At 32.8% G+C, this 72,089-nt stretch overlaps 2 protein-coding genes and 2 long non-coding RNA genes across 7 annotated transcripts; 3 read left to right on the top strand and 1 right to left on the bottom strand.

Moving 5' to 3' along the window:
• The first annotated feature begins 14,658 nt into the window (after positions 1-14,658).
• On the top strand, positions 14,659-17,085 carry LOC111397796 (probable leucine-rich repeat receptor-like protein kinase At1g35710). Its single transcript, XM_023024774.1, has one exon. The coding sequence runs from the start codon at positions 14,659-14,661 to the stop codon at positions 16,939-16,941; it is 2,283 nt and encodes a 760-aa protein (XP_022880542.1). The 3' UTR covers positions 16,942-17,085.
• Positions 17,086-27,081: 9,996 nt separating this feature from the next.
• Positions 27,082-29,483, bottom strand: LOC111396756 (protein PHOSPHATE STARVATION RESPONSE 1-like). The gene is made up of 2 exons (XM_023023257.1): positions 28,224-29,483; positions 27,082-27,703 (listed from the first exon to the last, which is right to left on the bottom strand). The coding sequence occupies exons 1-2, from the start codon at positions 28,257-28,259 to the stop codon at positions 27,422-27,424; spliced, it is 318 nt and encodes a 105-aa protein (XP_022879025.1). The 5' UTR covers positions 28,260-29,483; the 3' UTR covers positions 27,082-27,421.
• A 4,422-nt stretch (positions 29,484-33,905) lies between these two features.
• LOC111396755 lies at positions 33,906-36,245 on the top strand. 4 transcript variants are annotated; one of them, XR_002703061.1, is made up of 4 exons: positions 33,915-34,127; positions 34,502-34,620; positions 34,803-35,885; positions 35,965-36,245. It is a non-coding gene; the product is annotated as an uncharacterized LOC111396755 (long non-coding RNA). The 4 variants fall into 4 exon arrangements; XR_002703060.1 differs by having other exon boundaries at positions 33,906-34,127; positions 34,523-34,620; positions 34,803-36,245; XR_002703059.1 differs by having other exon boundaries at positions 33,906-34,127; positions 34,803-36,245.
• Positions 36,246-53,759: 17,514 nt separating this feature from the next.
• On the top strand, positions 53,760-55,275 carry LOC111396754. Its single transcript, XR_002703058.1, has 2 exons — positions 53,760-54,128; positions 55,051-55,275. It is a non-coding gene; the product is annotated as an uncharacterized LOC111396754 (long non-coding RNA).
• The last annotated feature ends 16,814 nt before the right edge of the window (positions 55,276-72,089 follow it).

Below are 72,089 nucleotides of genomic sequence, written 5' to 3'. Positions count from 1 at the left end.
TAAACTTATGTGAGAGGGTCATAAATTTGAATTAAACAGTGGGAGTATAATTAATTTAATAAAAATTCATGTTAAATTAATTGATGCATTTTATATATTATTCTTTTTCTTTTTGTCATTTATATTTATTGAATCATCAGTAACCATGTGTATTTGAATGGCATACTGGATGCCAAATATCAAACCAAAATTTTCTTGATTGACATCGCAATTTGAGAATTGCTCTCGGGCATGAGAAAGTTGGTTGTCCTTAAGTAGCCCTTTTTCGAAGACACCTGGTAATGACTCAATTAAGGAAGAGATGGTTGTTATAATAATACGATGATGACAATAGTACTGCAACATGTGTGATGTTTGCATTACGTCACCTGAGTTACAAAAGCAACTTGAGAGTATAGATACTAACGCATGATTTTTCATTTCAAAGAGTAGTATGATAATAATCATGTGTGGAAAGATACGAGACTTCCAAGCAACTATACCGATGCAAAATGACAGAGCGATCTTTAGCCAGTGCTAAGGTACTGAAGGTGATTGACATTGAGAAGTGTCACAATAGAGTTCAATCATGAACCATGAACTAAGTATTGACTTTGTTCTGCAATCTCTGTCGAAAAGAGCTATTTGCAACTAATTATGAATTATGATATGAATAAGCCTGAATGCATACCCATTGAGTTGCTTAACACGCTTAAGACTATTATGCCCAATATCAAAGTTAGTAGTGGGCAAGCCATTGATTTCTCTAAGGGTATTAAGAGGAAGTCTAAAGGGGCTTTGGAGAAAGTATCCAATATGGCTAGGACGGTCAAAGCGAAGGACAAATACCAAATCTAATGACAATTGTTTTCATTATAGAATGAAAGGTTATTGGAAGATATTGCAAGGCTTACGTTTACTTCTTGAGTTTTTATCAAGTATTAGATACCAGATGTGGATCTCATATTTATACAAATATGAAAAAACTAAATAGAAGTAAACCACTACGAAAGGAAAAAGTTGAACTACATGTTGAAGATGAACAAAGGTTGCTGCATTGCCTGTAGGAGCATACTTCTTGCTATTGCATTTAGGCTTAGTATTGAAATTAGAGAAATGTTACTTAGCACTCACCATAACTGGAACATTAAGTAAATTTCATGTTTGGACATGAATTGTTTTAATGTTGAGAACAATTGTTGTTCATGCTTATCTTAATTAAGATCTTAATGGTCATGGTAAGCTACAAAATAACATTTATATTCTAAATACAAAACATTCTATAATCAGTATAAAAGTTAAGAGGCATAAAAGTGATAATCTAAATAATACTCAAATCTGGCATTGTAAAAGTGGTCATGTAGATAAAATGCAATTCCAAAATTACATAGAGATGTATAAGTGGAGTTAATTGATTGTGAATCATTTGATAAGTGCATATCATGCCTGTAAGGCACAATGACCAAATCTTCTTTTACTTGAAAGTGAAAAATATCTGCATGATTATTGGTCTAATACATAGTGATGTATGTAGACCATGTCAATTAATGCTAGATAAAGTTTCTCTTATTTCATCAATGATTATGTATACTTGATGAAACTCAAACATGAAACTCTTGAAAAGTTCAAGAGATTCAAACTAGAAGTAGAGAAACAAATAGGAAAAGATATCCTCACATTAAGATCTGATCGAGATGAGAATATCTTAAAAATGAAATTCTAGATTATCTAAGAGAGAATGTGATTCTCTTGCAGTGGACTTCTCCACATAAACTGCAACATAATGGTGTATTTGAAAGGAAGAATCGTAAACTATTATATATAGTGCGATTAATAACAAGCCATGAAAATCTCCCAAAGCCATTTTGGGGTCATGCACTGATTGCAGTGTGCTGCACACTAAATCATGTCTCATCTAAGTTGGTTACCAGAACTCTATAAGAGCTATGGAAAGGCAATAGTCCCAACTTATCTCATATGAAAGTTTGGGATTGTGACGTTTATTTGAAGCACATTGAATTGGATAAACTTGAGTATATATATCTGATAAATATATATTTTTGAGATATCCAAAACAAATATTTGGATATCAACTTTTATTATCCCATTGAGAAGAGAGTCTTCATCTCACGACATATCATCTTAGAGAAAATGTTTAATCTAGGAGAGGACAATGGGAGTAAAATAGAACTTAAAAGAGTTCAAGAGCCCACAGATATAGTTAACTAAGTAGATGAATCAGAGTTTGATCCCATATCTGATATGGAACGTACTCTTGATCAGGGAGTAGAGACTCCTAAGGACATGTCAGCTCTATGTGAATCTAGTAGAATCATTCGACCTTCAAGAAGGTGCGAATCCATGATTACTAATCAGACACTACTGATCTAGGATGATGAGCCTACTAATTGTACAAAAACAAAGTCAAATTAAAAGAGATAGCAAGAGGCTATGAAACTCGAGATAAACTCGAAGTCGACCCTCCTGATGGAATAAAACCCATAGGCTGTAAATGGTTTACAATAAAAGGTTGACATGGATGAGAATATCCATAAACATAAAGCAAGACTAGTAGCAAAAGGTTACAAATAAAGACAATGTGTTGACTTTGATGAAGCTTTTCATTTGTAGCCATGTTGATATCCATTCGGATTTTGGTTTCAGTAGTTGCATACTGTGACTATAGGTTAAAGCAAGTCTCTTGGAGCTGAAATCTTCGATTTGATGGAAAAATCAAAATGTATGATTTATCAAATATGAAGATGAATTGTATGGTTACAAGAAGATAATGGGACCATTGTCCAATTCCTAATTTTATATGTATAGACATATTATTAATAGGAAACGACATCCCTATGTTTTAATCGTTGAAATTGTGATTGGAAAATGATTTCTTTATGAAAGATATGTGATAAGCAACCTGATCTATAGAGATAGATCTATAAGATTGCTTAACTCATCCCATTCTACATAGATAAAATCTTGAGAACCTTTTATATGGAGAAATTGGTTTACACTTAAACGGTATGTTGGAAAGGTTCCAAATATAAAACAATCGTTGATTCAATAGTAGAAACCTAATACATGATTGCTTCAAGAGCAGCAAAGAGTTGCAATATGGATCAAGATGTTCATTAATGAACTTGGAGTAGTTCCTAATATTGTTGATCACATGCCATTGTATTGTGATAACAATAGAGTCATCGCGTAAGTGAAGGAACTAAGGTCTCATAAATGATCCAAATATGTATTAAGGCGATATAATATCATCAGAGAAATAATATATAGAAATGACGTAAAGAGAAGAACAAATTTCCACATTTGAAAATATTACAGATCCACTGACAAAGCTGTCATAGCATAAACATGATCGCCATGTAAATTCTTATGATATTTGATACATAAGTGATTAGATCTAGTACAAGTGGGAGTTTGTAAGTATTATGCCCCAGGTCCAATCAACCTTGGACATAAATACTTTTAATAAATAACGAATGCAATTTAATGACAGATCTATTATTTAATTAATAGACAATTAAATTAATTACTAGAGTCCGTAGATTCAAATCTTCGTAATTTGTTAATCACAAAGAGTTGTAGTTGTGAGATACAAATTACATATGATTGAATCTAAAATCGTCCATGGTCATAAGTAATAACGAGATACGGATATCGTTGTTACAGATAGACTATCACGTGTGACATTTCTTACTTGTGAATTAAGTAGCTGATCTCACAAGTTTAAGTGTGGTGACACTTGAATGAACACGTGGATGTTTTGTTATAGAATGAAACATTGGAGACACGCCGAGAGATTCCACATGGATAACCATCTGAGTGTCAGTGGTTAGTCTCTAACGTTCGGTAGTGGAATTGGTCCTTTGACTTGAGGTCGTCATAGTGCCTTATATGAGGACAGTCATGCTTTGACGGTGTCGGATGTTGTTCTACCAAGGGTTGCTAATACAGCATCGCTCGGGTATGTCAAGAATCGTATGAAGGTTATGAATGATCAATAGAGGATTCGTCACTCTTAGATAGTAAGAGATTATGATCCGCATTTCATTCAATTAAGTCGATAGCGAAATCCTTGGCCAAGGTGTATTCAGAAGTCGAAAAAGAGTTTTTGACTTATATTGACTTCATAGTGGTATAAAAGATATGGTCGATAATTGAGATTGACACAGTTCCATATCTCGTAATTGATCGGATTATATTGACGAAGGGATTATAGTTTCACAGTAAACGAACGAGTTTGGTTTTGTCATACCATGTGACATTTTCCGTCACATGTATTGCCCGGATAGATTACTAGATGTTAATCTGGGACAGCGAGTGTAAATTGGTGATAAATTAAAATGATGTTTTAATTTATCAATTTTGATTAGATCTAAATAATAATTCACGTTGTTAGGCATCATGATCGGGAACTTAATGGGTTGCACACAAAAGGAGAAGCGGAAGATTGTGATTTATCGATTAATTAATTTAACAAGCGTTAGATAAATTAATTAATTGGATTAATTAATTCGTGGACCAAATTTAATTAAATGGGTTAATTAAATATTGGACCTGGTCAGACCAAGCTCGTTTGGGCTTATACAAATAAGTTATTAGGGTTTTCAATTTGTAGAGAATTCGTTATTCTTGTTAGCACAAGAAGAAGAAAAAACCCAAATCTCACAATCTTGTTCTCTGTGTGGATTACCGTTGGAGGCTGAATAAAAGGGGTTTGCAGATATCGGAAAAAGTATGACTTTTATCACAATTTCTATCTAAACACAAAGACGAATCCTGATGGAACCGTGGAAATCTGTTTTAATTTTTCGCTGCACATATTAAGTAGATTCTCAACACTAGAAACAAAATCGATCATTTTTGTAGCTCACCACAAAGATATCAAATTGTAGAACTAGGAACCATATATTATGATTAGATTCATCTAAAATTTTAACCAGTCCTCGCTCATTTATCCTAAGATCGTAATAAAATACCCTGATAACAACTAAAACCTGCATAGACAATTTCACATGAAAAGTTTCATCGTTAAGGGTATATTTGATTGGTATGGAAAACATTTTCTAGAAAAGAAAATATTTTCCTTGTTTTGAGGAAAACAAAAACCTAACTCACTAAAAAATTAAAAAGTTTTCCTCAAAAATAAGGAAAATTAAATACTCCAGGAGTTGGAATTTATGCAAGAAAATGTCATTTTCCATGAAAATTTTCAATCAAACACGACCTGATAGGTAATCATTTGCACTTGTAGACCTCAAGATGAGTTGCTTGTGAACTCACCTATAACAAATTCATGGATAATCCGCTTTTGAGATTTCAGTTAAATAGAGCTCTCATAAGTTTAATAACTCTACATTCGGATATTCTGTATAAAGCTCTCATCCTGCATAAAGCTCTCATCTTTGCTAAAAAATGCCAACCTCGTATGATCATATAATTTCTACAGACTTCAAAGCAAAATTAATTATGCATAACTTTAAACAAAATTAAATTATAGGAAGACAAAAAACAAAAGGAGAAAAAGAAAATTATAATTCAATATTGCCTTCATAAAAATAAAAACCGAAAGTGTTCTAGGAAATATGACGGGCAGATAAAAACCCATAAACAAAGAATCCAATCAATATTAAATGAACAATCTTTCAAAAGAAAATAAAGATCGGTGTGGGTCATTGTTGAAAAAATAAAATCTACCAATTGCAATTATAGAAATTGAAATTTTGCTTTGGTGTTGCAAAGGATTCCAGATGCCGCAAACCGAGGGTTAATCGGGGCAGCCCTAGAAACCAAGGAAGACCATTTTCTCAGCTTAACCGGGATTTAGGTTCTTGTTTATTGTTCTTTCCCTTTTGATGGTGCAGAATTATGGAATTCTTGGTGGTTTTGATCAGCTAAAATCGAACAAGTGGGTTTATCGTTTACTTAAGTATCTAATCGTAAACATTGAATGGACTCTTCTCGTTCTTCTTTCTTAATGGAGCTTTAACTTTTGTTTGTTGACCAAATTTTGAAACCAATTTTCTATATTCCGCGCTGTATTTGGCGCACTGTACAAAAATTATGTGAAAAGCACAAACCAATTCTTGATTTGTTCACTTTCTCTCTCTCTCTCAGCTTTTTGCTTCGAGAACAAGTTATTAGTTTATTTATATTTTGATTTTTTCTTTGCATTTTGGATTTTTTGAATTTAATCAGATTACTAAATAATTGTTATAGAGAGGCAAGCTTCGGAATGTTCAGTATCATCAGGGTTTAATAAATGCAAAACAGAGCATTATGGAAATTCTTGCCACCAACTTGGTTTCAGAGTTGAGGTTAGTCATATGATTCTCTTTTCTTTTAACGTTATTCAATTCTTTTAAGTACTGAGAAAAATTGTTTGATTTTCTGTATTGCTAGCTTCTTCGTTACTGCTAATATTTGCTGGGAAGAATTGATTTAGAGAAGTATCCTCTACTTTTTCTTCCACTAAATTAGACTAGATTGACTTTTTGGTGCAGAGATAAGCCCAAGGGAGAAGCAATTGATCCCGAGCCCGAGAATAAGCATTGCATTTGATGCAAAACATACACCTATGATTCCATCTATGAAAGCACTAATTCTCTAGCAGAGAACAATAGATCCGTTGAGAAAGAGGATGAAGATTTAAAGAGGGCTTGGCCACATCAATCGCATTCACTCTCTGAAAATGACATTCCTGTGGCATCTAGTGCGGGATTTTATCCTCGGAATCATAGATGCTCTCTCGTTTGTCTCAAAAGTAGTGTTCTTATGGACTTGAAAATAGGCCAAAAACGTGGCGCTGCGGTGCCGTGTCTTTGTTTGGTGAGATTTCGTAGCGCCGTGGGTAGAACTCAGCACTGCACATCCATAATTATTTTTATCACAACTTTCTCTCCCGATATCCGATTGAGCCAATTCAAATTATATTATAAAGATAACTCAAAGAGATTCAAATTTACTTGAAATAGCTATTTTCCAATTCGAATGTTTACTAGGTCAAAAATGGGTTTCAATCTTGAGCTGAAAATCTAGAGCATACTTATGCGGTTGAAAATCAACACCATGTCCATATTTTGATCATATTTCACTCATTTTTACTTATAATTGCATCCAATTGATCCCAAGCATTCTCGAATTTTCATTATGAGGTTCGACACAACTTTTGAATATTTACACTTTAGTTCCCAAACTTTGGATTTTGAGGCCTGCTATACAAACAGGGGCCTTTGATAGAGCTTTATGACCGGGCCTAAGGTGGTGTCACCTATTTGAGTAGCATAACACTTGGATCTTGCCCCTCTTTTTTCCAATTTTCACTTCTTTCTTTTAATTCCCCTTCCATTCATCGAGATTCACCTTATTAACGAAATATACAATAAATTAGGCTATAATTGTTCAAAAGAACTATTAAATGTCTATACTTTTTGGTCCAAATAAGTGGATAAAATACATTTATCATTGATAAAATGTGTAGTTGAAAAATTGTGGATCACATAAAATGTGTGGTTAAAATTAAATGTTGACTTTGACTTGGGATTCTAATTGGATGTTAATCCAAAACAAATAGAGGTTATATGTTCTGAAAGAATGAAAAGAGGCTCTTACAAGGTGGAAGAACACCTTCTCATCTCATGATTTTCTTGATTCGTGGTCCCTCAATAATATTACAAATCTCTGTAGTTAGAAACGGGTTGTATGCACCACTGAGGTGTCCATTTCTGAAATAAACTTAAAGAGGTGCATACCTTTATGGCATGCTTGACCAACCCGATTTTGTTTCACTTTCAAATCTCATAATCTCAGATTCAGTTATAATGATTTCCATTTCTTGACACTATCTACTATAGATAGTCTCTCCAAGCCCACTTTCTTGGATCAAAGCCTCAACCAATTGAGCGACATCATTCCACCAGATATTGAAAATTGTGACAGAGCTTCAATACATTAGTTTCAATTTAAACAATCTCAGTGGGCAAGCTTCATACCAAATTAGTGATCTACAAAACCTAACTTATCTTGATTCGTCATATAACTCCTTTAATGGTAAAATTCCAGAATCATTATTCACCAATATAGGCCAACTTGAATAGCTTGACCTTATGCATAACCATTTTTAGGGAACCTTGCAATCGATTCTTTCCAAGCTGATGAAATTGAAAGGAATGGGGTTAGTAGGGAAACAACTTCTCTGGTTTGAATCTTGATATTTTTTGCTTGATGCTAAATTTGAAAATCCTTGAACTAACTTCCTTTCAAGAAAAGATCATATCTTCTTTAGGCAAACTCAAGAATCTTCGACGACTTAGTCTCAATATCAATATTCTACTCATTTACCTAATTCCTTATGAGTTTGGCCTCTGCACAAACATTACCCACTTGACTTTAAGTAGGAATTCACTTATGGGATCCTTCCCTTTATCCTTGACCAATTTAACCAAGTTATCTACTTTGTATATCTATCATAGTAATCTTTGTCGTCAAACCCTCCTTTATTTACCACAAATTAGACCCATCTAACAGATTTGAGGATTCAAAAGAATTCTTTAATTGGGGAAATCCCATGTGAACTCAATAAAAGATTACGTAAATTGAATTTGAGTAAGAATTACCTCCATGGCACCATTCCTAAAATATTTACAGAGGGACGTGAACTTGATGAGTGTATTTCACTCATCATATTAATGCTACTTAATCTTGATATTTTGCTTGATTCTTAGAGTTTTAGAATGTTTTGATTTGTGTTCTTTTTCTTGTTTTATAAATTAGGTGAATTGGTGTGAATGATGCAAAAGTAGGAGAAAACGGTGATTTTGGCATTAATCATGGAGAAATTGATGTTGATTTGGTAAAACTTGATGATTTGAGGCTAAATTGAAAGAAAAAGTGAATAACAACGAAAAATGGTGAAATTCAAAGTTTGAGGACTCAATTGTAACTTTTTAATAGTTGATTCGAAGCACAAAACAATAATTGAAAATTGATAGGAGACATCGAATGTAACTAGAAGTCAAAAAAGATGAAATATGATCAAAATATTTTCACAAATCAATTTTCAACTGCACAAGTATGTTTCTAATTTTTATTCGGAGATTGAGACCCATTTTTGACATAGTAAATATTCCAATTAGAGAATGTTATCTAAAATAAACTTGTAGTCCTTCGAGTCATCATTTCAACGCACTTTGATTTAGCTCAATCGGATCTCAAGAGAAAAAGTTTATGTAAAAATACTGAATGATATGCAGTGCTGAATTTTTCCCAAAAGTGGAGTTGCAACGCCACTATTGTTGAATATCAATAGCATCACAGCGCCATAGGGCCATGTTTGTGGCACTGGGCACTGCCGGGCGAAAAATCAGATTTTGAATATTTTGGCATCTTTTTAAATCATAATCCAACCCTAATTCTTCTAAGACTTCATGATAATATAAATACAATTCTAAAAATCGCTTTCCAAGGAGAATTTATCTAGTCAGAAGCAATAATTTAGGGGGACAAGATTCAAGAAATCAAGGAGCCAAAGGCAAATTGGTGAAGAAGATTTTATTTTAGTTATTTCTATAAATTTTTTCGATTCTATTTATTTGAGTTTTTTATTTAATGCTTTCAGGTAATTGACACTAATTGAATGATTAGATGCTAGTCAATTTCAGCACTCGAGAGAGGAAAATTTAGGCGGATCACAACAATATCACAACCTGGGCTTTATAGGTTTGGAGAAAATAATTTCTTTGAAACTTGTTCTGCATAAGAACCATGAACTTAATAGTTCTTTAATTTTAATTTGGAATAGAGATATTGGAATTGAATTATAGGAATAGTTCTTACTTGATACTTGAGAGAGGAAGTAAAATTATATTAAGGTTCTTGCTCATAAACATGAAAAATTGATTAGAGATAACTAGGTTTTTGAAAATTATATTTGATAGTTAGGTGAAACCATAACCCTAGGCTTTTCATCTTAACTATTTTTCTAACTCGCATTTAATTATTATATATGTCACCAGATTCATCACATTAACTTATTTAAAACCATTGGTTCCAAATTTCATTTCTCTAGATAAAATAAAAGCTATACAATTATAGTACTTGTTCAAAATTAAATATCAATTCTTGTAGGTTCGACATCCATACTTGATATTTATATTATAAACCTTGACCCATAGACTACGTTATAGAAAACGTGTAACAAAACAGTATTTGGACTTAAGTGAAAATCAATTGAATGGAATATTACCACAAAGGTAAAGCTTCAGTTTCCTATAACGCGAATTCTTGACATGTCCCATAATGAGTTCATTGGTATTTTCCCAATTGATTTTTTAGAGAATTTCAAAGCCACAATGAATTTTAGCCAAAACGAAATTGGAGCTAAACACGATCCTATTTTCTCAACTATTTTATGGAAGGGGTTAGAGACTTAATATGGTAGCATCGTCCTTTGTAACGATCAAGGCTGGTAAGTCCATCGGTCCACACAAGACATAAATCCCTCCCTACAACTCATGAATTAAGAATTATGACAACAACAAGGTCTACTCGAAGCTAAGTATCTGAAAGCCTATACAAGCATCGATCTATCGAACAACAAATTCCTAGAAGATATTTATTTCTATAGGAAAAATCAAGGGCCTACATGTCCGAACTTAACTAATAATAATTTAGTAGGTCATACCCATCATTAGAAAATTTGACTTTCCTGAATGATTGGACCTTGATTCAAATCAATTGGTAATGGAGATTCCTTGGTAATTGACAAAGTTGACATCTTTGTCATTCTTTAACATTTCACATAATCATCTTGTTGGTCCCATACCTGAGCAAGGACAACTTCTTACATGGATAAAAGTTTATATTGGAAACCTAGAATGTGTATTGCCATTGAAAAAGACATGTAGAAATGACTTACACCCATTGAAGCTTCCAGTGTTGGCCATATAGAAAGATGATGACTTCAATATCTTAGATGGATTCATCTGGCAAGTTGTCCTCATGGGGGGTCTGAATGTGGAATGTTATTTGGATTAGTTGCAAGATATTTTATTTTTAAATAGGGAAAACCTGAATGGTTTGTAGAATTTTTTTATCGAGTTTAGAAACATACTCAATGTTAAGTCTTCCTATAATATGCATATCAACAATATTTATTTACTGATGCAACAAAAGGAGAAGAAAATAACTATATTTTGTAACCCTTGGGACATAGCAAAACCTTCATTTTTCTTCTTTGTATTCTTTTCTTCTTACTTCAATTGAATATTGTTATGTAAGAGAACATAAGCATATTTTTCTAATTCTGCCCAAATTATATTTGTTCACAGATATGGAGATATTGTAATTAATAGTTAACTTCTCTTCACCATATTCAAGGAAACCAAGTTATTTGACGGAAGGATCTCATCCTATCCTTTAGAACTTCCCAGACATCTTCCTATTGTTGGGAAAAATTGGTAATTTGTGTGTAAATAAATTATCAATTAATAAATATAAATAACAAAATTTTATAATTGCATAAACATAACAATATTATAACATATAAATATTAAAATTCAACAATAAGAAGAGGTTTAGAACGCAAGCCTTACATAGTCATGTCAATGACGCTATTCTAAAGTCGTGTTGCCTCCCCTTCACGTGGGTACTTTTGACGCTATACGACTCCAAAATAAAATCCATGTGGCTCACAGTCGGTTCTCCTTCTATGGGCACGACTGATAAGTGTATTTTATACACTTATTAGACCTAAAAAAATATAGACATTTAATAGTTCTTTAAATCAATTATAGCCTAATTTGTTGTATATTTCATTTATTAGGTAAAACTCGATGATTGGAAGTTAAACCGAAAGAAAGAAGTGAAAAATGATGAAAAATGGCGAAGTACAAAGTTGAGGACCAAATTGCAAATATCCAATGGTTGAATTGGACCATAAGAGACATTTTAAAGATTGATGAGAGTCAATTGGATACAATTAGAAGTCAAAAAGGAATGGAATATCATAAGAATATTACTATAAATCAACTTCCAATTATATGATATATTTTTCAGATTTTTAGTCAATGATTGCAACCAATTTTTGGCATAGTAAACGTCCGAATTGAAAAATATCTATTCCCAGGAAAATTGTATCCCTTTTATTTATCTTTCCAACGCATTTTGAAAAAACTCAATTGGATATCGGGAGACAAAGTTATGATCAAAATACCGATTGCTGTGCAGAGACAAAAAATCCGCGAGTGTAACTTTCCTTATTCGATTAGAACTCTTTTGGAAACCAATTTGGACGTGATTTTTCACCAATTTTTGACTACTACAGATACCCAATAGGAGAATACACAAAGGGGGCCCTCATACTTCTCTCTTCTCTTATACATAATATACTCCAATATTCATCAATTATCATCATCAAAGGAGGAGAATTCATTGTTTTTGTGAGAGAATTGAAGGGGACTTGCAAGAATTCAATTAAGTGAAGATTCAAACTTGGCATTGGACAAAGAAGAGAGAGCGCAAGTGGAGATTTATTAAGAAACCATTGAAGAGATTCAAGATTTTAAGATTTGTCTTCATCTTCTCAATTTATCAAAAATTCGGGTTGTGTTGGCACGACCATAGGAAGATAAGTGAACGAACATTTTTCGAGTTGCCAAAACTATAGAAATATAGTATAAATTATAGAGGGTATTTCATTTTCTAATTGTATCTCAAATTGTGGTTTTCTTGTTATTTATCTCAATGAAAAGCATTTCCTTTTATAGGGATAAATTTCACCCCCACAATCATATCATTAAAACACAAGTTACAATATGTATTATGATGCTTTAATTTTAGGTTAGAATTGAAAATTAAAGGTTGTAGGGTTGAAAGGTTAAAACTTATTCTTAAGTTACAACACCTACTTTCCTCGGTTGATCCCCACAAAAACTGCAAAATCAGCAACCTAATCTCTCAGTAAATCAAAGTTGGCTACATGAACAAACAAACTTATATGTAGGGATTGCTTGAAAAAATAGATTTCGGGGCCATCCGTTGACCCTCTTCCATATCCGCTTCTTTATAGTGAAGAATGTTCAGCTGTTATTCATGCCCATAGTTGCTAGCATCCCCAGATATAAATCATAATGTTGTACATTAGGAGTCCAAGAAGTAGTTGAACAAGGACCCACTCTTCACTAGCCAACGTTTCAAAGCCAATAAAGGTGGCTTTACTTTCTGATGACAATGTTGCCACAAAAAGACGATGATTTCAATATTTTAGATGGATTCACCAGGCAAGTTGTTCTCATGGGGTCGGACGTGGAGCGTTATTTGATTTGTTGGAGGATATTTAATCTTTAAATATGAAAAACATAAATGGTTCACTAATTCTCCCAAATATATAGTTAAAATACTACGACGGCATAGAAAATACAATTTAAAAAATTTGTATATATAGACTTGCAGATTTTTCCAAGAAAATAAAGAAAAGCTTGTGCTCAAAAAACCGATTTCTAGAACCCAAGCACAAAATTAATCGAGAAAAAGAAAATAATCTAACAAGCATAGTCTTTGAATTCGTCATATTGTCTGTTAGTTCTCTCATATGTTGTCCACTTCTACATCATTGTAAAGTAATTGGTGGAGGAACGCAATTAGTGACATGTAGATTCTTGGCCACCAGAAGTAAAAAATCTATAAATCCTTCACATATACCCAACTCTGCCAAGGCTCATAATTTCTAGCAGCTGTGGAATTACTAAGTTTTGTATAAACAATGGTGTAAAATTGATGTAAATATCAAAGACGCGGTCTCAAATTTTTTGCATATTTATGAGTAGAAAATTACTTGAAGAAAATATCTCATTCTCCCCCCTAGAACTAGTCTACTAATGAGACATTGAGTATATTTTAAATCATTAATCCAACAAACTGTAGGTTAGTGACATGGATGTATATATTATATAAATATAAGCTCCAGATTATTCATTGCAATTAAGTAGCTTTCTTTGTCATATACATTAATTTCCATATGTCTTTTCTTGATGTTTTTATTGACTTAGTCTTCTATTTAGCCATCTTCAACTACCAACTCCAAGAATTTCTCTCCTTTGTATCTTCATGGAATTGAATTCCTTACAAGGCATTAATATCAACCACAAAAGGGATAATCATTATCAATACTTTGTATTCTTTTGGTTCCTCTAAAATTTTGATGTCCTCTTTTGTTCAATGTAAATTATTGAAGACTATCATTAAAATAGCTTTGTGACACTTAATTCTAAACTACTTTTGACTGACTGGAGCATCATAATATCTTTACTATGCAAGCCCAATACAACTTAATATACAATATATTTGTAACTTATCTCTTGAAAGGAATATCTAAAAGTATGATGAAGCAACTCATTTGATATTCTACTTTTTCATCACATTCCAATCCAGAAACTGTTGACGATGATTTGCATCCTAGTCTTTTGATTTTCGCCATGTTATTCAAACCAAAATAATTGTTGATCAAATGTACATATCAAGCCAAAAAATGAGGTTTCATTTTTCTTTCTTATATTTGTTTTCATTGGCTTGCCAGCATATTTGTCACATCATCTTTTTCTTCTCTCATATTTACCACTATTATAAAAGAAGAAAGGGGAAACGGTAATGAAACCCAGAACAATAAGCATGGAACCATTTAAAAAAGCCTTTGTTTTCCTTCTTCACACTTTCCTTTTAAGTTCACTTCCATTTGCACTAAACATTGTATCATCTAAGAAAACGGAAGCAGAGGCTCTTTTAAGGTGGAAGAACACCTTATCATCTCATGATTCTCTTGATTCATGGGCCCTCAATAATATCACGAATCTATGTAGTTGGAAAGGGGTTGTATGCAACACAGTGTCACTTTATGAGATATACTTGCCGGGTGCAGGCCTTAATGACACACTTGACCAACTCGATTTTTCTTCATTTCCAAATCTCACAAGTCTCAAACTCTGTTGGAATCATTTCCATGGGTTGATTCCATATCAAATTAGTGATCTCCGAAATCTAACTTATCTTGATTTGTCATTTAACTCCTTTACTGGTGAAATTCCAGACTCATTATTCACCAATCTAGGAAAGCTCAAATATCTGAACCTTACTGGTAACTCATTTCAGGGTTCCTTGCCATCAATTCTTACTAAGCTGACGAAATTGAAAGGTATTGGGTTAGCCTCGAACAACTTCTCTGGTTTAATTCCTGATATTTTTGGTTTGATGCCAAATCTAGAAATCCTTGAACTAACTTCATTCGAAGAAAAGATCCCATCTTCTTTAGGCAAACTCGAGAATCTTCAATACCTTGGTCTCTTAATCGATAGTCCACTCAATTCCACAATTCCTTCTGAGCTTGGACTATGCACAAACCTTACCCAGTTGATTTTAAGTGGGAGATCACTTACGGGATCCTTGCCTTTATCCTTGACCAATCTGACCAAATTATCCGTTTTACTTATTGTCGATAGTAATCTTTGTGGTCACATCCTACCTTATTTTCTCACAAATTGGACCCAGTTAACAGTATTGATGCTTAAAAACAATTCTTTCTTTGGGGAAATACCATCTGAAATCGGTTTGTTGATAAATCTCAATTTTCTTAATTTGAATGATAATAGATTTTCCGGCTATATCCCTCAAACGATAGGAACCTTGCAAAACTTGTTATACCTAGACCTTTCAGTCAACTTGCTTTCAGGTCAAATACCTCCAACGATAGGAAATTTAACAGAACTTATGTTCATGGATATTTCCTCCAACCATCTCACAGGTATGATTTCACCTGAGATTGGACATTTGAAGTCACTCATGGCTCTGGATCTAAGTATGAACCAATTAAGTGGGCAGTTGCCCAAAAACGTCTCTAAACTTGGTAAAGGATTGCGAGTTTTGAATTTGAAGAATAATAATTTTCATGGCATCATTCCCAAAATATTTCCAAAGGGATGTGAACTACAGTATTTGGACTTATATGGAAATCAATTTAGTGGGACGTTACCACTGTCATTGGTCAATTGTAGGATGCTTGAAGTACTAGATATTGGAAACAATACCATAAGTAGCCCATTCCCCTTTTGGATGGAAACTCTTCCGGAGCTTCGAGTCCTTGTATTGAAGTCCAATAGATTCCACAGTATAATACCTATTTCAAAGGTGAAGCTTTCATTTCCGAAGTTGCGAATTCTTGATATGTCCCACAATGAGTTCAATGGTGTTCTCCCAATTGAATTTTTAGATAAATTCAAAGCCATGATGAATGTGAGTGAAAATGAAACAGGAGCTGAATACTCCGAAGTTCTTTCAACTGTTTTATTGAAGGGGTTTGAGTATGGATTGAGGAGTATCCAAAGAGCCTATACAAGCATTGATCTATCAAACAACAAATTTCAAGGAAAGATTCCAAGTTCTATAGGAAAGTTCAAGGGCCTACATGCTCTAAACTTAGCTTATAATAATTTCACTGGTCATATCCCATCATTAGAAAAATTGAATTTCCTTGAATCATTGGACCTTCGTTCAAATCAATTGGTTGGAGATATTCCTTGGCAATTGACAAAGTTGACAAGTCTATCATTCCTTAACCTTTCATACAATCATCTTGTTGGTTCCATACCTGAGCAAGGCCAGCTTCTTACGTTTGATAGCAGTTCATATATTGGCAACCCAGAATTATGTGGACTACCACTGACAAATATGTGTAGAAATGATGAACCACAACCAAAGCTTCTAGTATCAACAACACAGAAAGATGATGATTTCAATATCTTAGATGGATTCACCTGGCAAGTTGTCCTCATGGGGTATGGATGTGGAATGTTATTTGGAATGGTTGCGGGATATTTAATTTTTAAATATGAAAAACCTGAATGGTTTATAGAATTTGTTTATCAAGTTTACAAAATAAAAGACGGTAGAAGATGGAGGTAGATTGTTTGTAGTTATTAGTTGAAAAAGAAATAAGTTCAATGTTAAGTGTTCCTAGAACATGCATATTAGCATTTTTTATTAGTGCAATAAAAGGAGAAGAAAATAATTGTATTGTTATCATCTGAAAATTGCGAAGACTTCATTTTTAAAGATGGCAACGGGACAGGTTCGGGTCTGGGCAACCTCTCCCACCCCCGTCCCACGAGGTAATTCCCGCCCCCGTCCCCACCCCTTTACCTATTTTAGACGGGGCCCTTGCCCCGTTTAGTACCCTTTTAATTTTTTTTGAAATTTCTTTTATTACCCCTATTCATAAAAGTGACACAATAATATAGTTATTAAATTTTTTAATTAATTTATTTATTTTTAAAAGTTAAATTATTCAAATATATTTGGTAAACTAATGCTTTTATTGTTCATTATATTCATTAGATAATCTTAGTTACCATCTTCTATTAGAATTAATGAAATTTCGTGAAATTTTCTATTTAAAGTATTGAGTTCTTAAAAATAAGAAGTTAAACAGGGCGGGTTCGGCTGGATGAGGCCCTTGTTACCATTCCCTCCCCGGGACGAAATCTCAACCCTATCCCCAACCTGAATATCTCGATTAAGATAGGGCGAGACGGGGCCTTGTGGTATCAGGTTTGACGAGTTATTTTGCCATTCTTGTTCATTTTCCTTCTTCATAGTCTTTTCTTTTTATTTTAATCGAACATTGTCATCTAAGAAAACATAAGCAGATTTTCCTAATTCTATCAAAATTATTTTTATTTAAAATCTAATGTAATATAGAGATATTGCAATTAATAGTCAATTTTTTTTTCACCATATTCAAGGGAATCAACTTATTTGAAGGAAACATCTCATCCTCTCTCTTAGAACTTTCCTAACCATCTTCCTCCTTCCCTCGGTTGATCCCTACCAAAACTGTAAAATCAGAAACCTAATCTATTGGCAAATTAAAGTCTACAGCGTGAACAAAAAAATCATATATGTTTTCTTGCAAAATATGCTTACTAAAAATTTCCCAACACCCAACTAAAAAAATAGATTCTAGCTCCAGCCATTGACTCTCTTCCATCCACTTCTTCATCATTAAAAAACGTTCAACCATTATTCATTCCCACTGTTGCTAGTATCCCCAGATATACATCATAATAATGTACATTGGGGAGTTCAAGAAGTAGTTGGACAAGGACCCAGTATTCACTATGCACATTTGGACTAGAAGCAATCAATGATTCTATTGACTTGAGGACTCGAGGCTGACTCATAAAGTGATAATAGATGAAGTAAAGCCAAAAAATGTATAAATTTTGCAGTAGTCACATTACAACTTAGGAACATGATACGTGGTTTAACATATACTATATACCACCTTCAACTTAAAACAAATATGCCACGTGAATTTCATTCCTCAACTGCACATGAAGCTGCTTTGGACTTTGAATTACATTCTCAATGCTTTTGTGATCTCAATGCCTCAATGCCCCCTATTCGAAAAACAGAGATGTGTACAATCAGCAATAGAAAATAGAGAAGTATCCTTTATTTTTTATTTCATTGAATTAAACTAGATTGCTTTTTGGTGCAGAGATAAGCCTAAGGGAGAAGAGCAATTGATCCGAGCCAGAGAATAAGAATTGCATTTGATGCAAAACATATAACTATGTTTCCATCTATGAAAGCACTGATTCTCTACCAAAAAATAATAGATCCGTTGAGAAGGAGGAGGAACATTTAGAGAGGGCTCGGCTACCCAGTCGCTTTCACTCTGTGAAAATGATAGTTCTATGGCATAGAGTGTGGGATTGTATCCTCAAAATCATAGGTACCATAATATTATGGAGGGTAACGATGAAATCGAAGAGTTTAGTGATATTGTCGCCCATTATCAAAGACGATTGAGTGGAGAATACCTAACCTACATATGATATTTTCTACAAAAATTTCGAAGTATTTACTTCAGTTATTTTGGTCAGTGGCTCAATTTCAACCCACTTGGTGAAATAGTCAATAGCACCAATCACAAAACAAGCACGGTCTCTTCCTTTAGGTAGAGGTCCAATGAGATCAATTCCCCATTCTCTTTGAACTGTCACAAAGCATTGACACTTATCGCATCTTTTTGCAAACTGTTGGCCTCCTTTTTCAAGGTCAGCCAGAAATATCCTTGCCTTAACACTTTTTGTTCTAGGGACCATCCCCCAAAGTAATTGCCACACACCCTTTGTGTATCTCTTGAAGCACATAAGTAGCTTTCTTCCCACCTATACAACGAAGCAGGGGCATGGAAAGTCCCATTTATATAACACATCATCTTGAAAGATAAAGTGTGAGGCTCGTCTTCTGGGATTTTGTGCTTCTTCTTTGTCATTGGCTTTATCCATGAGGGAGTATCTTCTACCCACATAACCTCTTCGCCTTTTGAAGTGGAAGGCCTCAGAATGTGTTCTATGGGAACCACTGTGAGCAGTTCGGAGTCCTACTACTTGCCAATTTTGAAAGGGCATCGGCATGAGTGTTTTCACAACTTGGTATTTGCGTTACCTTAAACCTTTCAAAGATTGGGATGAACTCCATGTCCAATTTCAAATAAGCAGCCATGCTCTTGTCCTTGGCGAAAAATTGCCATTAACTTGGCTAATGGCTAACTGAGAGTCACTGTTAATGAGTAGCCCTTTCACCTGCATCTCTTTGACCAATTGGAGGCTAGCCAGGGAAGCTTCATATTCAACCACGTTGTTGGTGGTGTTGAAGCCAAATCTCATAGCACAATTGAGCTTGTACCCTTCTAGACTTACCAGCACTACGTCGGCCCTAGACCGGGTATCTCTCGAGGAGCCATCAAAGTTTAAACAATAAATAGACTGAAGTTTAATGCTCACTATGATCATGACATATCCCACGAAGCAAAAAAGTAGACTTCATTTTCAAGTCTATGACGTCAAAATCACAAATTGAGTAGCTTATAAGCTGAAATTTGAGAACACAAGCCAATGCTAAGGACTACATAGTTTCACACACAGATATGAAGAGATGGTTTTTTAGTGCAATAATTTTCAATATATATGGATCATTTAAATGTAATGAAAGAAAAAATAGACGTCGAAGAAAGATACAACAATTTTTCAAAAAAAATACAATTGCATGTATATCGTGAATTTGTATTTATAGACTTTCTGCTTTCTCCAAGAAAATAAAGAAAAATATATGCTCAAAAAAACAATTTCTTAAATCCGAGCACAAAACTTATCACAAAAAAAAATAATAATAATCAATTTGGCACTGTCCTTGAATTCCTCATAATGTTTGTTAATTGTGTCACATATTGTCCACCTCTACGTCATTGTGAAGTAATTGGTGAGAAATCCAATGAGTAGGAGGCATATTGTAAAATCCCAAAACCACGATAAGGAGCGCAGACGATGGATGCGACTATCCCAAAGGTGGCCAGAGTTGATTATGGCAACCACAGTTGGTGGTAGATAATATAGAGAAATTGAAGGTTTGAGTTGTGTGAGGGGAAGGGGTGTTATTGGATACTATAATGGCCTAAATTTTTGTAACCCTATGCGTTACAAAAAAGTCTGAGTTCTATAACATTAACCAACAATATAAGTAAATAAGAAAAAATTAAGAATTTGACATTTAATGAATAATAAGAGATCTTAACATGCCATATAGACTTAGACAATATGGTAAAAATTGAATTTGCAAAGCATTTTGCAACACGAGGGTAAAAAATTTCACCGATTGCATAACAGGGAAAAGAAAAAAAAAAAATTTTGATCTACTAAACATCGACTAAAACAGAGACCATAAAATATTTATATGTACAACATATCAAAAATTGGGGTCTCGACAATGATGTTTGAAGCACAAAAACAGTTTCCATTAATGCTAGACTAATATTTTCGAAGTTGACTAGACTTAATTTACTAAAACGGACATAACTTATTCTCTAGGTAAAATTTTAAAGCAATTTCAATACTACTAGAAGACTCATAAAACTTTCAAACCACACTGATCTCACATTAGAACATGCACCGTAGCCCAAGTTGTGTCATTTTTATGTAGGAGAACAGAAATTGAAATTTTAATTCAACAATAGTCCACCCGACATTTCTAGATTATAGTTGACGTGAATTGTATAAAAACTGGACAAAATGGCCATTTGAACATTTTTAAAAGACAATCTAAACAAATATGAAAATTTACATAACTAAAAATTTTACTAGAAAGTTTAAGAGTACTCGAAATCGTCGAGCACTTGCCACTATGTCGAGTCACTGCCATTCCTCGAGTTAACTTGTAATATTTTAATAGGGGTGAGTACCACATGTAATACTCGGTAGGAGATACTTAAATAAATGATGTAAAGAATATTTTTTTTTCAGAAATGCAGATTTTGGTTATTTGTGTTACTTTCAATTTGCAAAGCAAACCGATGATCAAGTAGTCCACTTATTCTCAGATTTTGATAACCCCGAGCACTCAAAATCGTCCTATTCTTATCTTACTCAAACCAAAAAATGGTGCTTCCATTTTTTCATGAGTGACACAACAAAACATTTAATGCAAATTGAAAAACATAATTTTTGCTTCACTTACGAAAGTGTCGAAAACGCCCTACCTTAGATGTTTGGAGTTTGAGTAATTCATTAGTGCCAAATTTGTAACAAAAACGTAGCGTACTTCTAGCCTATCCTTCAGACAATTTCCAGATTCGAAAGTGCCTCCAGTCTATGGATAAATGGTAAGTGAAATTTATATGTATATATGGTGGTTTGTGAGAGAAATGTGGCTACAGGAGTTGAAGGATGTTAATGGTTTCAAATGTAAATGCAAATGGCGGTTTGGCAGTTAACAAGAAGGGAGTTTAACTGATAAGATAAGTGAGTAGTAGTTAGGGGCACATAGTAGAAAAAAAATCATAATTAAGGGCTTGATAGGCATGAGAAGGAATCAAAATAAGTGCCTGAATTTGGGGTTGTTTGGCACTATATAGTAAGTTATCTAATCTTAATTTGAAGGACTTAACATAGTTGAAAATTAATATAGAATGTGCCATCACATATAATGCAACCAATAAGAAACTTGCCTTTTAAATGAGAATTCGACACCTTATAATAATTCTAAGACAAGTGCGTGCAACATTGTGTCGTAGCGACTAGTAAATAACCTAAATCATTTTCGAGTTCTATGAGAAAATTTCTTCTAAAACGAACAATAAGATTTTTTCGGTTGCTATAGGTACAATCTCGTTTTTGTATGATTGTGGATTGTTTGGTGGTGGGGTGGTGATGGGTACGATGGTTTTGTATAGACTTTTGAAAGAATTTATTTGATTCATGATTTTTGAAATGTAAAGCTATACAGTGTTGTGTGTAATTTTCCCTTTTATTAAATTGGTCCAAATAATGAAGTATTGATGGATCAAAAATATTGGGCTCATTTAGAAGCTCATATTAAATGGTAAATTATGGACTCAAGAAAACACTGATTTGGATGAGTCAAATTCAAGTTATAGATATTTAAAAGTAAATTATTCCATGAATAATATTAATTTTCAAATTAGACTAAATTATCATATTAATATTAGACTCATTTTGAAGCTCACATTGAATTGTATATTATGGATTCGAGAAAAAGTTATTTTTGGATAAATAGAGAATTATTGAGGTTGAATTAGTCATTAAATCCTAATTAAACCCAAAGCATGTTAAAAGGGAATCCTATGCATTGACACTTTCCACGCCTCACGTTTTCTTTCTCCCTATTTATACAGCTCTGATCGGTAGAAATTAAAATTAAATTTTTAGTATATTTTGATAAACGTTAAGGATAAAATTATTTTTGCTAGAAGGATTTGACAAAAAGTTTGACATAATTGCATGTGATGGTAGATTATTGGAGAAAAATGTTCATTGTATTTTAAACTGTTCAATGATAGAATGTTACATGATATTATGCCAAACTTTATGAAAACCTTGATGTTAGCGTAGCATAATTGAAAAGTTAATAAAACGTGGTTAAAAAGTTATTGGTTCTATAAAATGTGCGATTAAAATTAATTATTAATTCCAAATTAAATTTCAATCAGATTTTTTAACAATACAAAATAGGGATGTAATTTATCAATTCAATTTCGAAAACGTCAAAACGCAAATACTTACCTCCGGATTTCTCAAAAATTCTCTATTCCTCTTCATTATCAGAGCAAGATACACGTGTACACCTGTACAAAGCACAACTGTTTGCTAAAGGAAATCCATAGAGATTTTTAAAGGTTTTGAACTATTTTAAACAGGCGCAACGATTTAAAATTTATTGTTCAAGCAACTATATTTTTAAATTTTACGTGAGACACTCAATGCTATAAATAAAATTTCACATCTTCTTAACTTTGTCGTTATATGTGAATTTAATTATTTTAGCCCATGATTATATTTGGGGAAATCATGAAACAATTACAGAGTTACCTTCGGGCTACAATTTAGCCTTCACATTATTAAACAGTACTTGTTTGAATTATCATTTTCCATTATGTGATAATTCTCGATTTATATTGATAAAATAATTTTTATATAATTACATGGTTGGATTGATTATGGAATAGCGAGTATCTCATTAAGTAAAATTCATTATACTCGTCCCTTTCACGTGAAAATTAGCATATTGAACGATGACTGGTGGATTGATGTGTCATTGAACTACGGATCCTAATCACAGAGTACCTTAATTATTATTAATATTAACCGTTTCGTTATGTGTTGTGGACACTTTCATTTTTAGCCTCTCATCTTCTCGAGAGAAGGCAGACTTGAACGGATAAAAAAGATGGTTCAACTACATAGTGTTATTTTATTTTGTTGAGAATTAGGCTCTTATGTTTTGTATTTTGGTCGGTGGATTTTGGCCAAAAAGAAATAATTATTGGGATTGAATTAATCTCTAAATCCTAATTAAACCCTAAACATGTTAAAAGGAATCAAATGCATGCCTTACTTTCATCAAGAATGATGTGCACTATCTAAGGGTTAACCCAGAAATACATCACGGGAATATACATTGAGAAGAGATCAAGCAGTAGTTGGACAAGGACCCACTCCTCACTAGCCATCATGTTTGACCATTTTAAAGCCAACAAATGTGGCTTTACTTTTTTACGTCAATGTCGCCAAGATAATGATTTCAATATTGTAGAAGAATTAAGCTATTTGTACAATGTTAGTTGACTAACATTGTTGATAACGTTGGAGGTAGCGAAATTCGGACCAATGATTTAAAAAATAATTTCCGATAATTTTAAAAATGGATAGATGTGATGATACCAACAAATGTTGTCATCCATTATTGTACAAATAAAATTGTACAAGTAGCATGATTGATCCTTGGTATGAAATACAACATTTGAAGTGTAGAAAAATCTCCTACCTTCCAATTCTGTTTGTTAACCTTTAAAAACAGTAAAAATTGTCAAAATTAAAAAGAATAATTACAGTTACAATCTCAAACTACCCTTTTTTTTTCTTTTTTCTTTTTTTGAGAATGCCAACTGTTAAGATTTGGAGTTCCATCTTAAAAAGTCAACATTATTAAGATAAGTAGTCCAAAAGTGTAATACAATTACAAAGGGAAAAAGAAATTTAATTCCTAATTTCATTTAAATACGTAAATTATAATGTCAGGTGGGTTCTCGATAAGGATAGCACTTTTACAAGGCTACATATAGCATGTGCTGGAACTTATGAAACAAGAGGGTGATCGTGCATCCCTCGACAAGATTATCACAAATACGAGGCTGCATTAGCATATGTTTCTACATCTTTCTCGATCAAGCTCACATCAAGAAGCATGAATATTTTTAGATTCATAATATTTGCTTGCTCAGAGTGTGACTCGTGTTGAGTTCAAAGTCTTTCTTCTTTATTTGATATTGTTGAATTATTAGCAAGTTTGAACAGTGGTCCTTGTTGGTTTATTCCTCTTAACGGTGAGAAAAATATATATTTAGACGAGAATGTCACAAGTCAAGATTATTTAGCACCGATAAGGATCAATGGATGCTGAGGATTTTGATTTGGATAACAGTTAATAATTTTGAAACTTGAGGAACTAAGTTTTGAAGTCAAAATTTGTATCAAATCAGCCCAAATAATGAAGTACGACTTAGCAAGAAAATTATCATATCAATATTGTGCTCATTTTCAAGATCATATTAAATATTGAATTATGAATTAATTCAAGAAAAAAAATTAATTTGGATAAGTCAAATTCGAGTCGAGACAATTAAAATAAAATACTTAGTAAATAATATTAATTTCCAAATTATCATATCAATAGTGGACTTATATTAAAGCTTGCATTAAATTATTCAATGAGTCAATCGTGTATCATGGGCTCGACAAAAATATATTTTTGAATAGAACTGAATTAATCAAAGTTGAAGCCAACCCAAATTAATTATGGTTAAATGAATTAATAAGGAACAAATTACTTTTGGTTTGCTCAAAAAGGGAGAATTATTGAGATTGGATTAGTCTTTAAATCTTAATTAAACCCAAAACGCGTTAAAAGGAATTCCACTCATTGACACTTTCCACGCGTCTCTCTCTCTCATATTTATATAATTTATCATGAATGATGTGCCATATTTCTCAAATGCATTCCCAGACAGGCGGCCCCACATGAAAAAAAAAAAAAAATTTGCCAGGGCCATGATGTGTGTGGTCTGGCAGGGGTTGTACCTGCAGCACGACCCTTCTCAAATTATCTCCATTCCTCTTTATGATCGAACCAAAATACACGCATACATATGCACAAAACACGATTGCTTGCAAAAGAAGATCTACAGAGATTTTTAAAGATTTTGTACTATTAAAATTTAAAACCTAAAACTTAAATTCGCTCTTTTGCTCGATGTCAACATCATTTGTGGATCAAATATACATATCTAATGGAAAAATGAGACATTCCATTCTCTTTTTTTCTTTTTTCTTTTTCATTGACTTGCCTGTGTATTTGCCACCTTATCTATTTCTCTGTTCCAAGTGTTCTTATTTATTATCGCTATAAAAGAAGAAAGGGGAAAAGGTAATGAAACCCAAAACAAATAAGTATGGAAACAGTAAAAATAGAAAAATCACTTTCATGGCACCATTCCTAAACTCAATGAAGGATTGAAATTTTTGAATTTGAAGAAAAATCGCTTTCACGGCACTATTCTAAAATATTTAGAAAGGGATGTGAACTGTTGCGCTTGGACTTAAGTGGAAATATATTGAATGGAACATTACCACACACATTGGTCAATTGTTGGATGTTTGAAGAACTAAATATTGGAAACAATGACATAAGTTACCCATTCTCCTTTGGGATGGAACCTCTTCCGAATCTTCGAGCTCTCTCATCGAAGTCCTCAAAGGTGAAGCTTCCATTTCCTAAGCTTCAAATTCTCGATATGTTCTATAATGAGTTTACTGGATTTTTAGAGAACTTCAAGGCCATGATTAATGTGAGTGAAAATGAAATTCATGCCGGATTCTATTTTTCAACTATTTTGCTGAAGGGGTTCGAGTATGAGCTGTAGATTATCAAAAGAGCTTCTACAAGCATTGATCTATTGAACAACAAATTTCAAGGAGATATTCCAAGTTCTATAGGAAAGATGAAGGGCTTCCATACTCTGCACTTATCTAATAATAGTTTTACAAGTCATGTTCCATCACTAGAAATTTTGACTTCACTTGAATCATTGGACCTTCGATTAAATCAATTGGTTGGAGAGATTCCTTGGCAATTGGCAAAGATGACATTTTCCTTAACCTTTCATACAATCATCTTGTTGGTTCCATATCTGAGCAAGGGTAGCTTCTTACATTTAATGACAGTTCATATATTGGGAACCCAAAATTATGTGGATTTCCATTTGAAAATGATATTCATTGCGAGTAACCAATGATTTATATGACCCGAGGGACCGACACCGAATCATGAAGTGATAATAGATGTAGTAACATCTGGCAATTTGATTTAGAACAGATGAAAAAGATGGAACCATGTCCAATGATAAGCGGACTCCTCTGCTGTTGGATATTAAGACGAAATTATTGATGAATCATAGGTCATAAGTACAAAGCTAAACTCTCATGGAGATCATAACTCAAACCATGGAGCAAAAAGGTGGCTTCATTTTCAAACCAAAATTCTTCCGTATCCATTTTCTCAGACAAATGTCAAAGGAATCCAAGTATATGACAGCCAAAAAGTAGAATCTTAAGTTGCTTATAAGCTAAAAGTTGAGGAGAACATAAGCCAATGCCCATAAGAATTCATCCTAAGGACTACAGAGTTCTAGAGCTCCTTATCAATTCAGTCTTATGCAGGATTTAGACAACCTAACCATGCACTTTAGCATGCTTGCATGGTAACAAATTGGACGCGCCAGCTACACTTGCTTCACAATTTCCAACTACTTCAGACTCATGAGCTTTATGTTTCTCTCCAACATCCCGTGAATTTCCCCTATGGGTACATTAGATGAATTCCCGCTTGTTTCACTACCCTCGACTTGTTCTCCCGAGTCATCTTTGGAGAGAGCATTTCCCACTGAATCCATGAAGTCCTTTAAGGGGTTCTCAATCGTGGATGAAGTCCCCTTGAGGAAGTCCATGCACGACTTGAACTGCTTCTCAAACATCATCTGAAGGTGACGCCCTTGTTCTTCTATTCGAAGCTGCAATTTTCTTTGAATCTGCAGAAGAATAATTAGAACATAATGTTTGAAAGGAATAACCAGAAACTGCTAGGGTCACACTCCAAATTTTTCTCCCTAATTTGCCTTTGAGTATTTAAATTAAAATGCCAGATACAAAATCTCGACTAAGCTGCAGCACTTTCACTAGGCTGCAAACTTGACACTAGGGAACTTATCAAACAAGACAGCAAGTGTGCCACCCGTAAAAGATATTTTACTATGATACTATCCACAAAAACGAGATCCCTCAGCAAATCGTCAAACATAGCAATAATACAAGACTGCATTAGTATATATATCTCTATTGCTGCCAGAAGCATTAATAATCTGTTTATTTTATGTATCAAATATTAAATTTTGCATTAGTCAAATAAAACGCAATTAATAATCTGTTTATTTTATGTATCAAATATTAAATTTTGCATTAGTCAAATAAAACTCAGGAACCTGATATGTGGCTTAACCTATATTATATGCCACCTTCAAGTTAAAACCAATGCAGCACGTGAATTCATACCTTAGGCTGCTCATGAAAAGGCTTTTGGACTTCCATTTGCAGTCAACTATTCAAAAACCAGAGGTGCACACAATCAGTGACAGAACATATAGAATATAAAAAACTAAAAGGAAGCTGAGCTCAGTTATAATTGTATCTATCCTTACGAATTGTCTAAGATATTAAACTTCCAAAATTTGACAAGTTCCACCATTCTCGTTGAAACCACAATATATTTGCTAGTTCCAGATTGTCCACAAACACGAGTCACTCATTAATCCTCCATCTGCCAACGTGTTTGTGAATATTATGTAACTTTAGCACAACAGACTTCCATAACAAACTACTTTACCGAAATGTCTAATTCTTTTTCATACTTCAATTTCAATTTGAAATTGATGGTCTTCTAATCCTTTTCTCTTGAAAAATTATAAGAGAGATTAATATCTACCAATCATCCATGTTATTCTACAGGAATAACTGGGAGAAGAAAACAGTAGAGCAAAGGTATGAAGTGTAGTTGTCGAATTGTTTGGTCACTGGTGGCATAAGGTAAAACATATAATATCACAATAGAAAGAAGAAACAAGGCACATCTCCATTCAAAAAATTAAAAGAAGTCGAGTGTAGAAAATGAGGTTCATCATCCTACATATATGTGCAAAGCCAGAGAATTAGAAGAGGAAGCCAATTAAACGGAACATATATAAACTAAGAGAAACATTTAAAATATTAAATATCGTGCCCAGAGGTTCAGATACTAACAATTATCGAACTCCAAAAACTACATTAACTACAAGACATGAACTTAAGTAAAAGAAGTAATTTACCGATCAAAAAAGTAAAAGAAGCAACTTACATTTTCTTGTCTAAAGATGACAGATTTTCAATACATGTCCTTTTCTTTTCATTTTTATTTGTGAAGATTCTGCCAAAAAAAAAAAAATCTGAAGTGACAATGAAGATTTCCTTTCATATGTAGCATAACATATATAGCATATTCTAAATTCAATGACAATCATGAACCAGAGACGTCATTGAAGAAGTTATGTTCACGATTGAGCTAAGTGAAATAGTTTGAAAAGATAGATTACTTCATGGTGCAAGCAATGCATTGGAGTTTAAGAGTCAGAAGAATAAGAATTTTGAATTAAAATTGTGCTGCAAATATATATTTTTTAGTATTGTAGCAACATAAAAATATGAAGTGTTGTAATATACTCAATTCTAACTTTAATATTTAAGTATCTGACATTCACTATCTAGTTTATTATATGACAGTATATGTGTATGGGTCTCTGTGGGTACATATAGATGGATAGGTAGATAGTTTTGTAATAAATCAAAACATAAAAATTATTGCAAACGCACACCTTCTATTGTCTCTGGTTTGTATCTAACTGTTCGGTATTTCTGCAGTTCAGGAAAAAAATTACAAAAAGCTCATGACACAAGAATACAACTAACCTGTAGGGGGATTTTCTAAAATCGACTATGCTATATATACATAATGATTTACATACACGTGATGTGGTGAAATATGATCATGTCAGAATTTCGTCAACCAAAAAAAGAAAAAAAAAAAAAAAGATTTCTTCTCTTTTTGATATTTCATTTGCATGTAAATTATTATGTAACTCCTTGTGTATAAGTAATATTATTCTTTCTAAAATATCTAATTTTGGAATTACATATAATTAGCCTGATTATATATCTTTTAAATGTTTACATCCATATTTGATGATATCACTTTTACTTTAAAAGAGAGGATCCAATATTTACTATTCAACTTGAGGCAGCGATTTCACACTAAACTGGTTTTGTACTGTAGCTGAACTCGTTATACACTATTCATCACAAAAAAATGGTTCTTCTAGAAATAATAATAAAATATGGCAGCATTATTACTGTCTTTGTTGACTTTATAGAATCATCTGCTAACGATTACTGTAGCTTCACTTAAAAAATATCATTTTACTTCGTTAGAATGCTATAGCTTCCAAAAATGAAATTAATGAGACAACTTTATTGCTTCCATTGTTGACTTACACAAGTGAGTTACTGTAGCGATCCCTTCCAAAGAAAATCTTCTCATGCATCATGAGAGAGTGAGACAAAAATTATGGCAACGAATTGTAGGAATTTTTTATCATGCCAGTTACTATTCGTTCAGGAAGCATTTCATTATTGCTCATTTGACCCTAACATGCATACCGATAAGTCATTCACTCCTAACCGAGTACAACAATTTTTTTCCTTGGATAATTGATCTTGTGTTTTATACCACATAATATTTTTATTATAAAATTTGTCACCAAAAAATAATAAATATTAATAAATAATTGATTTTTTTAAAGAAGAAAGACGAGTTATACGTATTTTTTAAAACACGCGTTTGAAGTACGTTTAACTATTTTTTATATTCATTTAGATTATTCAATGCGTCTATGACATAGTTCTCGAAATGAGTTTCGAGAAAATATAGAAAACTTATGCATTCGACTACCATACAATCGTCGGTGAATTTATAAAGTTAACATGTTATCATAATTCTTAAATTTTTAAATGATGTCTCTTTTGACATTAAAATTTTTTTAAAGTTTATTAGGAAATTTTTTAAATAACGTCAGAAATTATTGTCGCGAAAAAATAATAAACATTATGAAAATAATTGATTTTTTTAAGAAAAAAGATGAGTTATACACATTTTTTAAAACACACGTTTGATATATATTTAACTATTTTCGATATTCATTTAGATCATTCGATGTATTTATGATATAGTTTTCGAAATGAGTTTTAAGAGAATATAGAATATTTATGGTAGATTTTTATTAAAAAAAAAACTAAATAAATCACTTAGTAAAAAATTTTTTTGACAAAAAAAAATAAAAAATAGAGCAATTCCGCGCATCTCGGAGCAAATGCTCCGTGATGTGCGGAGCAATTTTGCTCCTAGCATCCAGGAGTTGATGCTTTTTGCTCCTCCTGGCACCCAGGAACAATTTTGCTTCCTGGCACCCAAGAGCAATTTTGCTTCGTGCATCACGGAGCAAATGCTCCGTGATACACAGAGATGCTCCATTAGGCAACTTTTTTTTTTTCATTAGGTGATTTATTTAGTTTTTTTTTTTTTTTATAAAAATCTATCATAAATCTTTATAAATATTTTATATTCTCTCGAAGTTTATTTTGAGAACTATATAATCGATACATCGAATGATCTAAATAAATATAGAAGATATTTAAACGTACATCAAGTGTGTGTGTTAAAAAATTCCTATAACTCATCCTTTTTTAAAAAATAAAAAGAATTATTTTATTAATATTTATCATTTTTTCGCGACAATTTTATCAATATAATTTCCTTTTTTCCTTGATGATTGATATATTTTTTATACAAATCTATTTTACCCTTATATAATGTGACATGGAGCATATTAAATCATGTATATTGTTTATTTCCAAAAAGTAGTTGTGAGAAATCAAAGTAAAACTTAATACAATATTGAAAAAATTAATACTCAATCAAAAAGATGTCGATTAATTTATTTGACGATACTGAATATTTTAAATGTATATAAATTTTGGAGGATTAAAATCAAATATATCAAAATTGGGTGATTAAATAAAAATCTCAATCCCATTTAAGTGACAAAATATTATACTGTGGCTCAACTTGTGTTTGGCTCCATTAAATTTTTTCTCATTTTTCTCTTTTTTATTTTCAATCGCAGAATCTTCCATAAAATTATATTATATGTAAATAAAAAAATTCATTAAATCGATTGGATATTGAACAATAAAAAAAATATTCGACTAATTACACGATTTAATTATATTGAATATAGTTATCATCAAATAAGTCATTTATATGCAAAATAACCACTCAAACTAAAATCATGTTTGATTTATGAGCTTCAATAATTTTGGTTTTTAATCCATGCATTAAAGGAACATTTATCCTATCCCCAAAAAATATATTTCAATTATAGCAACACAAAATTGAGGTCAACTAATTTTTCATCTTAATATTTTAACATCTGAAAAAAATTTATATATAAAAGAAATTCGATCGTTTTTAGAAATTTTTTTCTTATTGTTACTTTTTCCCCTCGATCAATTAATTTTTTGAATAATCCAATAAAATTTTTTATGTCATTTTTTGTAATAAAATTTTATTTTTTTTAATGTCAAAAGTTTGTTATATATGAAGATTACATTTCTATTTATCATTTAAAACAATTAATCAAATTTGTAGATTTATTGAGAGAAATGAATAGATATTTTGACACGTTAATAACTTAATATTTCCTAAAAAAATGAGCATGCGAAAAACTAGTAAAAAGAGAAATTGGGAGAAAACAATTAATAGTGTTTTTTTCTTTTTTCTAAGAATATGTAGTTAAAAAGTAGTGAAAAATTTTGAATTTACGTACAAAATATTTAATTGTGAGAATATGTAGATGAAAATAAGTATGAGAAATAAAGAGTTTTGAAATAAATTGAGCCAACGGTGTAGTAACGTGATTAAGCCTAATTTCTTCACAAGAGAATTCTAGTTGCCAAAAGAAGAAAAATAAAAATAAAACGAATGTCTCAGGCACAAACATTTTATAACCTCATTATAAACCTCCCCTTCGCACAAATTCGTTTAATCATAGGTCACAAACTACATTACTCTGAAAGGATTTAGTTCGGGCAGTCCTCAACTCTTAATATAAATTTATTGTGCTCTCTCAACAATTATACTTCATGCTCTAGTGAACCTATTGAAAAGCTTTTAGAGTCTTCAGAATTTATAAAATTAGTATGGAAACATTGTTTTTCTATAGAGATGCTCAGTCTTGCTAGAAATTTTTGGGGATCACAATGCTAAATGCAATATAAGCTCAACTCAGTGTCTTGAGTACGAATAGCATATGATCCTATGGTTCTTGAGTTCCTCCAATAGGACCACAGTACAAGTGCGAGCTTTTATATAACTAGCAACAAATTCAGTCAGTTTGTAGCTCACCGCAAAGACAACAAAGTGTAGAACTATGAACCATATATTATGATTAGATTCATCTAAAATTTTAACGAGTCCTTGCTCTTTTATCCTAAGATCTTAGTATAATACTTTGACAACAACTGGAACTTGCATAAACAATTTTATATTTTATATTAAAAGGCTAATCATTAAAGGTGTGTGTAATAAGCATGAAAAATATTTCCTAAATAAGAAAATATTTTCCTTGTTTTAAGGAAAACAAAAATCTACCTTTCCCAAAGAAAATATTTTCCCGAAAAACAAGGAAAATTAAGCACTCCAAAAGTTGGAATTCAGGTGTAGAAAGGTCGTTTTCCATAAAAATTTTCAAACAAACAAATCCTAAATGTTAATCATTTGCACTTGTAGACCTCAAGATCAGTAGCTTGTGAACTCACCTAGAACAAATTAACGGATAATCTGTTTTTGAGATTTCAGTTAAATAGAGCTCTCATATGTTATATAACTCCTACATTCGGATATTCTGCATAAATCTCTCATCTTGGCTCAAAAATGCCAACCTCCTATGATCGTATCGTTTCTACAGACCTAAAAGCGAAATTAATTACACTTAACCTTAAATAAAATTAAATTATAGGCAGACAAAAAACAGAAATAGGGAAAAAAAATTTATAATTCAATATTGTATTCATAAAAATAAAAACCGAAAGCCTTCTGACAAATATAACGTGAAGATAAAAACCCATAAACAAGGAATCTAATCAATATTAAATCAACAATCCTTCGAAAGATAATAAAAATTGACGTGGGTCATTGTTGAAAAAATAAAATCTACCAATTGCAATTACAGAAATTGAAATTTTGCTTTGGTGTTGCAAAGGATTTCGGATGCCGCAAACCGAGGGCTAATCGGGGCAGCCCTAGAAACGAAGGTAGACCCTTTTCTCAGCTTAACCTGAATTTAAGTTCCCGTTTCTTGTCCTTTCCACTTTGATGGTGCTGAATTATGGAATTCTTGGTCGTTTTGATATGCTAAAATCGAGCAAGTGGGTTTTAAGTTTTTGGTTATCGTTTATTCAAGTTTCTGATCGTAAACATGGAATGGACTCTTTTGATTCTTCTTTCATAACTGAGCTTTAAATTTTGAAACCCTTGTTCTCTGTTCCCCACTGTACAAAAATTATGTGAAAAAGCACAAACCGATTCTTGATTTGCTCTCTCTCTCTCTCTGTGCTCCGAGAACAAGTAATTAGTATTTCTGTATTTTGATTTTTTTCTTTGAATTTTGGTTTCTGAATTTAATCAGATTACTAAATAATTGTTACAGAGAGACGGGGTTCTGCATGGTTTAATAAATGCAGAACAGAGCATTATGGAAATTCACCCAAAGGAAATACCCACCACCGAGTCGGTTTCGGAGTTTCTGTTAGTCATATGATTCTCTTTTCTTTAAACTCTTCAATTAAATCGCCGTTATTCAATTCTTTTAAGTATTGAGAAAAATTGTTTGATTATTTGTATTGTTAGCTTCTCCGTTACTACTAATATTTGTTGGGGAAGAATTGATTTAGAGAAGTATCCTCTTCTTTTTCTTCTTTTTGGTGCAGAGATAAGCCTGAGGGAGAAGAGCAATTGATCCCAAGCCCGAGAATAAGCATTGCATTTGATGCAAAACATACACCCATGTTTCCATCTATGAAAGCACTGATTCTCTACCAGAGAACAATAAATCCGTTGAGAAAGAGGGGGAAGATTTAGAAAGGGCTCGGCCACCCCAGTCGCATTCACTCTCTGAAAATGATAGTTCTGTGGCATCCAGTGTGGGATTGTATCCTCGGAATCATAGGTACCATAATGTTATGGAGGTAACGATGAAATCGAAGAGTTTGGTGATAGTGACTTGGATAATATAGATGAGATGGACGATCAAGATGATTCGGATTACTATGATCAAGATGATGGAATTGTTTGCGGAGAAGTATGGTCAGAGTCAATTTTAACTGCATCCATGGAGTCAAGGACAGATCTTTCAGCTTGAGTTATCAACGAGGAAGTACAGAGTCCTTTGATAAGGATTGGACAGCCCGAGATGGAAATGGAGGCATCTGGACCAAAAACTATTTCTAGAGATAGAAGTGACTATGTCAATTCCGTGCTGAACCCTGTTGAAAACACTACTCAGTGGAAAGCTGTGAAGTTGAAAGGGATGCAGCCTTTGAAGCCACAGAAGGAGAACTTGATTGTTACGACCTTGAAGCACCCCACATTTCTTTCAGTAGTTTAGAACCGACTTTCAAGCGATCTTCACAAAGTTTGAAGCCAAAATTGGATCATTCGAGATAGTCGTTGATTCTAGTCTTTCAAGCTGGTTGGTTTCGCCTGATATCACTCCTGCAAAGAAGAATAGTTATAGTGATCTTGAGACCACTACGCCTGAAAGGAACATACCAATAGGGTCGACTTCACCGAGGAGCTATGATGATCGACCAATTCTAGGTGCATTGACAGTCGAGGAGCTGAAACGGATGTCAGCATCTTCCTCCCTGAGGAAGTCTCCTGGTCGAAACCCTGATGAGATGCCTATTATAGGTACAGTCGGGACCTATTGGAATGATTCGGGTTCGGCCAAGCATTCTGACTCAGTCTCTTCTTACAAAGTCATACCGAATACAACCAGTAAGTACAGAGAGGTATTCTTGAAGTGAGAATTTGTAAATTAATATCACATTGATAATGTTTTGTTCCAAGTATTTGCCATCAATTGTGCAGGACAAGAGAGTGAATTGGCATTCAACTCCATTCGAGGCGAGACTGGAGAGAGCTCTCAACCAAGGTGCTGCAGAAGCCTAATATACCCAATTTCATCCTACAGAAGAAAGATGAATTGAAATTTTTATTATTCTTTTCCAGTGCCCGTCTTTGGATTCTTTTAATCTGTTATAGTTTGTGAATTTTATGCATTTGTTTATTGTACTTGCTCATACCTTTTTTATTGTTTGTGAATTTTGATATGATTTATATGCAATTGTTTGTTTATTGTAATAATTTAATCAAACTCCGTTTTACTTGTCGATGGAATTGATTGATTACTTTTATGTTTTCTTATTGCTCTCAAGAAATTGCCGTTCCACTGTCATGTTTGAAGTAGAACTTGTTGACGTGATCCAAGAATCCTTCATTCCCAATTACCAAGGCTCATAATTCCAGCACATAAGGAATTGCAATGTTTTGTAAATTCAATGATGTAGAATTGGATGTAAATATCAAGAAATCCAAATTTAATTAATATTTAAAATTAGCAAGTTACTTGAAGAGAATATTTTTGTACTAGTCCAACAAATTGTAAGTCAGTGACATGGATATTTTTCATGATCCCATTAAATACATCACTACATCTATATAAATATTTGCTACAGTTTATTCTTTAATATGAAGTAACTTTCCCTTTCAAATGTCTTCTGTTAATATTTTCATTGACTTAATCTTCTATTAGGTCGTTTTCAACTATCAACAATTTTCTTTTATTTGTATATTCGTGGAATTGGATTTCAAATATGGCTAAACATTATCTTGTGTTGCTTTCGGTATTCGAAAACTTTGATATCCATTTTTGTTAGAAACGGACTCTTATTCATTCTTTGTGACCAAGTAGCCCTTTCATAATGTCTTCTCTTAATACTAGTTTTTTTCCTTTTGCAATGCACGGGTCGCATTTTTTTGAAGGTAATGTTAACGTATTTGATGGTAAAAATTACAAGAGGTGTATACTTTATTCAATCGAGGTTGTTAGGTAGATGAATGTCTGGCTAGCCAATTAAGCACAAAAATCTTTTCAATTCAAAGTTCTACATCAAATTTCATAAAAACAATTATCCTATTTTGCTTCCCTTTCCAAATCAGAAGAGGTTACATTTTCGGTTAATGCCCATAAATCACAGTAAATAAGGACTTCTCGCAATTGGGCACTTGGGCACCGAGGTTGAAAAAAAAAGAAAAAAAAAAAGAAAAACACATGAGGGCTGTAGGTCTTGCTCCTCACACAAGCAACCAGATTGAGGAATGAGGCAATCAAAAGTCAACACGCTATTCTCTACTCTTATTCGTTTGTGTTTTCCTTTAACATCTCAGAATTTCTTTTTCAGTTTGTTGAAATCATGCCCATCTCCACCCAGAGACGAATCCAGAAGTTCAACCTAGCATGGGCGGTTCGACTGTTCAGCTGCAATAAAATATTAAGAGCCCGTTTGATACCATTTATTCATTTATTGCGTTTTTTCGCAAAAAATACATTTTTGAATGGTGATTTGATAGAGAATGTGCAGCTAATAATAAATAGAAGTTTTGAATTTGCATATAATATTATTTTATTGTAAAATGTGTGGTTGAAAAAAAGAGAAAAAATATATTTTGAAAAAAATGAAAATCAAACAAGGCCTAAAGTTTAAATATAACAATTATTTTGTTCAAATTGAATATATATAATTTTCTTATAAGAATAAATTGGACTCATTGAATATCATTGTTGTCAAATTTTGTATAATTTAAAAGAAAAACATGGGTTCGAATCTTTGCAATTGTACTTGCAAACTAGATAAAACCTAACAAATATTACTTTGTTAAACACAGTGATAACAACCAATAAGTGGCATAATGGTCAAGCTTCCAATACCTCTATCAAAGAGGACTTGAGTTTGAAACCCCTTTGGTCCACTTTCTATTGAATTTTTGTAAAAAATATAGAATAAAAGCATTGTAAAGTAAATTTTTGCTAGCAAGGGGATTCAAACATGAAACATCCAACATAAACATACAAACTCTAACCAATTGAGCTAGAAGTCATGACTGAGACTAAAACGAAATACCAGTAATATAAACTGAAAATTTAATTTGTTCCCAACAAAAAAAAAAAAACTCCTCTCGACGGATTCAGCACTGGTAGCCGCTGGGGCTCGCCAAGTGCTGGATCCGCCACTGTCTCCACCCAAATGGAGAAGGAGTCAAACGAAAAAGAAAATGACGCAAAGCTTAGAATAGGTTGTACATGAGAACAATTAATTCCACAATATAATTCATCAAGTAAATAAGCTCTAAATATGGTAACTTGGAAGAAGCACCCACAGTAATCGTCCAAGACATTTCCAAGAAAAGCATTCCATGACTTAAAACAATGCTTACTGCTTGATTCGTTATGCAGTTGCTAGTAGTTCTATTAATTTATGTCATGTACAATGCAGTGTCTTTCTAAGATAACAATATTTGCTTGTGATTATGAAAAATGGTAAGACGCATTGCAACCAATTTGAACACGTGATTGTTTAAGAGCAGGTAAATTAGCTCAACAATAGGCATGATGACTTGATGTCATCCTCACCTTTCTCCAGCTTATCATCGGCTGTTTGTTCAAGGTTCCAAACTCAACAATGACAACTTTTTTTTTTCAGAAGTTAAAACAGTCAGGGAAAAATATTTATTTAGGAAAATTTTCACCATAGATTTTCTTCATATCAGCCCTGTTGAGAAAGCTCAATGATTTTATATAAACCTGCTTGTGAAAGAAAAAAAATATTACAGCTACTCTCACAAATGCACTATATACCAAAACAAAAAAAAAAAAAAAAGGTCAGATTAACATGACAATGTACTTGGCAAATATGAAAATAAATACTCTGTGAGCATAACTATTGCACTTGGCCACAATTCCTCTTAATCTCACTCCACCCCCACACCATTGTTGGTGCCATCCAAATTATTGATGCCATCTCAAATGATCGAATCATCACCACCAAAATCACCAGCAACACCTCCAAATTCATTGCACTATCATTTGAACATCATCCATAACCATCAGTACTTGAGTTCATCACAGCACCACTACCACGACCACCAGCACCACATCCAGCCCTATCATACCTTACCATTTCTACCATCAACACCTTATTGTCAAACAACGTCTACCATCAGCACCACCCAAACGTAGCCACCAGTACCACCTGCACGTCTCTTTCATATAAACACGTACAAGAACCTATAGAAATTACTCCCAACAAAACTCTCCAAAATCCACTAACTTCACTGCCAACACTAAAAACTCGAATGATTGATTTTGAAATGACTGTATCTGCCATTTGGCGGTGGAAGAAAATTGCGGCCTTTTTTCCGAGGGCGAGTAAAGGGAAAATTTGATCTTATCGGTTAGAATAACTGAGTGAAATCTTAGGTTCCAAATTAAGTTTATATAGTTATTACTAAGCTCTGAATAAGAAAATCAGAGAGCAAATACAAAAAAAGTTTAAATAAATAAGTAAATAAATAAAATAAAATAAAAAATCTGATGCCCTAAAATCCTAAGAAAAGTCATTATCAGCCTGTAGAAATATTTTTGGCACACTTAACATAGAACTTACTTGCTCTTAGCAACTTCACTTTGTTCACAAACTCCAAAAAAACACAAGACATGAAGAAAAAAACATATCAGAGTTAAATTGTGGTAACTTGAATGTGTTTGTGAGAATTAAAAAAATTAACAGTGATATCACATGTACTTTCTTGATGTTGAATAGATACCTCTATAGCAGGCTGGCCTTTTAAATCCCTTTGCTTGTGAAATCCTGATAACATACGTTCTGGGTTTCTTCTTCCTACTCTGAGTGAAAAATATATCAGGGTTACAGTGACCAAGTTTTCTTTTTGAAAGGCTTGGTGCACCACTATACATATACTTTTGAACAATTGAACAAAGAAAAAAACCCACATGAAAAAACTTAAACAAAAGACAAAACCCACATCAAATAATAAACAATCGAACACTATTTTTTAACGATTATAAAAAAGTTCCATATATTATTAGTAGTAACTGTATAAGTAGTATTCAATGGGAGTTGATAGTGATTGCGATCTGGAGAATGAACACGGAACCAAAATATCTAAAGCAACCTGTTGATTTAAAAAAATAGCCGTTGGTACTTAATAGAGTCTAAACTAAAGACTCAGCCTTAAGTTCCTGCGCATAGGTAGATGAGATTGCTTTCTTCACAACCATAGAAGAGATATACTAGGCAACTGCCTATTGATACAAAAATAATGTAAATGTTTTATCACTTGTGTTGTGAGAACTTCAGTGTCTGTCTTGTATATCTGTTTTTGCCTTTTGTGTACATACAAGTAAATTGGATTAGATAGAGTTATGTAAGATAATCTGATGACTTGATCTACTGTCAAATAGTTTTGCCGAGATATTAGAGACTTACATTATCAGCATGCATATGAAGAAACCGGGTAATGTGTGCAATTAAAGCCGGTTTTTCAGTTGGAAAATATTTGAAAAATTCCATTTTTATATTCGATTATATCTGTAATTGAAATTAGTGAACATCTTGCGTCATCAAGGAAATCAGTTAGCACAAATTCTAGAATATAGGAATAGTGGCCTAACTTCTAATAAAAAGAGGAAGGAGGGTCTAATATTCATGCAATAGTAAATAAATTCAATTTTACTATGCATGATGTTATTTTTTTTTTTTTTTGTAAAACAAATGTCCTTCCACGCATCATCCCGCTAGCGTTAAAAAAATAATTATGTCAAACAAATGTTCTTCCACACATCATGCTACTAGCAAACATAAACTGCCGAGAAAAAAAAACTTTTCGCACATGAGCTTAAAAAAAAAATAAAAAATAAACTCTCCACACAGTGCGGAGAAAAGCTCTCCGTACAGTGCGAAGTAAAAAAAAAAAATCTCTCCACACAGTGCGAAGAGATGGCAAACACCATGGCAAAACTCTTCGCACTGTACGGAGAGATGACATTCTATGCGGACTCTCCGTACAATGCAGATTTAAAAAAAAAAAAACTTCGCACAATGTGGAGAGTTGACAAACTCTCCGTACAGTGCGAAGTTAAAAAAAAAAAAAAAAACTCTTTTCCCGATGACTGTCACGTGCGTTGCACGAATTTTGTATTTATCATATTTTTATTAGTGTATAAATTTAGTTTTTTGAAAAGTTTTTGAAACAATATCTAAAAATATTTTCATGATATAAGAAAATAACTATAAAATATTTTTACAATTGCATAACAGTATTGTGTCATCCAGAAAAAATATACCTGTATATTTCATACTTGAATAAGAAATATACGAGATTATATAAATTATTTTACTTGTATTCTTTGATAGTGTTGATATGATTAAGTTGAATGTGAAAATTATATTTCTAAATTTTATGTAATTCAATATTGAAAAATTGAAAATTGAGCATCATATTCATATGCATTTATATTTTGTACTTCATATATATTTAATATTTATTTTATGCTTTTGTTGAAAAAATAAAAATCTGGAATTTTTTTTGAAATTTGGTTTGGTAAGTGAATGCACGGTGATCTACATTCTCAGTATTTGTAAGTTCAAAAATCGGTATATAAAAATACAATAAACTGCAAATACGGTAGGCAACATATACGGTAAGTTGCAAATACGATAGACAGCATATACGGCAAACTACAAATACGGTAAATTGTTTGCAAATACGATAGGTTGCAAATACGATAAACTGCAAATACGGTAGACAGTATATACGATAAGCTGTATATACGGTAAGCTGCCTGCAAATATGTTAAACTGCATATATATATTTATAATTTGTTATAAATGTATAAAATTTATTTAATATTGAATTTCTTAAGTATTAAATATTGTAATTCAATATTATTTCTTTTTTTATAATTGTATTTTCGAGAATTAAAAAAAAAGTGATTATGAAATTGCTAATTTTTAAATGTGTTTTTTTGTTGAAGATAAAAATGATTTTTTTATGTTATTTTAAAAAAATTTATTGTAATTTTATTAACGTAATAAGAAGATTTATTATGCATTTTTATTTTTTACATTTTGTGAAGAATTTTGTTTATGGTGATTGACAAATATTCTTCCACACACGCATAATGCCAACAACATAAAAAAAAAAAATTTTAATATATATAAACTCCATGAGACAAAAAAAAATAAAATAAAATAAAATCTCCGCACATGTGAAAAAAAAAGACTTCGCAAAGTATGGAGAGATGGCAAACTATCTTTCCGCACAGTGTGAAGAGAAAAGCAAAAACTTTCGGGACTTTATCTACAAGTTCCAGGAGGCCTTTTCTCAAACAACTTTTGAGCAATGCATTGAACACTTTAATTCCTGGCCTACAACCTAAAAGTATAATTTCATTGAAAATTATATCCGCTTCTAATATCCAGGAGCTGTTATCAAGCAAGTGTAAAATATTGAGTTTTGGTGATACCCTAGAGCCTCCATTTGTGAAAGCAGTGTCATAGTACTATCAATATCTCATTCTTTGCACAACTCACATATTGTTTCATTGTATGAATCACGAGAAAGCTCATTTCCAATACCATAAATATGATTTGAATGCTCAGAAATTGAGCTATGATTGAAATTTAAAGAAGACATAACTAATTTTGAGCCATGTTTTTTCACTCTGTTTCGTTGTATATACGAAAAATTTACAATCTTAAAATTTGACTTGTAATTAAGGAATTTGAAAACAACTCTTCGTACTGTGCGGAGAGTTTTTTTCTCTGTAATGTGCGGAGAGCTGATTTGTCATTTCTCCACACTGTGCAGAGAGTTTTTTTTTTTTAGCCTCGCACTGTGCGAAGAGTTTGCCAACTCTCCACACATGGTTCAACTCTCTCCGCACAGTGCGGAGAGGTTTTTTCTCTCCGCATTTTTTTTACTCCGCACATGATTCAACTTTTTATGTACTGTACGGAGAGTTTTTCTCTCTCCACACACTGTGTGGAGAGTTTTTTTTTTTGCTTTCCGTACTGTGCAGAGATTTTTTTCTGACTGTACTGTGCGGAGAGTTATTTTGTCATCTCTTCACACAGTGCGGAGAGGTTTTTTTTATTTTTTTTTTACTAGGCACCTGGTTCAACTCTTTCCGCACTGTGCGGAGATGTTTTTTCTCTCCACACATTTTTTTTATTTTTTATTTTTACTGCACACTTGGTTCAACTCTTTTCGTACTGTGCGAAATTTTTTTTTTTTCAATTTTACAATATTGAATTACACAAAATTTAGAAATATAATCTTTACATTCAATTCAATCATATCAACACTATCAAAAAATACAAGCAAAATAGTTTGTATATTTTTTATTTAAGCATGAAATATACAACAATATTTTTTTTAGATAACATACTGCTATGCAATTGTAAAAATAATTTACAATTATTTTCTTATATCATGAAAATATTTTTAAATATTGTTTCAAAAACTTTCCAAAAAAACTATAATTTATACACTAATAAAAATACGATAAATACAAAATTCGTGCAACGCACGTGATAGCGACTAGTCATCAATAAATTGTGATGAATAAGATTCAGGAATGGAGGCATACAGGTTACTTCTTCGTGGCTAGGTACATTGAAGATATATATGTCGTAACTAAATTTAAACACAAACACAATAAATAAATTGTTCAGTCTACACGACCTTCAGGAAGAAATTGTGGTCGCAAATTATGTATGCAGTAAGTGAAAGTTTTACATTTCCAAATTTGTTTACATTTGAGTCTGTCTTCTGCGGACATTTCCTCTTTGGCACTTTCTCCTCTTTCACCATGGGTAATTTCTCTTCTTTAACCTTCTGGTAACAATATTTTATTAATGCATTATATTTGTTAGCTGAACACTTATTTTGAATTAAAACTTCTAAATAGGTTTATCTCTTATTTAAAGAGGAATCAACGTGTTAAAGAACTTGTTTTTTACTTCAAAGTTTCAACTTCTTCATGAAATTTGCACCAAAAAGTACAATCAAAGGCAGTAAACTTACAATTTCGGTTAACTAAACTTAGTCATCAATAAAGTTAGCAACAAGAATGAATAAAAATTGATTATGCTAATTTGTGTAGAAACATGTAAGAGGACTAAACAGGGAGAACAAAACAGAAATGTGCCTAAAAACTACCCAATGAGCAATAGAAAACGCATAATTCCAGTTAAAGAATATGAGATGTCTAAGAACGCATACTGAGGTCCAGAAGAAATATAAGCAGCATCACTGCAGCAACAGTACTAAGTGCTGATCTCCTGAAACAATGCCTTTGGTTATTGAAATTAAATGATGAATGAATTAGTTGAAGTAAATTAAAATTCATTCAAGGTATACATAATCATATGATGAATGAATTAGTTGAAGTAAATTAAAATTCATTCAAGGTATACATAATCATATGATGAATGAATTAGTTGAAGTAAATTAAAATTCATTCAAGGTATACATAATCATATGATGAATGAATTAGTTGAAGTAAATTAAAATCCATTCAAGGTATACATAATCATACTGAATATATATTGAAAATTCGTTGAGTTTTGTTTGTGTTTTCATTTATCTTCTGCTCCAATTTATTTGCTGCAATATTGAGGTCCATATTTAACCTACCAATATCATTGATTACATCTAAAGGAAGAAAAATTTGGGCCACAATGACAGTTTTCACGAGTGACAAATGTGTGGTGACACTCATTAGAAATCGAATCACTGAGAGGGATATTCTGTCAGTGATGGGCGAAAGCAATCCCATTAGTGTTAATGTTTCGAATAGTAATGGAATTATTCTAAAAGTTAAGTTTTCATTTAAATCTTAGGCAATTCCTAATCTGTAGTATGACATACACTTTATAAATGAAATTCATCGTTCAATTCACTCATATAAATAGTTAACATACAAACTGACCGACACTCACAACATGGGGTACACTTTTTTTTTTTTGAATTTTTAATTCAGGTGGAGCCCACGAGCATGTGAGAGGTGGTCACCGCCTCTGTCAACCATTTTTTGTCACTGGGCTTAATTCTTGTCGTATACCGTTATTCTATAATGGATTTAATTAGGTTTGGATTCCTATGTGAACTCGTATCATTTCTCATCATTGCACATTATTGTAACAATATTCTAGAAAACTCGATTTGCATGTTTGAAAATTTTAGTTGCTTAAGGGAAAAATGTCAAACTCATTTTTATTAATTATTTCTTTCTTCTTACAACATCACTTAGTTTACATAGATTCACCTTCTTCTCTCTTTGATGATATAGAAGGCAATTTTTCCAACATAAACTATATAGTATATAGTCTATCAGTGGGATCGGGCTACAAAGCATTGGATAACTTTGGGTTGTGTTACTCATACATGGAGCCTTACACTCCGGTTGACACTGACCCACCTCTCCTCTTACATGGAGAGGTCGGCCCCACACATTTGGGTGTGGATCCCGACCTCTTCCATGTGAGAGGTCGGGTGGGACCATGTCAATTGAAGTGTAAACCTCCATGTACAGATAGATTAATTCGGATAATTTTTACTGACTATCAGTCTTTATTAATGTCTTAAAACCCAGACTGAGCATTGACTCAAAAAAAGGAAAGGCTCAAGGGTTAAATGGCCGAACCGAGGTCAAACTAGTTAGTTACATAAAGGTAAGTAAATATACTTTCAAATTAAAATCAATATTAGGTAATAGTATAATATTATTAATTGGGATATTTACAGAGTTTTTGATTTTTTATTAATTAAAATAAGTTAGAAAAATGATTAATTTATTTAATAAAGTAAATAAAAAAATCAAAGGACTAGGGAATTTTAATTCGACTAAGCCAAAGGAGTCCTTTTTAGTTTTATTTTGTCCCACATCAGATTCTGACTACAAAAACATGGGAATTGTAGTCTATAAATAAGTGGGCCATTAACAGTTGGGTAGTTCAAGCTTTTGGGCCTTTTAATTTAATTAATAATAAAAAAATTCAAGAGGCCTTGAAAAGTTTATTGGTTTTTAAATTTTAATGCTGAACACCTTGTTCCAAGTCTTCCGATATTTGGATAAACCGGTCAATTGTAGGTTTTCTATCAGGTTTTGATTAAGTGAGTTTCTAGTATTAATTGAACTGGATTTTGGATCGATTTTTTTCGGTTGAATTGGACGATCTGATTTGATTTTTTTAACAATTGGTCTTTATTTATTTTACTATGGTATATTACTCTAGCTTTTCTTTGACCTTGGTAGATTGGAAATAAATTACATCGCTATTGAAGGAAACTAGCTTGGTCACATTCTTTCAATCCTAAGAATTCATCAACCATTTAACTTGGGATGGGCTCCTACCCCTTCGATAGCTAGCTTGGTCACATTCTTTCACTCCTAAGAGTTTGTTAACCATTTCACTTGGGATGGGCTCCAACCCTTTTTCATGTTGTGCGACTGGTCACATTCTTCCACTCTTAAGAGTTTGTTAACCATTTCACTTGGGATGGGCTCCTACCCTTTTTCATGTAGTGCGACTGTTTAAGCTAGAGACAACAGTAGATAAGATGAGGGTGACAATCACAAATGGTTTTGTTATATGAAGCTTTATATACCTCTGCAACATCAAAATCTCACTCACTCTTCTCATTTCAATGCTAAATGGGAGTCTGGCTAGTTGAATGGTAGCTTTATTCCTGAATAAGAGAGTAGGAATGCCCTTCTCTGTTGATTCATCCTAAGAAAAGGAAGAACTTAACCACACCAAGTCAAATTCAACTTCATTATAGTTGAAGGAGAGAAATCACATTCGAAAGGGGAAATAGATATGACGAGAGACAACATAACTAGTAAAGACGATCCTTCAACTGTGGTTATGGTGACAATGGCAAGAGCTTCATCTTTGCTTACATATTATCTTTCTAGGTACTAGTGATTCTAACATCTTAAAATAAAGGCATTTTGCCACCAGCAATTATCCTCAAGATCCTTTTTCTTATGGGAAAAAGAAAAAAATGCTCTTCCTATTTGTCCTTCATGATTGGAGTTTCGATTAAAAGAAAATAGGGTTGTTAGAATTTGGATCCATGTGGGGGTTGTTATCTCATTGGTGAGCTGAAGTCCCTCTAGTTATCTTGGAAATGAGACATTAGATCTTCCAGTTGAGAAATTACTAAATCAAATGAATCAAAGAAAAAGGCCATCAAGACTTTTGAAAAGAAGAAGCAAACGAAATAGTTCATTGACCTTGCCTTTACTTACACTCTTGTCTTCATCGAAAACCTACGTCTATCGGAGCCGTTGTGGAGCAAGTTGCTTTCTTGTTTTAAGATATTCTCTATTTAAAAAAAATTGGTTGTTATTTGCGAAGGCTAGAGGCCCCTATCGTCTGTTTGTTTGGAAGGAAAAAAAAAAAAATCTTTTTGTGCAATATAGTGAATATAATTTACTTTAAAAAATTTATTACTCAACGTAAAAAAAAATAAAAATAAAAATAATAATAATAATAAATTTAATTGCTGGTTAATCAAGTATTGATATGTTTAATTGAGTTAGTGTGCAAAATTATAATTTTACATCTAATGAATATCTCATAGCTACATTGCCATCATCATTTTAATTAATAATGTTACATGGTATTTAACATGATTTTAACTTCATTAAATCTTATTCTTTTTGTTATATAAAAGCATTTTTATTCTGGATATTTTATAAATGTCTGTTAAACAAAACATTATTGTTTAATCCACAAATGATAATCATATTGATTATGTATATTACTGTTTTGGACGTGTTCACCTACTTTTCGAACGTGTAATATATTAACTTAGTTTAATTTATCATGACTTCCTAAACAAGAAAGAAACGAATGATGGAATTAATGTTGATGCAATATTTGATTTCATCACATCTGATTGAAAGTTCTAGAAGAGTCAATATTTTGTAATCACCACAATTTGATAAAAAATGATTTTTCATTTATGCTCAAGGAATGTAATTTTTTTTGTATTGCATCACTAGCATGCATCTTCTTCTTCAAATCCTGAACATAATTGAGCCTGTGTAATCAATAGATTGCCTAAACCGAAGTTTGGTTTTCTCTTACTATACCAGGTATTGTACAAAAGAAAATCGACTCTTTCACACTTCAGAGTATTTGTGTACGATTGTTCATGCTTTCTCACAGCATTCAAGATCCCTACTTGCCTCGAAGTCTCCTGGTGATCTTATATCAATCAACTGAGCATTGAATTCATCTGCCAATTTTGCCTAAACAATCATAGTACTCTCCTCCCCCGTGGCATAGGCTTGCTAACCAACTTAGCAACCACTAATGGCACCGCCAAAATCAATGCACCGCCACCAATAACAATGGGATTCTCGACAACAAAATTGGTTACACACAATAACTCCACTAGGATCAAAATCTACAGTGGAAGAATTGGTCCCTGAGATTATATATCATAGTAGCAGTGAGACAGCAACCGACTAAAAATGCAACTTAAAATGCAGAAAAATTAAGACAAGTAAATTCTATAAAACTCTTTGTTGTGTGAAAGCTTCGAGAAATCTTGATTTTGAGCTCTGAAAAACCATCAAACGAATGCCACTGACCTTGGCTTGATCCACAACCTTTTTGCACTTCGGTTGCTTATCTCACCCACATCGATTGTCCTCTTTCTAACCCACAAAGGATCATGATGATGGTAGCAATATCACAAAGGGATGAAGAAGAAGAAGAAAACAATGGTTGATCCAAACCTCCCAAGATGGCTGCCCTCATTTCATCTCTCTATTGCCTCACACACACGGCTATAAAGACTCACAAATGGGTATATAATGTGCAATTATGCTATAAGTACAGAATTTTTTGACAAAAAAATTCTTATAGGCAACACATGGCGTGATATCATTGGAAGGTAGGAAAAAAAAATGGAAAAACAGTCCAATCACATTTTGCCATGTCAACTTCTATACATATTCATTTAAATTTTTCCTGTACTTGAAGCTTTATTCTATAATGTGGCTAATTAATTAGGTTACATATTGGGCCAAGAAACAAAGTCAAATGGGCTGCACTTAACCAAGAATAAATGGGCTAATATCCAAGACCCAACTTCCCAAAAATGGGCCAACCCACATGTCACCATCCAATTGGGCTCATTAACTTACGCCAAGCTAAAGCCAATTGATTGTTTCTGAGTCAAGACAAGTATATGGTATCAATAAATTATTCGACATCTATTTTAATTATCATATGAATTTATTGGGTATCAAAAACCAACACCCTTAATTCATTTTAGATAGATTACCTAACGTGGAAATATATAACAAACCAAAGTGTGATCTGAATATGTCAAAAATTTGGACAACTCTACTTCATGTAGTGGTAGCAATGGACCGAGTTCGGCTCGGCTCGACCCTTAATCTCACGAGCTCTGCTCGCGCTCATGACGAGCCGAGCTAGGGCTCGACATGTTGAATTTGGGCGAGTTCGGCTCAGCCCACGAGCTCGTGGGCCGAGTCCAGCTTGAGCTCGTCCAAATTTTTTTTAAGAGTTTTACAAATAAATGAAATAATAGAAAACACTTTTTAAAAAAAAAATAAAAAGTGTTAAAAAATACAAATAATTTAATGAAAACAATTTTTTATTTTTTTATTTATATCATATTGTAATACTTTTTATAAAGTATAAAATATTTATATCATGAAGATGAATTATTTTTTGAAATACATTTACAAAAAATATATATTTTTGATTTCTTTTTAAAGTAGATAAAATGTAAACTCTCCTCCTTTATCCGGGTTTGGGACTGGTTACATCAATTTTAAATAGGCGGAGTAAAAAATTGTTCATAAACAACTTGTTGTAACGTGTACAATTTTTTAAAGAAAATTAAATTTAACGATTAAAAAATAAAGAAATTTTGATTAATATAATTAAATCAAATATCACTTACTTGACGACATGCAATTTCAGCGTATTTATCTTGTAGTCGAAAATGAGCATCCTACCAATCCTTCAAGCACATTAACGGTTCCAAAATATCTTCTTTCAGTCGACTCCTGATATCGATCAAAACCCTTTTACCTGCATAAAAAGCAGACTCCGAAACAACAGTGCTAACCGGAGGTGTCAGCAGATCTTTCGCAATTGCAGAAACAATTGACCAACGTTTTTCATACTTTCGCCAGAATTCAATTACTTTTTCTGAACTTTTTTTAGTTGTTTTGTCTGTTGACATATTATGGTTGAAGTAATTAATTAATTCGGCAGGCGTTGCATTTTGAGTTTCGATCGATATTTGATGAGATGCAAATGTAGACAACATGCACTAGATAAACACATTGCAGTTGCATTATATCTAAATGTATTAATACTTTGAAATAAATTCATTATTTCGGCATCATCTTCTTCAATTTCAGCAGAAGAAGTAGGTACAGAAGATACCCGATAATATTTGCACCCAGTCTTTCCGCATATAAATCATACATTCCACATAATGTTTGCTTTAAATTCTTATAGGTGATAGGTGTATCAAGTATTAAAGTTTTATTAATTTGATCAATTACGTATTTAGTTCCCAAAATATTATATCGGGGTCCATTGCACATGCTAAAGAAAATAACATAGGTAGTTCTCCCCAATATTTTCTAAACTTTAATTCCATAGCAATTATAATTTCACTAAAAACAGGATCATTTTTATATTTATAGAATGTTTTTGCAATTATATAAAGGTGTTCAAGCACCATACAGCTTATGGGATAATAAACGCTGAATAAAATCTTTGTAATCTCATAAAAAGATGTTAAAAGTCATTTAACTTTCAAAACTAAAATTCAATCGGATTCATTTAACATATCATCATCATCACTTCTAACGTGTCTATTATTATGAAAGTCAGTTATTAAATTTTCAAAACCTTCACATGATTTTAATAGCAAGTAAGTAGAGTTCCATCTATGATCTACGTGGCTAACAAATGTTTTAGCAGTCGTCACCTCTAGTTCGGCACAAAAATTTTCAAATACTTGTTTTCTATTAGGAGAGATTGTAATATATTAATGTATTTATAATCCTTTGAAATTTATCCTTTGTATATTTTAAACCATTTTGTACAATTAAATTCAAGATATGACACACACAATGAATATGAAACAAATACCCGCTAAAATCAGGTTGAAGTGTCCTACACAATTTATCGACGACTACTTTATTAACACTAGCATTATTAAAAGTAAAAGATTGAATTTTAGTCTCGCAATGATATTCTCTAACAATATTGATAATAGCATTATATATATTATTAGCATTGTGAGGAAACTCAATAAGTCTAAAAGCAATAATTTTTTTATGTATGCACCAAAGTGGGTCTACATAGTGTGCAATTGCAGTTATATATACTTTTTTATTAACCTCTTCCCAGATATCAGAAGTTAAAGAGATAACACTCCCATATTGTTGTAAATCCATAATTAATCGTTGTTTTGAATTATTGAAATAATTTATTGTATCGGCACGAAGAGTGTTTCGACTTACCCCAACGTACCTCGGTTGTAAATATTCTTTCATGACGAGACGAAATGTTAGTTGTCTGCAAATAGCCAGATGCAACTCAGTGACGGCAACAAATTTCACCATTTCGATTCGAGTATTGTCCTCCGAATACACCCACGTGGATAGGGGTGAAGTTGTAGAACCGGTGCCTGGACTGTCAAATTGTAATTGCGTTTGACCAACTGAAAGAAGTCCATGTCTGGCCACATATGCTTTGTAGTGGTGGTTGAGATGGGCGGTACCAATTCCTTTTTACCATATCAATCTTTGTTAGCAGTATTTACATACTGCTTTAGATTCTGCAAAGTTATCGACGACTTTTTCCGTTGAAATCAACTTAAAGTGATCCCAACATTTTGCTTATTTTTTGGCCTTTCACTTTCCCCTCGCATCTGGGATGTTTAATTCAGCATCTTCATCTTCATATTCCTCTTCGGGAACGTTAATATCATCCAAATCAATAGGATTGTTGCTTCCCTGACCATGAATGTGAATATCTTTAGATATCGGTGGGTCATTTAGATCGAAAAATTTATTTGGAAATTGACTTTGCGGCGTCCTAGGCAATTCGCCATGATGTGACCCACATCCTGTATCGAACAAGCTTTCAAAAATGAGTGTTGATCCATGTGTTTGATTGTTTATGATGAAATCTTAACTAAAAAGAATATAAATCTAGTGAGATTGTAAGAATTGAGAATTTGATGAATTAAAATTATAACTAATAAATTGTAAAAATTGAATTCATATTGTATATTTTGCAACACAAAAGAGTAAAAACTTGATAATTGATATAATAAAAGAGAATTGAGAGAGTTGGAGACTTGGATTGATAATTGATATGAAAAAAAAATTCTTTGGGGGAAGGGATATTTATAGTGAAGGGGGGAAATTTTTTTAAAAAAAAAATAATTTTAGTGACCAAACGGTCACTGAAAAAGTGACCAAAACGATCACTTTTTTAAAAAAGTGACCGTTTTGGTCACTCTACATTTGAGGGCTCGACAAGCCACGAGCCGCTTGGCTCGTGCTCGGACACGTGATTTTATGAGCCCAAGCCGTCCACGAGTCCCATTTTCACGAGTCGAGCCGACGACCCTTTTAATATCCCTAACTTCACGTCATTTGGAAAATGTATTTGTGAAATGAATGATTATAAGATTGGAAATTGATAGTCATCCCAACTGTAACACGTGCAAAATGACTGCAGATTTTTTTATATGGGAGAAGAATCTATATAATAGACAATAAAATAACAAAAGAGATATAGTTTTGGGATCTAACACATAGCAATTATATTTTTCTGACTACATGAAAAGATGTGTGCAAAAACTCTCAAAAATGTTAGATTTACTCATATATAGATAGTTATTCTAAGGTTTCAATTTATTGGAATGTCTAATTAGTGCACTGTCCAAGAAATCCAAATTTGGGATTCTTGTAGCAAGAATTGTGAAATTAATGTATTGGATTGTTTGATGGAGTAATAATCGTTATCTAGGTTAATTAACATTAGGAGTGTAATGCACTTTTACTTTATTATTTCAGTATTGATAGAAATAGTAATGATGAATCGTAATATGCGAATATATTAAAAGAAAGAGTAACGCTATTAATAGTGAAAGTTACCAATAGTCGTCCTACGTGACATATACATGATAGTTTGTTATTTGATAAATTAATATGATAATTTTTTATTATGTATTAAATAACAAACTGTCATGTGTAATGTATCAAATGAAAAATTATAATGTGTATGTCACGTAAGACGACTGTCGATAGTTTTCACTATAAATAGCATTATTCTAAGAAAAAAGTGCACGTGGTGTAATTTTCACTTTTGCGGGAAATGTTAGAACAAGCATAGCCCATTTAAAGGTTGAACCCCAACTTTAATGGCCTCCCACCGCCCCTACCCTGAAGTATCGTGAGGGAGGTAAATCGCAGGTTATGCCTCCAAGGGTATAGAGTGAAAGGCTGCTTGTATACTTGCACTTACTCAATAGTCAATTTCATATTTCAGGATTCGAACGCTTGAAACGAAAACCTCAAGTAAAGTTGGATTTATCCACCCTCACCTTTTACCACTTGGAGATGTGTCCTGGGGCACATAGTCCATTTAACAACTACGGTAGTTGGGTTAATTCACATAATTGGGCCTCCAACTAGAAAATAAAATCAGAGTCACTCTTGTGCTTAAGCCTACGCCAAGAAAGCGGTCTGGATCGTTGTAATTTGGATCCTCACAATTTGTACTAGTTGAAATCAGAAATCTTCAACCCGGTAACAGGAGGCTTCGAAAGCAGTAAAGAGATTCCGGTGTAGTGAATTTTTCTCAATATTTCTCAGACCTGAGAAGAAGAAGGGAAGAAAATGAAGATGTTGGGCGTATTGAAGGGAGAGCCGCTGGTTACAAAGCTGGCGAAGGTAGCTCAATACGGCGTGCTTCCCGGAGCTATGATTGCCGCTCTTGTCCACTCTCCTCCAGATTACATTTCACCCAAAAAAACCTCTGATTCTAAAACCCCCAGTTCTTCTTCCCATTAGATTCAAGGTGGATCTTTTGGCATTAATCGGTTCAATTATATTGCTTTGCTTTAAGTTAGGTGTTTATCGTTATCGATATTTATATTGTTGGATCCGTCGTGATTATGGCAATCTGTTGGTTTAATTTCTCTTTGGTAATTTGAAGGAAAGAAACTGGGCAAATAACATCTTAATTTATTTAGCAAACGTATGTATCTGGGTTATTAATTTAACTACTATTCAAGCAAAAAAAAAAAATGAATTTTTGACTCTGTTGCTTGCCAAATGTTTCATTTTGCGTTGGTTATATTGAGTTCTTCATTGACATGGATTTTAAAAAATGTTTGAAAAATAGTTATGTGGGAAGGTAAACAAGAGAGGAGATATTTACCCCGCCGGGGGGGGGGGGGGCCAAAGGGGGGGGGGGGGGGACCAAATTTAAGAAACTGAAAGTTTCAGATAATTCTTGACAGTTCGAATGAAAATAGCTGAACGAGGCTACGAGTGCAAGTTGAAGGTGAAAAGATATTGATAAAGAATAGGAATGGAAAGAAAATTGTGTTGGAAACAAATAGGTTGGACAAAATGAAATCCATATGGTGAATTCTTGTGCTTGTTCTCTTGGTACATTCAGCAGCTTTTCTAATATGGATTTTGGTTACCTTTTTACCATTTGTTGCCGCCCTTTTAAACATTAGTATTCAAAGGGGAAACGAAGATTTGTGAAGTGACCAACTAAAATTAGCCTAACAGCTTTCTCTATATTTTAGCCTCAAATACTGTTTTATGAAGCTTAATTTAGAGGGAACTAAGTAACTTACTGATCTACATGTTGTGCAATCACATATTTGTTGTATTGCAGAAATAAAACTTAAATTTAGTTTTCATGAATGAAGATTTGGAAAGGAGCCATGCTATCAAACTGACAGGTGCCTTCATTCTTGATGCAGGGATTTTGGCTGGTTAAACATGTATATTTTCACTTCCTCGTGATATGTTGGATTGATAGGGTATCTAATAATTGTTGCTGCCTTGCTGCTGTGTACCAGTTGTAAACAATCAGGGTACCGTTTCCGTATCTCTTAAAGAAAAGTGTTGCTTTTTTTATTATTTCATGCCAACATTTTTGAGTTTGATAATTAATTCAACCGAGCTCCTATGCGCACTTTTTTTCCCTCACTACAGCTCAAGTTATTAATCACCTGGTGAAATACTAGGTCCAATGTGGGTCATAGTTTGGGTTTACCCCCACTGCCTAGATATAGAAGAAAAGCATGTGCTTGCTCTAAGTTAGTCTGAGAATCCTTGTAGATGTATAGGCAAATATTTGGTGGCCAGCACTTCTAGCTTCTTTTGTGTCTTGATACTACCCTACCATCTAAGCAGACATGGCAATGGTTTCATGTTGATAGCATACATGTACACTGTTGCTATTTGAGTGCTTCCTCTATCTCCTTTCCATGATCTGTGCGGGCAGTTCAAATTTATGGAGAATGTGATTTTGAGAAACTACTACGACTATCTTAAGTTTGTTTCTCATATGAGAACCACCCTCCCTTAACTTATGGCTCCATCTATTAACCATGTACTTGAATTAGGAAGGTATATGAATATTTTTCCAAGGGGTAAAGGCTTTCGAGCTTAAGTGTGAAAGTGTTGGTCAGGGAACGGTAATTACTTATGTTTTGGGCTGGCCCTAAGAACTTTGAGATCCTAGGCGACTAATTAATATGAGGCCGTTGGACATATATTTTTTTTTTAATTTTTTTTAATTTTTTTTTTTATTGCAAGAGTAGCAAAACTTAAGAAAAGGGAAAGAAAATATGTAACAAGAGCAAGATGAGAACACTTGTCAACGGTTGAAAAAAGAACCTTTGATTAAATATCAATTTTTACTGCAACGATATGGTCTCTATGCCAGTTGGGCTCAGCTACTTATAGGATCAAAATCCCTATAGAAACCCTATTACAACTATTTAAAGCATGCCTTTAGCATAGTTTCTACAAACTCCAAAGACTAGTCAATCCAAGGTTGGAAGAATTATCTTTTTCCAGTTGTTTTAATATGTTTTGGCAGCTTCAATCTACCACTCGTTGATCCCTAGGAATTCTAGCAGTGTTATTTCAAAGTTTTATACAAGCTTATCATAGACAACTAAGGCTGTGAGGATGGAGAATATTCTAAAGGAAAGGCATAAATTGAAAATTTCTTACGTTCCTTAATAGAGCAATAATGCATTCATTACACTGAACTGAAGATATAATAGGTGCCACTACTGCTTAACAGAGGCAAAAACAGAGTAATAAAACCAAAATGTAACAAAGAAGAAACTTAGATTCTAACTTGGTGCTCTTTATACAACATACATTTTATTGAATATAAAGCAGTAGAGATTCCCATTTGTATATTCTTTCTCCTAATAACTTAAGATGAATAGTATTATGATTAGCTCTACCTAAACACGAAAACTATCAAGGATCAAAGAAAAGTAGATAGCACTAGAGAAGGACAATTGAAATTATTAGAAGAAATAGAGTGGCTTATAAAAGCCACTTCGAACAACTACAGCCACGAGTTGTATGTAAGGTTCAGCGAAATAGAAGTTTATATTCCCACATTTCCCAAAAAACCTGGAGAGCAATCTCAAAATGGTCTATTCGCTGCAAACCTAACCAATCAGCATCTTTTGCAAGAATTAACCACAGCAAAGAAGGATAATTGAGCACAAAAATGTAAAAATTAGAAGATAAGAATGATATGTTCCCACAAATAACAAGTGTCAAGTATTCCTTAATCCCATTGCAGAAATCTTTCACTCCATTAATGCATTTTAAATCTCTAATGAACACAATGCATTTTAAATTATCCAATCATCATACCCCGCATCCACTCACCTAAAATGCTTTCTACTCACTTCATAAAAATTTAGAATAGTTGTCGGCTATTTCAAGAAAGCATCTCGTTCTTTTTCCCTTTATTAATACCAATTAGCAGGCTGATATTTTTAGCACTAGCAGTATAACGCTCCGAACTCTTTTTCATTATTATTGTTATTTTTAAATAAAAATGAGCTCGAGGTGCTACCAATATTTTTTTTAAAATTTAAGCGGAAATATAACTTTTTATTTTAGTGATCAAAATGTGGTCGACAATTCAATAACGACAAAATAATGATTTAAAATAAAATCTTGAAATATCTCATCTCAAACTGTAAATTAAAATTCAACATAACTTGGGTATAACTAGCCTAAAAATATTTCTTCTTGAGCCAATTTATGTTATTCAACACAAGACACATAACAAGTATAATATTGATATATTTTATAAATTTTCTATAATTTTTAAATAATCGACCCTAAATAAAAGTTACGATAAATTTATCTAACTAAGACAATAAATCTATTATTATTATTTTTTTTTTTTTTTTTTTATTTTTTGCAACAAAATGGGTTAATTTATCATATTTACCTTTGGACCTTAATGTGACAACAATGCTAGACATGGGCTACCTCATTCGTAAAACGATCAATATTGATTTTTCTCCATATGAAAATATAATTAAAAGTCGGGACGTCACATCCTTTCCCCCTAAAAATAATTTCGTCCTTGAAATTACCTTATTTAGTCGAAAAGCCTAGGATACTTGACTTTTATTTCTTCTTCTTTCTCCCAAGTGGTCTCCATGACTTCATGATTTTTCCATCGAACCTTAACCAATGCGACTTATTTATTTCTTAATGCATGTACTTTCCTTTTGATAATCTCCAAAGGGCCTCTTCGTAAGTTAAGTCCTTCCGTACTTCCAAAGATTCATAGCCTATCACATGCTCGGGATCGTGCACATATTTCCTAAGCATTGATACGTGGAATACATTATGCACTGTCGATAGTCTGGGCGGCAACGCTAGGCGGTATGCTACATTTCCAATTTTGTCTAGAATTTTAAAAGGACCTATAAATCGAGGTCTCAACTTTCCCTTCTTGCCAAATCTAAGAACTCCTTTAATTGGTGCCATCTTTAGAAAGACTTTCTCACTGACTTCAAATTCTATTGACTTCCTTTGTTGGTTCACATAACTTTTCTGTCTATCTTGAGCAGACTTTATTCTATCTCTAATTTTGTCAATTGCTTGCACTGTCTTTGAAATAATTTCTAAGGCCCAAGATTCGGTTTTCTCCAACTTTATCTCAATGAACTGGTGATCTACATCTCCTGCCATAGAGGGCTTCATAAGGAGTCATGCCGATAGTAGCTTGAAAACTGTTATTATATACAAGTTCTACTAATGATAAATGAGACTTCCAACTACCTCCCAAATCTAAGACACATGCTCGGAGCATATCTTCTAAAATTTGAATTGTCCTTTTCGACTGTCCATCAGATTGGGGGTGATATGCAGTGCTGAAATTTAACTTTGTCCCCATAGCTCTTTGCATGCTTTTTCAAAATTTAGAAGTAAACCTTGGATCTCGATCTGAGATGATGGAGGCTGGAATTCCATGCAACCTAACAATTTCCTTAACATATAACTGAGCAAATTGATTCATCTTTTTTCTTTACAAACAAAACAGGTGCACCCCAAAGAGATGTACTTGGTCGGATGTAACCTTTATCCAATAATTCCTGTAATTGTATCTTTAATTCTTGAAGTTCTTTTGGCGCCATCTTGTATGGAGCTTTAGATACTGGAGATGCTTCAGGTACGGGGTCAATTGTAAACTCCAATTGCCTATCAGGTGGTACGCCAGGTAAGTTAACAGAGAATATATCACTGAAATCTCATACAATCAGCACATTACCAATGGTAAGTTCCGAATGCTGAGTTCCATGTGTATTCACCAGAAATCCCTGGCAAGATCTTTTCTTTAACATCTTTTCTGCCTTCATGACCGATACGAGTCGAGGTAAAGATTTAACTTGTACAACACAAAATTAAAACTCTTCCTCCCCAGGCTTTTGAAAAATTACTTCTTTTTCAAAACACTGAATGGTTGCATGGTTGCTTCCCAACCAATCCATTCCTAGAATGACGTCAAAGTCTTTCATGTCTAGGAGATATAGATCAGCCTTTAATTTTTTTCCCATTCATTTCTAACTTCACTGCCCTAGCGATCTGATTAGTGTTCATAAATCTACCTGATGGGATGGAAATTTCTAGAACACTATCGATTTTCTCATATGCAGCACATGATTTAGCAATAAAAGTGGTAGAAACAAATGAATGAGTAGCTCCTGAGTTTATAAGAACATATGCATGTAGTTCAGATATTAGTAGAACCTGTCATTACGTTCGAATCCTCTTTTGCCTCTTCCTGAGTTAAAGCAAAAACTTTGGCTCTCACTTTCATCCTTTGCTCAAGATCTTTTTTAGGTGGGTATGCTTTGCAATCTGGGGCAAAATGTCCTTCTTGGCCACATCGATAACACACATTTTTCCCAAATAGGCACTCTCCTCTATGCGCCTTGTTGTATTTAGGGCATTAAGGAATAACTTTATTTGGTTTTTTGGATCCTGATCCTGTATTGGCTTTCTTAAATTGTCCAAATCCTTTCCCTTTATTTGGTACATTCCACTTTCGTTTACCATAAAATTCATTACTTTTCTCAGTCATCCGATCCATTTCTAGACGATCAGAAATTGATTGAGCTCGCTGAAGTACTTCACTATAGGTAGTTGTACGGTGAGATGCCATGATTCTTCCAATTTCTGGACGCAGCCCTAGTTGAAACATCCTAGCTTTCTTTGGTTCAGTATTCACAAGATGTGTATCATACCTAGAAAGTTGTTCAAACTTTCTTTCATATTCATCAAGCGACAAGTTTCCTTGTTTGAGCTGTAAGAACTCCGCCTCTCTTCGACCCCTCAGTGATTGGGGAAAGTATTTTGTCATTACTTATTCTTTGAACTGTGCCCAAGTCATAGCACGTTGTTGTTCTTCTGTTCTAGTGCGTGAAGTAGACTCCCACTAGTGGCCTGCTGCTCCAACCAGCATAAATTCGGCACATGATACATTCTGTGCATCAGTGCATGTCGTGTGTTTGTAGATTCGTTCCAATCCTCTTAACCACTCTTCGGCTGCTAAAGGGTCTGCCTTGCCATCAAAAGGAGGAGGTTTGAATCGACGGAACTGCTCCACAATTGATCCTGTGTTGTTGGCGTTGATCGGTCGATTCTGAGGTGGTGCTGGTGTTTGATTCCTACTAAGATCACGCACTGCCCTCATTAGGTCCCTGAACATAGCTGCTTGGTCTTGTTGTCCTTCCATTTCCTTTAAATCAACAAAATAAATGTTGTCTTAGAAAGGTTGGACAACAAAGTAGCTCAATACGTTCACACGAAACTAACTATTTTTTAATAATAATACTCATTGAAAATAGGATATTTAATAGCTTGAATTTTTTTTTCCCGTAACGTAAAGGAAGAAATATCACAGTACAAGGAAATAGAATCTAAGTTTTCTAATCCATATAAATCATGCGGATCTTCATTGGTGGAGCTTCATCTTTAAAGGAGTTTTCTGCCTCAAGAGTGGACTCTATGTCCTTCTCAACCAGTGTCTCAGATTCATGATCATTCTCCAACTCCAACTCAATGTCATCCTTGTGCTCCCATTCAGGATCTTCGTCTGGGTCCGATTCAAACGGAGGTTCTTGCGCTGGCTCGAGCTCAAACTCAGGCTCAGCCTCATCATCAAACTCATTTGTCACCTCAGGTTGGGGTTCTAAGCTCTCACTCCACCTATCTAGAAGTGTCTGACAATATATGTTGAAGTCAATCGTGTTTTGATGCTCTGAAGGGTTACCTTCTAGCATCTCATCTCTAACCATAATTTCCATAATTTCCCATTGAGGTGAAAGTGAATGTATGAGGTTATTTACAGCCTCGATATGTGTGATCTCCAGTCCTACACGTGTTCGACAAGGGAATTAGCTGGGTTGGTCACGAAATTCTCATAGGAACGAATGACGGACCTACGGTTCAATGCTGCTCTACAAGTCGCAACCTTTCTAGCGGTTTGATAAGTTCTAGCCATGTCTGTTACATAAATGTCCAATTATGCTTCATCTTTGTTAGTCAAATTATACATTATGCTCTTCTGCTTTGAATGAAATGACTAATCATCATACTTTGTATATGCTTAAGCAAAATAACAACTTACATAGCATATTTCATCCTAAACTTCATGAGCATTTCTTGAAATCAAGTTTAAAAAATTCATAAATCATGCTTGACAGTAGGATTAAACATAATATTTCATTCATACCTTGGGTTCGTCGGACGGTAACTGATTGACGAGCTCTAAATGTCATGGATCTTATTTTAAATACTCGTTTAGTGGAAATCTCATACAGAAATAAAATATATAAACAAATAGACATGTATTGACCGTAATTAGAAATCATTTTCTTAACAAGTTATATTGGAACCACTAGAGTAAAATTATTTCATCTACTTTAGAAATTAATTACCCTTTTTTTTTTACCAGAAAACTATAATAATTAAACAATGAGCATATATTTTATCCACTTCCTAAATTTGTAGTGGAAGAAGAATCAAAATTCAGTTTCTATCTAATTTGAGAATTTGAAGCAATATTAAAGAATAAATCTAATTTTTTTAGCAACATAGAGAACCAAGATAACCGGGGTAATTTCTAAGCACTTTATTTGAAAGGTGATAGACATGGTAGTTCAAACATTAAATAACCAATTTCCTTGGTTCCACTTAAAACACAAGGCGATCCAAACGAAAAAGTCAAACTTAGAAATACGACAGATTGCAAAACACAATTTTCTTCTCTTTTTGCACAATTACAATAACAAACTTGCGCTCACTTCACTTCAACAAATTCTTAATCTTAGGGTAGTTAAAAGTTAAAACAGAGCCCACCAGCAGTTTTGAGCATTTAAAATTTTGGAACTTGAAGCAGCTAATCCATTGACTCAATTATTATATATTTTTTGTTTTCTACCCAAAATTACATATATATTTTTTTTAACATGCAAACCACTAAATAAAATAAATTATCATTTTAAGGGAAAATTTATACACATAAATCACATTTGAATATGATGAAGAAATATATATACTTTTTTTTTTTAAAAACGACGAGTCTACCGAATCGACTAAACTCGTGCTTTGATACCATTCTGTAACGCCCCGAACTTTTTTTCATTATTATTGTTATTTTTAAATAAAAATGAGCTCGAGGGCTACCATTTTTTTTTATCTAATTTAAGTAGAAATATAACTTTTTATTTTAGTGATCAAAATGTGGTCGACAATTCAATAAGGACAAAATAATGATTTAAAATAAAATCTTGAAATATTTCATCTCAAACTGTAAATTAAAATTTAACATAAAGTGTCGAATGCTCGTACTCTAAGAAAAATATTAAATACCATGCATAAAAATTAAAATAATGATATTCTTTTAAATCTATAAATTAAAATTCAACATAACTTGGGGTATAATTAGCCTAAAAATATTTCTTCTTGAGCCAATTTATGTTATTCAACACGAGCTACATAACAAGTATAATATTGATATATTTTATAAATTTTCTATAATCTTTAACAATTATTTTTCTAGAAACTTTACTTGATGACCCCATAAGCATCGTCGGTCAATCTTCCAATCGTCCACACGACCCGTTCTAATCTGAAAAGTATTGTAAGAGTGAATATTTTGAAAACACTCAGTAAAAATACGTGCATATTCTTATAACATGATATAAACATAATATGGCATAACATACCAACATGTTTTAAATTTAGAGCAAACTGGTCGCGATTCCAACAGTTCAAGAAATTTCTTAAGAATCCCCATATCCCGTAGGATTTAATCATATTGACCCAAATGTCCATCCCATAGGATTTAACTTCTTTTCTTTAACCTGACGATCCATCCCAAAGGATTTAACATATAATTCAACTCGAATGCCTTATAGTATTTCATGCCAAATTTACATAAATATCAAGAATAAGAATTCACCACTTGCACCATGTATTCTTACCTCCAAAGAAATTTCTGAAATATGGCTTTGCAAAATAAAATGATACTCCTTTTTTCAGAATACGTGTGTCAATGTGTGTAAACGTAAGAGTAGTAGTTTCTGTGCGGTAAAATGAGAATTTTTTCTTTCATATGATATATAAAGGTAACCACTTGTATTCTTATCTATCACTAAAACGTCAAATGTCAAGTTTGAATATTCAACTTGTAAGTTAATATAATATGTATTTCTATCAGCCACGTCTCATCACTCTGACGGTTGGTCGTCAAATTCAAAACAAAATTTATTAATTATTCATTATCTAAATTAAATGAATGATTTATGTTTAATGTATCTATATTAAATTAGTGCATGTACTGAAGTGAGGATATTTAGGTTTAGTTAAACATACACATTTCCCACACAATCATATATCACATATTTTTAGAAAAATCATATATATATATATATATATATATATATATATATATATTGAAATATAACACTTTTCTTTTTATTGGAATTAATCGTATATACCTAGTTTAAAATCAACTTTTCTTCAGCCCAATTTATTTTATTTAGTACCAGCTACATAACAAGTATAATATTGATATATTTTATAAATTTTCTATAATCTTTAAATAATCGACCCTAGATAAAAGTTACGATAAATTTATATAACTAAGACAATAAATCGTCTTTTTTTTTTTTTTTTGCAACTAGATGGGTTAATTTATCATATTAACCTTTAGACCTTAATGTGACAACAATGCTAGACATGGGTTATCTCATTTTTAAAACGATCAATATTGATTTTTCTCCATATGAAAATATAATTAAAAGTCGGGACGTCACACGTCAGCTACATTATAATGCTGTTCACCATCTGTTAAAGTACCTTAAAGGCACTCCAGGTCAAGGCTTAAATTTCTCAACTTCCTTATCCCTACAGCTGCGAGCATTCGTTGATGCTGATTGGGAGCATGTCTGGATTCAAGAAAGTCTATCATAGGCTTTTGTATATTCCTTGTTGACTCTTTGATTTCTTAGAAAGCTAAAAAGCAGCAAACAATTTGTTTGCAGAGGCAGAGTACCGTGCTCTAGCTTCCACCACCAGTGAACTTGTCTAGATTCAGCAGCTACTTCATGATTTTCACATTCCTTCATCAGCTCCTACTCTGATTTTCTGTGATAATCAAGCTGCACTTCATATTGCCAGCAATCCTATCTTCCATGAAAGAACAAAACACATTGATATCGATTGCCATTTCATCCGTGATAAAGTTGCTGAAGGTTTTATCAAACTCTTACCAATTAGATCCCAGCATCAGTTGGCAGATATCTTCACCACAGCTTTGCCAGCCTCTCTACTCTTCCCTTTAATGTCTAAGATGGCCATTACTGACATTCACCGTCCATCTTGAGGGGGGAGTATCAGAATATTAGGCTATCAGTTAATTAGTTGTTATGTTAGTTAGTAAATCAGTTAGCCAACTGTAGCCAGCTGTACATACTCCAACTGTACCAAACTCTATTTATATACGACTGATGTAACTCACTTTGAATTGAATGAGATTTCCCTCCATTTCCACAATTTTCTCTCCAGCTCCTTCTTCAATACATCCCATTCTTTAATTGGGCATGCATCGCCTGTTTCTAATTCTTGGAGTTTCTTTAATAGACCATTCGCTTATTGTGGTGGTGCCCCTAATGCCGTTGATGAATCTTTTGCATTATTTTTCATAATAATTAAGGAAATTCTTCATCGCCAAACAAAAATCAAATCTTGAACCTAAATCAATTGCCCAAATAATTCAAAATTTTTGAACCATCATTTTTACCTCTCGTTTCCAATCTTGATATTGGAGGTACAGTAGGAGACAAAAAGCTCATAGCTTATCTCTCTCTGAATGTGTTGTTCTTTAGTCTTAGACTTCTTTCTTACGATAGAGACTGATGGCCTATTCCCACCGTTTATTTTTGTATTTCACTGTTGTAAATTGCTACCACTTCCACTATGATGATATGCGATGGCCGTGTGATAGTGATGAGTGGGGGTGGGATTTTGATTTAGTTTGGATTGAGGTGTTGAGGGTACGGGTGTAGGGGTGGGGGGTTGGGGAAGATGAACAGTTCTTTTGGTAATTTTTTTCATGGAAGCCCATATCATGAGGGTATTCTGACAAACTTATGTGAAACTTTCTTCTATTAATCCTACCCTATTATCCAAATTTTCGAGTTACCACCTCTATTACTCTGTTTTTAACCCTCTCAAACTCCTTGTCTCTCTCTATCTTTAGCTTTTGAGATCTTTTTCTGTTTATATCTATAAAAGTGATTCTCCATTTCTGCATCTTGTAATCTGGCTCTACCAACAATGAAGCCTTCACTTTACTCAAATTCTGCCGCGGCAGTGCCGGCTTCGGTACTAGTTTCTTCACTGACAACTTGACTTCCAAACCAAGAACCACCGCCTCCTCGAAGCCGCCTTCATCAGACACTGACGATGCAACCGATGATGGACCATTCTTTGACCTGGAATTCACCCTCCCAGATGAGGAAGAAGAAGAAGAAGAAAAACCAGAAATCCAAGAAAATGACGATGAATCTGAATCTGAAGAATCAGAGGACGAAAATGATGGTCCAGGAGGAGAGTTGAAGTTTGAGCTGAGTAAGGATCAGAATGTAATTTTATCTCTTTCTGACGATCTCTTCTTCAAAGGCCATTTGCTTCCCATTGAGCCTTCAAGCATTTTGTTGAATTCTTCAGAAAATAACTGCAAATCGCCTACGATCTTAGCAAAGTCAACCACGAAATTTCGGGTTCTTCTTTTGAAGTTAAAGAAATCAAAATCAGAGAAAAATGAGGGTATCGGCCACCCAAAATCTCAAGAAAAAGTCGTCTGTAAAGATAATCAGAATAAAATACAAGGTGGCAAGTTATTCTTCGTGAAGTTCAAGGTCAAAGAAGTGCCTCTTGTCACCAGAGATAGTAGCTCAAAGGATAATAACAATGCTGGGCAGAAAGATGAAGTGAAGGATAAGGATTCAAATGAAAAAAAATAAACTAAAGAGACAGTACAGAAATATTTGAAAATGGTGAAGCCCTTGTATATTCGTGTTTCGAAGTGTTATGTCGAAAAGTTGAATATTGCTGGTCATTTAAGCTTCCCGGGAGGAGAAACAAAGGGTGGTACAGCACCACGGCAGCGCAGAAAGGAGGAGAAGGGGTGGCACTGAGTAATGTAAAAGGCTAGAAACAAGGGAAAAATCTGCAAGCAGGGCTTAAAGTGGTACTTAAACACTTTGGGAAAATCAGGTCTGACTCGTCAGTGTCGGCGAATGCGACGGATCCGCCGGCGAATATGTCTTCAAGCTGGAGGGATGACTCCCTCTTACAGCACCAGGATGGGATTAATGGTGCCATTTTACACTCCAAGCAATCATTCAATGCCTCGAGAGGTAACCAATTCCTCGTAAAAAAGTAATTTTTTTTTTTTACAACTGAATATTTGTTGTAATTACATTTTTTACCTTTTTCAGAAGCGAAACCATTCGTTTTACCACGTTCAGTGAGTGATTCAGTAAACTTGTCTGCAGATTCTTCATCTTCAGAGGAAGACAAAAAGAAGAGCCAGCCGGTATGGAAAATAAATATGACTGTAGGTCAAAGTCAAACTACTACTTGTTACTTGTAGGTAGTAAGTAGTAGTATGGTTTTTTTGACTCGTTCAAACTTTGGAAATGCCAAGATTTGAGCCGAGAAAAAAAAAAAAAAAAAAAAAAAGGGACGGATGTCCTATTTTTAAATATGTTTAGCCACATATATCGATTGACGTTAATAAAAAAAAAACTGGTGGGACGGATGTCCTATTTTTAAATATGTTTAGCCACATATATCGATTGACGTTAATATTTATTAAAGCTTGTATTAAGTGCTTGTTTTGGAATTTAGATATCTCAAAAAAAGATAAAAATGAGAACAAAGTCGATAAAATAATTTTAAAACAATGCATTTTATGACCCAACAATTTTTATTAATTTTTTAATTACATAATTTATCGATTTTTTACAATTCACTAAAACTTTTAACTAAATATTTAATTGATTTATACATTATTTTTGTCATAAAATAAAAAGAGGGACAGTATTTGTCATAATTTAAACATGTCTTCAAAGTAGTAGACAACAAGTAATTAAGACCTTATTGGTACTTATGACCTCGTTTGACACTCATTATTTGAAAAATTAAAGAATGTTGAATAGTATTTTTGAAGAATATGTGGTTGATAATTAAGAAAATTTTATTGATTTGTTTGTAGAATATTTTTATTATATAAATATGAGGTAGAAAGTAATACAATAACAAATCATTTAAATTTTTAAAAATTGTCAAATAGGGGCTATATAAAAACATCTCTCTTTTGTGAAAATGAAATGAAAGAAGATTTTAGTTGATCTGTCTCCACCTTGGAAAGAGTAACATATTTATTATTATTATTTGTAAAATTGAAAAATAAAACTTAGTTTCATTGTTAACTTTTAACATTTTCACATTTCTCATTCTTTATTTAAACTTAAGATTGTAAATTTCCATTTTGAAAAAATTGCTACCAATTTTTTAAAACCATTAGATTCTCAATGACCATGTAGCATACAATTTTAAGGCGTTCTCGTGCTTGTTATTAATAGATAACAATAAAAAAATCTTGAGTCTTTTGATTTTATTGTTGAACAACAGTTCAGATGTTATCATATCATAAGTTCTATTAAATGGATCATAAATTTTTACTCTTAAATGAACATATGCTAATAGGGCGTTTGTTTTCCATTTTTATAAAGATGAGAATGAAAAATATAATCGTTATAGGTCCTATACAAAAAATAGAAATTCAAATTTGACAGTTTAATGTAATGAATAATTGTCATATTTTTTTTTACTGGGAAAAAAATAAAAAAACAAACAGGGATTAAATAGCATAAAGATTGGTCCTTTTTGTAATAATAAGAAAGAAAAAGAAGCCCTTAAAGCTAACCTCTATTCTCTTCTCTTCTCACCGGCCAATTGGACCTTTACCTTTTGACCAGTGGATTCGGTAAAAAGGCACTGCTGCCCCTAAGTCTAGCGTTTGTTTCACATAGTCCCTGCATGTTTGGATAATCTTAACGCATCTACATAAGAAATGTAACAGCATTTTTTTCTATCAAAGTTAAGAATTATTTAGAGATTTGCTACAGCCCCTCACACGAGGGGATCACGAATTTTTTAATTACTGTGGGCCTTCCTCATGTGAAGGAAGTGTATACTAGACTCTAGTATACAAGTGAAATTTCCCAATTATTTATCTAGAAAGTTATTTACATCTTGCGGTTAAATTAAGTAGCCTTTTTACTTAAACAAAAAGACCTTTTTATCTACTTTGTACAATCTACGAATAAAAATATCTTCTAAACTTTCCCTCTTGCTCCAATCTCCCAGAAGTTGTGTTGACCAGTAGTCGCTAGATAATACTTCATCTTATCGTTAAAGATGATGCATCTTTGTACTATATATATATATATATATATAGTAGTCGCTAGATAATACTTCATCTTATCGTTAAAGATGATGCATCTTTGTACTATATATATATATATATATATATANGGAAGTAGTAACTTAAGATAAAATTCAATGAGCATTGATTTAATTAACTCGAAATTTTAAGGCTTTAGAGTGGGCATTGAAGACGCTTAATTTTAGTTACAAATTTATTAGAATTGATTAATTTCGTGAATTAATAAAAAATGATTAAATTGTTTCAATATAATTATTACAGTAGCAAACCCCCTTTTTGGGTTGGTTTAGAACAAAAACTACTGATTTATCCAGCTGAATTTGCTGGCTGATCAATTTTGGGTATTTCTTGAAACAGAAGAATAATGATGTAATATGTTAGAGCCATCGAAATAAATTGACTGGAGTTCAATAATTGGTGAGCAAATAATTGATTCGCAGAGTTGCAATAATTCATGAATTTAATCAATTTTATTAAATTTGGAACTGAAATAAAGCCTTTAATGTCAACTTTAAACCCTTCTAAAATCGAATTAATTAAGTCAATGCTTATTGAACTTTATCTTAGGTTACTACTTGCTCATTTAAATTTAAAAGAAAAAAAAAGGTTACCCACAACTTTCCGATATTTGGAAAAGGATATCCATCCATCATTCATACTAGTTTCATCTGTCCACGTGGACTCCGTCAAAACCAAGTAGGATTTTTGTTTGTCAAAGTAGATTTTTGGTCCATATAGACGGAGGAGATTGATGTAAGTGACCATTGAGTAACATTTTTCAAAATATGAGTCAATCATTTTTTAAATTTGAGTGAACAAGTAGCAACATACGTAAAGTTTGATTAAATTAACTCTTTAACTCTATGTCCCGAGCCCTTGTTTGTCTACATTTAAAATGAGAATATGAGTTTTGAAATAGTTATTTTTTGGAGTAGTGGCAGCCCTGAGTGTAGGTCAAGTAGGCAATCGCCTAAGGCCTCGCTTTGGTGAGAGCCCGAAATTATGAAAAATAAATTGGTTGGTTGAAGAAAAATAAAAATTATATTTATGAAATTCTGAAAATAGAATTATCGTATGCAAACATAAGAAACTAATAAAAATTGAAAATACAAAAATCTTTAGAATATATATATATATATGGCAACAAACTTATCACTTACATTTATTCATCACAAACGTTACTTTCCCTATTTATAATTAAGTTGACACTTTATTTTCCAAACATTCATTTTCTTTTTTTTTTTTTAACCAAACAAAAAGTCTTTTTGTCTTTTGCGATTCCATGTCCAACAATCACCTACCATTATTTTTTCAACTCAACAAAATATAAATTATCTCACTTTGAATCAAAATTTTGAAGATTCGATGCAATTTGGTTTGATCTCGCTACCATTATTACTACTTTACAGGTTTCTTTCTCTCTTATCTTCAAAATATATACTACAGAATAAATATGTTGTTATTATATTGTTTTGTTTTAATATCATGATAATAATATTTTTAGATATTTGTTGAAAGTACTTTGAATTTAATAATTTTTTGTCCTTGTTCATACACAGATACTTCTTATTTTAAATTAATTTTTTTATAAATTAATATAAAATTAGAAACTTGTTTGTATTCGATCGTCACTTTCATTATTTTTTTACACTATCTTTTACAGTCACATTCTCCAATTTTATACATAAATCACTTAAATGTATATTCAATTTTATTTGAAATAGTTCCAGTGAGAAAATAATCATACAAACGAGCATACTCCTTGCCATTGTATTGTAATTGTGTTTGTCGAACTTTACTTGTAATTTGTATTGTTAGTTGAAATTTGACATTTTATTAATTTTCTCTTCAAATTTGGGGCTTAGTTGTCCGTGTTATATTCTTTATAATTATATTAAGCCCTTGTTTCGTATTGATTTTAGATTTTAATATAAGTCAAAATCAACAATTAATTTTAACCACATATTTTATGGGTTCCAAGACTATAAATCCACATATTTTATCTACTTTTATCAAAATCTACCAAAAATTTGATTTTAGGATTGTTTGAGGGCCATTTTTCTAAAAAAAAATGCATTTTGAAATAGTGTTACGATGTAAAATGTATATTAAAAAATAAGAAAAAATTTTAAATTTGCGTGTAATATTATTTTATTGAGAAATGTATGGTTGAAATAGTGTCAGATCGCTATTGAAGAATGTATTTTTATGAAAAATGGGGCTCAAACAAGGGCTTAATTGTCATCAAATTGGCTAAAACTCTATACAAGGAGACTCAAAATATAAGGCCCCAATTTGAAATTGGCACAAGGCTCCCAAAATATTAGGGCCGACCCTGTTTTGGAGAATGTATGGCTAAAAGGTAGAAAACAATTTTGAGTTTATGTGTAAAATATTTTTATTCTGAGAATGTGTGATTGAAAATAAATTTAAAAAAACAAGAATTTTAAAATAATAGTGGACTAAAGAGTTAAATGTTTTAATAATCACTTAATTTATAGTCTTATACCATGGTCATGGTTTACTCACCAAACTTTAAGGTATTTCATAGTATTCATTAAACTTTTTTTTTGTTTGCACCCCATTGATCACCCTAAGAAATTTGTTGCCTTATTTGATGATGTGGCTAATGAAAATCCCACGTGGCAATTTACGATCGTTAAAAAAATTACGCATCCACTTTTATTTAGTCACAATTTACTCATCAAACTTCAAAATGATTTTCAATAATAACCCATATTCGAGACATTGCACTCCATTAGCTATCCACCAAATTTCGTTCATTTCGTTGTTGATGTATCATATGAAAATCTTAATTAACAAGTTACGATCATTAAAAAAATTACAATTCAACAAAATCATCAACCCACCAAAATCATCATATTTGAAATGCGACATCCACGACCCTATAAACTTCTTTAAGCCCCAATAATACGTCCCCAATTTCAGTACTTAAAAACCCTAGCCACCCAATTCACTCATCTCAACCACATAGATAGAGTCAATTGTTGATAATGATGCGAGAAGCTACTAATTATTAGGCCATATTCACAATCGTACCATCTGCTCGACGTCTCTAATCCTAATCATTCCTTAAATAGTTGGACACACAATTGCAAAATGGATGGTTGAGTTTAGAGACCTCAAGCAGATAATACAACTGGGTGATAAAGCTTTAAGCAGTAGCTTTTCTCATCCTTCTTGACAATTGACTCTTTCTCATATATAATTTAGCTGTACGTGGATAAGATGAGTGAATTTAGCAACTAAGATTTCAAGAGCTAAAATTGGGGACGTATTATTGGGGATTAGAAAAGCTTATGGGGCCATGGAAGTCGCGTTTTATATATGATGATTTTGGTAAGTTGATGATTTGGCTGAGTTGTAATTTATTTAATGATCGTAACTTGTCACGTGAAATTTTTGTAAGAA

The sequence above is a fragment of the Olea europaea genome, chromosome 7, assembly GCF_002742605.1.
Source record: "Olea europaea var. sylvestris chromosome 7, O_europaea_v1, whole genome shotgun sequence".
In the NCBI taxonomy this organism is placed as follows: Eukaryota; Viridiplantae; Streptophyta; class Magnoliopsida; order Lamiales; family Oleaceae; genus Olea; species Olea europaea.
Note: the sequence above shows the minus strand (reverse complement) of the source record. Positions and strands in the feature narration are given on the sequence as shown.

What these genes read in the sequence shown, in the direction of transcription:
- LOC111397796 (XM_023024774.1), top strand. Translation starts at nt 14,659, where the DNA reads ATGGAACCATTTAAAAAAGCCTTTGTTTTCCTTCTTCACACTTTCCTT.
- LOC111396756 (XM_023023257.1), bottom strand. Translation starts at nt 28,259, where the DNA reads ATGGAAGTCCAAAAGCCTTTTCATGAGCAGCCTAAG. An exon ending in CTTTTCATGAGCAGCCTAAG is followed by an intron (nt 27,704 to 28,223) that starts GTATGAATTCAC and finishes ATTCTTCTGCAG; the next exon opens with ATTCAAAGAAAATTGCAGCT.